The sequence below is a fragment of the Cinclus cinclus genome, chromosome 11 (assembly GCF_963662255.1).
Source record: "Cinclus cinclus chromosome 11, bCinCin1.1, whole genome shotgun sequence".
Classification (NCBI taxonomy): Eukaryota; Metazoa; Chordata; class Aves; order Passeriformes; family Cinclidae; genus Cinclus; species Cinclus cinclus.
The window spans coordinates 1,356,015-1,410,388 of NC_085056.1; the positions used below are offsets into that span (position 1 = coordinate 1,356,015).

General features: G+C 53.0%; 1 protein-coding gene across 1 annotated transcript; it reads right to left on the reverse strand.

Annotated features, from left to right (window-relative positions):
• Positions 1 to 3,114: 3,114 nt before the first annotated feature.
• ACSF3 (acyl-CoA synthetase family member 3) lies at positions 3,115 to 53,866 on the reverse strand. Its single transcript, XM_062500263.1, has 12 exons — positions 53,673 to 53,866; positions 52,887 to 53,203; positions 50,702 to 50,715; positions 49,810 to 50,523; positions 48,249 to 48,404; positions 38,804 to 38,958; positions 38,247 to 38,392; positions 32,552 to 32,664; positions 20,851 to 20,977; positions 5,685 to 5,819; positions 5,075 to 5,186; positions 3,115 to 3,660 (listed from the first exon to the last, which is right to left on the reverse strand). The coding sequence occupies exons 1-12, from the start codon at positions 53,864 to 53,866 to the stop codon at positions 3,543 to 3,545; spliced, it is 2,301 nt and encodes a 766-aa protein (XP_062356247.1). The 3' UTR covers positions 3,115 to 3,542.
• Between the last annotated feature and the right edge of the window lie 508 nt (positions 53,867 to 54,374).

Genomic DNA, 54,374 nt, shown 5'->3' on the forward strand with positions numbered 1-54,374 from the left:
TCCCCCGATCCCCGGTGCCTGTCCCGGCGCCGCCGCCGTGACGTGGCACCAGGTGGCAGCATCGTCCCGGCCACCGGCTCCGGTCCCGGCGGTTCTCGCAGCCCCGGGTGCCGCACCGGGAAGCGTCCCCCGCCCGCCGGCGCAGGGTCCCGGGGATCCCGGGGCAGCAGGGATGGAGATCCACGACCCCCGGGCATGGCGAAGGGGTCGAGGGGTTCTTGCCCTTCCGAGAAATCGAGTCCTGGGCCTCGCTAGGAAGTGTGCAACGTGTCGGTGACGCTGGTGGCATCACCTCGTCCCTGCTCGGCAGCTGTGGGGGCCCCCGCCCAGCATTGTCCTTTCCTGGGAATAAATGCCCTCGGTTCCCTCCCGGTGCGGGTCACCAGCACGGGGATGGATAACAAGGCGTGGGGAAAGGGATGCAGGAGGAGGGATGCAGGAGGTGTCCTGTCCATACCCCGGAGCCGAGCGGTGGTGGCAGGGCTGTCGGTGTCCCCAAGGACGTGTCATGAGCGGGTGAGCGTCGGGCACCGGTGACCCGCGGCGTGGCTGCGCCGTGGCGTGGGCAGCGGCGCTCACTTGCCCGTCTGTCTGTCCGATCCCATCCGTCCGCCCCGCTGCCCTGTCACCCCGCATCAGTGTCAGGGCGAGCAGTGGCCCCGGCGGCGCTGGCCGGGGGTCCTGGCGGCTGCCCCTACCCCTGACACGCCGTGGCAGCGGGGCGGCCGAGCAGATGTTCCCTGCCACCGGCACCGCGGCGCGGGGGTGGCAGACGTGACAGGCTGTGACAAGGCGCCAGCCCCGCTGCTGGGGACGGGGCTGCCGGTGGCTGCAGCACGACAGGGACCCCCCGACCCCCCTGCTGTCCCTGCCCCTGCAAGCCGGGACTGCCGCTGCCGTGCAGGGCATTTGGGGCCCCACAAATGCTGGGTCCAAGCAGGACCAGCCCAGGATTACAACTTCCCTTACTGCTCTGCTTGCCGGGTCACCCTGTTTTGGAGGGTTCCCCCTCCCAGCTGACACTCTGTGACCTGCCCAGCAGCGCAAGTATCACGGCTGTTGGGAGCAATTGTAGCCCACCGTGTGTGTTGGGACCAGTCACGTCTCTAATGTGGGGTGCAGCTGGACCTGGCATGACCCCAGTGTGGCACCGGTCTAGTCCTTCACGTGTGGTGCAGTGGGACCAGCTGTGACCCCAGTGCAGCGACTGGGGGAGTCAGGGCAGTGCCCAGGAGGGCAGAGGGAGCAGCTGGGAGCGCAGAGGTGCCACACGCCGGCGCAGCCCCATAAAGCCAGCGGAGCTTGGATTTTATATGGCAATAAAAGATAATGTCAGCTATAAAGTGCTAGAGCGGGTCCTGGCGTGCTGAGCCGGGGGGACACAGAGGGGTGGGCAGTCCCCAGCTCCCCAGGGACACCCCAGCAGGGCAAAAATTCCTCAGGGCGAGTGGGTCCCCAGCTGCCCCAGGGTTAGGGACACCCCCAGTGCTGTCACAGGCTGAGGTTACAGTCAACGCATTAAAATTGCTGCTTTGAGTTGTTGTTGTTGTTTGAATGGTTTTATTGGGCGATGCTGGGCCTGCCCTGGCAGGCCCTAATGAAGGAGATTGATGGCTTAATCGCCTGCAGCCATTACGAGGTAATTGAATGGTTGTGTACATATGATCCGACCCTCAATGACGTCGTGGCTGGCAAGTGAAGTGCCCGGAGCTGGGGGGACACACAGAGCCCCCCCTGCACCCCGAGAGATGCAGCGTGGGGAGAGCAGAGCCCATGGCCTTGGGACCCCCATCCATCCCCGCAGTCCAGGGTGGGTGGGTGCTCCTGGACATCTCCAGGTTCATCCAGTGGCACTGGGTTACCCCACCCCATCTCAATCCAGCTCAGCTCCCAACCACCTCCCACTGTGACCAGGCTCTTTAATGAGGCTTTTAACTAACAGGTCCCACCTATAGGGATGAACAGTGGTGTGGGAGTGGAGGTGGGAGCATCAGGGTCCAGCACAAATGGCAGCCCCAAACTGGGGGTCACCCCTGACCACCCTCCCTATGGGAATCCCCCAGGAGCAAACCTGGCAGAGCCCCAAGCAGGTCCCTGCACCGAGGTGTGAGTCAAACTCCTCATTCTGTGTGTGACAACCAGGTGTTTTACAGTATTTGCTACCTGTGATCATCCATCAAAGCAATCGATAGCGTTCCTGCAGAGTTTTATTAATGATCTTGTCACCAGGCTGGTGCGGGGTGCCCGGGGTTGTCGAGAATGATAGATCATTAAGAGCTTTTGCTGCTATTTATTCTCCAGTGACCTTGTCTCTCTCCATTGTTGCTTGCTTAAGAGTTATGAATGCGAGACATGATAATTTGATATTGATCTATTTGGTAAGTTAAAAAATTTACTGCATGTTTGATGTTTTAACAAAGGATCTGCTCGGGCCCTCCCGCTGGTGCTGCACACGTGTGTCCCTGTGCTTGGCGTGTGGGACAGCGAGGGGTGGCTGCTGAGCTCTAGGGGTCCCTCGTGTCCCCATCACAATTCCTTTTGAGCCTGAAGTACTGAAATCCAGGAGATGCCGCTGTGGGCTGGGTGTTGGCATGGACAGACCCCTGTGCAGGTGGGGTGGGGTGGGGTGGGGTAAGCCTGTCCCCATCCATATCCCCTTCCCCTTTTCCAGCTCCACTCCCATCCCATCCCCTCCTTGCCCGCTCTTCCCAGCACCGTGTGCTTGCCATGGTCCTCTCCATGTCCTTTCCATGTTCTCTCCACGTCCTCCCAGATTTTTGGGGCTCTAGTGAAACCCTAACAAAGGAATCCCTGTAATTACTTGTGCTCCTTGTTCCTCCTGCCCTTCCTGGTGCTTCCAGAGCCCCATCAGCTGCCGGGAAAAGCTGGAGCTCCCTGTCACCCCCCCTCAGCACTGCACAGGATCAGACCAGATGGAACCACTGGTTGGGGACGGTCATCACTGTCCATCCAACCCCTGGGGCTGGCAGCTCATGTGTGGAGTCAAACAGGGACAAACTTCCATGTATGAAGGTGGGAATTATCAATAGTGCACTGGGATCACTTGGTGGTGGCGGATGCACTGGATAATAGAGTCAGTATTTATGTGTGATTTTGAATTTATTCTCTATTTCTGCTGGGAAATCATTCCCTGTGAGGGTGGGGAGGTCCTGGCACAGCTGTCCAGAGGAGCTGTGGCTGTCCCTGGATCCCTGGAAGTGTTTAAGGCCAGGTTGGGCATTGGGGCTTGGAGCACTCTGGAATAGTGGAAGGTGTCCCTGCCCATGGCAGGGGTAGGATTGGATGGGCTTTAAGGTCCCCACTGACCCAAATCATTCTGGGATTCTGGGATTCCTGCAAAGGGCTCCTACACAAGGAAACCCTAACTCTGCAGCTCTGGCTCAGCTAAAAATCCTACTTTTAGTGGACATTATTCATGGACTAGGCTGCAGTGAGCCCAGACCTGCCAGGGACAATCCCTTGTGGCTCCTCCTCAGGGGCAGAATGGCCGTGGATCAGGGCCAAGCCCCCCCAGGTGGGCACTAGGCTGGGTAAAAGCGCTTCAGAAGCTCCTTCTTGTTGACTTTGCCCATCTGGTTGCGCGGGATCTCCTCCACCACGATCAGCTCTGTCGGGATGGTGTAGGGAGCCATGGTGTTCCTGGAACATCAAACTGCAGCTGTTACAGCTGTGCAGGACCAGCTGAGCCTTCCCAGGAGCACCCACAGCCCCGACCAGCCCCACCTGGGACCCCCCCACCCAGATGCCAGGAGCCCATTTAAGCTCAGCCTCTCCAGGGCTGCGTGGTGGGTGTTCGTTCCCAGCTTGTCGCTGCAGGGAGCAGCTCGGCCCTGGGGACTCCTCCAGGTTCAGGGACAGCACACAGCGCTGTGAGGAACGCAGGACCCCGCGTATTCCTGTTGCCAGTCCCTGCGGGGACCGCAGGTGAGTCGCCTCCCCGGGATCGTGTGCGTGGCTCGGCAGCGATCGCAGCCCCGGGCATCCTCCAGCATCATCCCGGGGGGGCTCTCCTGCCTTCTGCTGCCCAGCCTGGGGCCGTGCCCGGCTCTGGCAGCGACCTGGCACTGACTCTGATGTGAGATGCCAAGTCTGCCGAGCCCTCCGAGCCCCGGCCGGCGTCCTCCCCCCGCCGCCACCAGCACCCGGCCATATGGAGCCGCTAACTCGGGATGGCGCCTGTCGCCGGGAAGCACCATCCGAGGCGAAAGCTGCAAAATGAATCACTCTGAAGAGGGACATGTGTCTCCTGCCAGGGAGTGCGACAACAGGGGCCAAGTGAGCCTAAGTGACATAAAAAATAAAGGGGAGAGACAGGGCGAGAGGGAGAGGTGGGTGCTGGGCAGGGAGCACAGCCGGACCCTGCGGGGGCTTTGTGTTCAAGGGCACAAGAGCAATGTCCCTGTCACGGAGTTGGGGACAATGATGGGAAGAGACTTGGAGGAAACACTCCGGGAGGGGGGGATAGGCAGGGGAGTACAGGGGGCGCTGAGCAAAGCCTCCTGCCTGGAACCAGGGACCCCCAGAACAGTCTGGGGGATCCCCAAGGCCACAGGTGGGGGATGAAGGGATCTCCTGGCTGGTGGCATTGGTGGCATCAATGTCCCTGGCATGAGATTTAGGGACGAGCAGCCACCTAAAGCATAGTGAGCATCTCTCTTATGAGGAAAAGCTGAGAGAGCTGGGCTTCTTCAGATGGGAAAATAGGGGAATTTTTTATGAGACTTCTTTATAGGGCCTGGAGTGCTTGGACAAGGGGGAACAGCTTCAAACTGCCAGAGGGCAGGGATGGATGGGATATCAGAAATAAAGTCTTTCCTGTGAGGGTGTGGCTGCCCCTGGATCCCTGGGAGTGTCCAAGGCCAGGCTGGACAGGGCTTGGAGCCACCTGGGACAGTGAGGGTGTCCCTGCCCATGGCAGGGTTTGGCACTGGATAAGCCTTAAGATCCCTTCCCACCTAAACAATTCCATGACTGTGATCCTATGACGTGTCCCTGATGAGGACACTGCTGGCTTTGAGCCTGCTGTCCCTGTGCCCCTCCTGTGGGGTTTTACCTGGCCCAGTCCTTCAGGTCCTTCACGGAGAGCATCTCGCCCTTGCGCAGCTTCACCACGGCGCTGACCCGCTGTCCCCACACCATGTCCGGGGCCCCGATCACTGCCACATCTGCAGGGACAACAGGGGCTGCACTCAGAGCCTCAGCAGCTCCTTCAGAGCCTGAGCGTCTCCTGGGGCCCAGCTGGGCAGAAGAGGGGTTCAGGTGTCAGGAGGAAAATGCCATGAGCTGTCAGCGTGAGGGAACACCGTGGGCTTTTGTGCTGATTCAAGAACAGAGCTCTTCACCACGGAGAAGGCAGGAAGCTCCATGGTTTGAGAATTTGGAGTCAAGGGGGAGAAAGATGATGTACAGTGGTGTGGAGCTGGGGGCACCAGTTCTGACCCCTTGCACAGGGTCGTGCACAAGGCCAGGGCAGATTTAATTACAGCCTCATTTCCAAAATCAGACAGGAGCTGCTGCTGACTCAGCTCCGGCCCTGTGAGAGCAGGAACTGTGGGATTTAAACATCCCCTTGGGAGCCTCATGCACCTCCTGAGGCAGGGCTGTCCCCAGAGCAGTGTCCCCAGGCTCTGTCCCCTCTGGGCAGGGAGCAGGAGAGCACAGACCTATGATGTGGGGGTGTGCCAGGAGCTGACGCTCCACCTCCAGCGCGCTGATTTTAAACCCTCCATTTTTGATGATGTCCACGGAGGTGCGGCCCTTGATCCAGTACACTCCATCCTTGTATACTGCCGTGTCTCCTGGAAAAAAAAATCAGCTCCATCACAGGCTGTTCCCTTGATTTCCCCCTCTGCCTTTCCTGGCATGTGGATGTGGCACTCTGGTGGTGCTGCAAGGGGGAATGGCTTCCCACTGCTACAAAGCAAGGTTAGATGGGATATTGGGAAGGAATCCTTCCCTGGGAGGATGAGGAGGCACAGGGTGCCCAGAGAAGTTGTGGCTGCCCTAGGATCCCTGGAAGTGTCCAAGGCCAGGTTGGACAGGGCTTAGAGCCATCTGGAATAGTGGAAGGTGGAATGAGATGAGCTCTGAGGTCCTTCCAAACGAAATAATTCTGTGATTCCACCAAAAAAAAAAAAAAAAAAAAAGTGGAGAATGACATTGGGAAAATTAGCCTGTCCTAAGCAATATGCTTGGTCCAACCTGTCCTTCCTGCAGGTGTGAACCCATAGTCAGCCCAGCCCAGGTACCACACGATGTCCAGCAGTGCTGCAGTTTTCACACCCCATTTCCAGCTCACCTCTGGCACTGTGGAATTTGCATGTGGTGCAGCAAAGGCCCAGAGATTTACATTGTCAGGACAAGGAAACATCAGCATCAGTCCTGAAAATCCAGGCTGCTCCCCAGAAGAGTTGTGTCCCTGCTCAGCTGGCACCTGCTAAAATCCTGAGCAGCTCAGCCAGGGAATGATTAATTGTTCCTGTATTTATTTGCCTGCCCCTTGGCACTCTGTGGATGTTGAAGGCTGTCTGGAATATTCTGAAGCTGGGGGAGAGTTTGAAACTGGGGCTCTGAGTGTTTGCCTGCTTGGAGTGGGAAGGAAGTTGTGGCTGCTGTGATGAACTGCCTTCTGCACCCAGATCCTGGGTGGCTGTGACTGACACGATGGGACAGGGGACATTAATTAAACGGTGGCACTGGGAGAGCCAGGAGCAGGAGCTGCTCATTCACACAGAGAAGATGGGGAGAGGAGAGGGAATTCAGCCCTGGTTCAGTGGCACACAGTTCCCATGTGGTTCTTTGGGATGTCATTACAGGAGAAGAGCCACATTTGCTTTTCCTCTGCCCTGATGGGGTGAATGATCCCTGGCCTGTTCTCCTCCCTGCTCCCCTTCCATCCCTGAGCTCCCAACAAACGCCATCGCTGTTTCCCATAGGGATCCCTCCCTTCCACTGGCAGCACAGCACAGTGAAGGGATATATCACATCATTATTGTGACTATTGTGAGCTCCTGGGACCAGCTCTGCAATTCCCCTCGTCTCTTCCTTTTCATCTCCTCTGCAGCATCAGGCCCTGGCTGTCACTTCCCACTCTGACAGCCTGGAGCGCTCTGGGGGATGCCATCCACTGAGGACAGCCCCGTTACCCTCTGCCCGGCACCATCTGCTTCCAGCCCAGCACATCAGGCAGCCTGTGCAGTGGCACATCCAGCATTCCCTGCTTCCCAAGCCAGTGGGGAGCTCCCAGACCAGAGAGACCAGTGAAAGGATGCTGAGTTTGCTCAGTGACTGCCCCCAGCAGTGCTGAGCGTCACTTCCCAAGTGGTGCTGCCCCGAGAGCCACAGCAAGGACTGCCCCTGTCTTCCCGGGGTCACAGGTGAGTCTCTTGCCCCATGAGCCCACCAGCCCTTGTGGGCAGCTGCTGGTGTTGTGCTCCATCCATCCCAGTTGCTCCATCCAGCGGGATGCAGCTCAGAACCACAACCAGCATTCCCTGCCCTCGGCCAGCTGCACCAGAGAGGGAATTTTGGCTGATGAGATCTCTGACACCCCATCTCCTCCTCTGCCTGCCTGGGCCACTCTGCCCAGCTCCTGTCAGCACACAAAGCTGTGGCAGCAGAACCTCGTGGCACGTGGCTGCCGAGGCCGTGGGATTTTTGCTTCCCTGACAGCAGCCGTCACCGCTACCTTTGGATTTGTTTCAAGATGCTCAGTGGGCATCTGTTCTGTGAAATGTTAAAGGCTCTGCTGAGCTGCATATTGAGCAGGCTCTGTGCTGGTGGGGGCTGCCCTTTGCTGGAGTTACAGGCGGTTATGGATGTATTTATCCAGTTCAAAGCACAGAATTAGGCTTTGAAAAAGGTTTGGGTTGAAAGGACCTTAAAACTCATCTTGTTCCACCCTGGAGCATGGCCACGGACACCTTCCACTGTCCCAGGTTGCTCCAAGCCCTGTCCAGCCTGGCCTTGGACATTTCCAGCGATCCAGGGGAAGCCACAGCTGCTCTGGGCAAGCTGCTCCCACCCCTCACCACCCTCCCAGCGAGATGCAGAAGGACACACGTGCAATGGAGACCAACATTTCCCAACTCAATCTGCAGAGATTTCTGCCATGAACTTCTTCAAGTCACAAAATCCTCACTGCAAACCCAAAAGGGCCCTTGGGACTCTGCTATAGTTTGAGCACCTCCTTCCCTGAGTGCTGAGACCTCGTGGGGATCAACAGGCTGCTGGAGCTGCTTCCCAGGATGTGGAGAACAAGAGCCCCTTTGCTCCTTGAGCTGAGCTGCAGGATCAAACCCTCACCTGTGTCAACACCCTCACCCACAGGGCAGTTTGTTCCTGGCAAACACAGCACAATTCCCACATCAAAGGTGCAACCAACTATTGACCAAGGGAACACTTTGGCTTGAGGAATGAAACTCTGAGTGGCTTCGGGGAGCTCTGAGATAGCTGAAGTACACATAAAAAATGACTTTTTAGGTAATTCAGGTGATTTCAGCCTGGTCTAGGTAGAGGGTCAGGAATGTTCTAGGATCTGCTGGACAAACAGGGCCAGTGTTGGCCTCATGCTGGGGCTCTGCGAGTTCAAGGTTTTAACCCTGAACACAGGTGATGAGGAGAAGTCAGCACCCTGGAGCTGCCCCCGAGAAGGAGCCCACCCCAGGCACACCATCCCTGCTCTGGGGGACAGATGTCACTCAGAAGCCTGGGAGACTGTTTGGTAACAGGTGTCACCAGCTTGGTGGCAGTGACAGCGCGGCTGCGACGCGCGAGCCGAGATCTGGCACCGGGAGCAACGCGGTGCCGCGCTGATCTGCAAACTGCGAACTGCATTCCTGGCTGCCACAGCCCGCCTTAGGTGTGCACCTCTTCCTTTGTGTTCAGAGCTCCAGAGGGGATGGGGCAGGTGTTTCCCAGCAGGAAAGGGAGGGAGGACAGCGCGGACACCTGAGGATGTGCACTGCCAGGTTTGAAACCAAAGCCCCACAGCTCAATGCCATCAGCAGAGGATCATTCCCAGGGGATTTGGCTCTTTGCAGCTGTGATGTCCCCCCACGCCTGTCACAGCTCCAGCGGGCCAAGTGCTGCACAGCAGAAAATACCAAGAAACAGCAAATCTCCCCTTTGAAAGGCAAATGATTTTGCTGATTATTTCAGCCTCCTGCTCTGGAGGCAGTTAATGCTCGAGTCAGGAGCTCCAGGGGCCGGAGCGGCGCCAGGGATTCTGGGGGGCTCTTCCCTGCTAGCAGCAGGATGTGGCTGGAACACTCTCAAATATCAATTAGACCTTTTTGCTGTTAATGAATCACTCCTGATTTTTTTGCAAACTCTTGGCTTTCAAATGCTCCATACAGTCCAGTGCTCCTCAGAGTGGGGATAGAGAGCAGGAATGTCTCACAGCCACCCTTCCAGGTGACACTGACCTGCAAGGACACAGCAGAGCTCCTCTGGGGACAGTCACCATATGCCACCCACGAGCAGCCAGCACAGCTCCTTCAGACCACACAGTGCACCTTGCTCTTTTGGGAGCCTTTATTTTTTTTTTTTTTCCAAAACTCCAGGAGGAATTCCCTGCTGTCAGCTGTTCTCTTGCCATGTTGATCCCTCATTTCCAGAGGGAAGAGCTGGAGCAGCACACTCACCCTCCTGCATTCCTCTGGAATTGCTGCTCTCACCAAGTGAGCATGTGGGGGTTACCAGCAAGTTCCCAGCTGGAAAACCCCCGGGGAAGCTTGAAGGAAGGCAGTTGGAATAATCAGTCTTTGCCCTTCTCTGGTGCCTTTCAGCAGAGGATCTCCAAGCACACTGATCCAGAGGCCAATCAGGCAGAAAGGGAACAGCTGGAAGGACAGTGGTGAGATGGGAAGGGCCCCGGTGGGATGAGGAGTGGCCTCACACACCATGGAGCAGTGGGCAGGAGGTTCTGGATCCCTGCTCTACCCTGCTATTAACTCCTACCTGCCTCCCACTTCCCTGAAATCATTGTTGATGCTGCTGGTCCACCAGGCGGAGGCAGAATTCACCCTCTGGCAGTGACACACCACACTGATTAGTATTACGATTTATTTTCCAGGTAGGACTGGTCCAACAACCCAGGGTGGTGATGAAGAGCCTGATCCTGATCCTCACCACTTGGGAGAGCAGAGCCAAAATCTGGGGGCTCAAACTCCCTTTGCCAGGTGAGGATTTTGTGGGAGCAAGTCTCCAACCCCAGCACCCACATCTGGATGGGAGCACGCAGGGGCCCAGCCAGGGCTTGTGATGGAGCCCCTGACTACTCAGAGGCAGCTGTGGGGCCCCACCTGGCAGGAAGGTCCTTGTCCATCCTCCTCCTTTCAGCACAGTTTTCCTGCCTGCAGATCAGCTCCAGCAGCAGGCCATGGAAATGCTTCTTCACAGGTTTTGGAATCCTCCTGCAGCCACGAGCTCCATGTGCCTATCACATTTCTCATGTGCTTTCAAGTTGCCTCGCTCTTTCCCTGCTCTTTCCAGGACAGTTCAGTGTCTTACCACTCTCCTAAACCCATGGGAATGATTTTTTTTTTTTTTTTTTTTTTTTTTTTTTTTTTTAGGTAGCACAGACACAGTGGAGCTGGGAAGCTGTTGAGTGTGGCACAGCAGTGACATTCCTGTGGTCACTCTGCCTCTCTTCCCAGCCCTTTGGGCACAAGCTCCCTGTGCAGCTTCCAAGCCCAGTGCAAAAAGAAATGGTTTGTTCCCATTCCCAGAGACTCCTGTGCTGGAGAAAAGCCATGTGGAGTGGATAAATTATTATAAGGCAAGTGCTAAAGGCTTTTTATAGGAATTAGATAATCCATCCCCTCTGTGGCTGGGCTGTGGGATGGGTGGCCAAGCGCTGCCTCTCCGTCACGGACATCCAACCTTCCCTCCCCCCAGCGCCATGAAAACTGCATGCACAGATCCCCCATCTGCTCACATACATCACACACTTCACTCCAGTTTATTAGCTGGAATAAATCATAAATATTTCATTATATATCAACGGCGCTCGACTCCGGGAAGGCGCAATCCATCACCCCGACGTTCCCCGCGACCTGCCGGTGTGCAAGAAGCTTTCCAGTCTATTAAACAAGATTGATACAGTGTGCCAGGCTGGGCTGGGGGGATTTATTTATGGAGCACTGAGAGAGGGAGGGTACAGAACGCGTGGGGCAAGCAGGGCTGCTCCTGGGCAGCCCGACCACAAAGCCTGGAGCAGCAAGAGGGAGTACCCCTCCATGCGTGTCGTGGGAATGCTGCTGGTATTAGAAGATTTATGGAATTATTTCGCTTGGAAAAGGCCCTCAAGAATGTCTATTCCACTCCAGCACTGCCAAGCCCAGCACTAACCGGTGTCCCCAAGTGCCATATCTTCGTGGTTTTTTAAATCCCTGCAGGGATGGAGACTCCACTGCTGCCCCGGGCAGCTGTGCCAGCGGGACAGCCCTTTCCATGAGGAAAACTCCCTTAACATCTAAGGCTCTTGGATATTAGGGAAGGCTGCTCACTCTTGCCCTGTTGCTTGTTCCCTAGGAGAAGAGATGGGAGAAGACACTGTGGCAAAGCAGGACCCAGCTGAAGCAACATCCTGCCTTCAATAGGGACCTTCCAGACTGTCTCCAGCTCAGGAATTCCACCTCATCCTCCCAAGTGAGACCTCTCTCTGAGCCATATCCCTCTACAGGACCAACAGCACCCTCAGTGTGAGTCACTCTCTGGTTGAATCCTGGGCCTGGGGTGAATTACCAGCACCTGAGAGATGCTGGGGAAGGTGCAGGTCTCAGTGATCCAGAGCCTTTCTGGCACTGCTGGGATTGATTGGAGACATCCCTGCTCCTGAAGGGATCACACCAGCGGTGATGTATGTGCACAGATCTCTTTAATGAAATGCTAAATGATAGGCTAAATAACTGAGCAACTTTAGTTTGATTTATTGCATGGAAGTGAGGAATGTGTGTCCCTGCTGTCAGCCATCTTGGCTGCCAACAGAGGTCATGAGCACTAATTGTAGCTAATTAACATTAATTAGACTTGGGAAAGACTGGATCTCCTCTCCCCAGTCATCCCCATCTACCCCAGCCCTTCAGCACTTTCATTCCCTGGAACCAGGCTGCATTCCCAGCAGCCCAGGGCTCAGCAGTTCCTGTTAATCCCAATGCAGCTGAAATCATCAGCTCCTGCTTTTCCCCTCCTTTCCCACCCTGCTCACAACATGAGGGTGAGACCTGCCAGGCTCCCAGAGTCCAACTCGCTGCTTCCTTTGGAGCCTGTCACAACCTCGGAGTGACTCTTAGGGAACACTCGAGTCCATCTATCCTCACCCGGTCACCTGAACCAGCAAATGCCTTCCTTGGGCTCACAGGAGGCACTTCCCAAAAACACTGGGGCTGCTCCGAGGCTCGGCTCCCTCTGTGGAGCACGGAGGATTTGGAGAGCACCGTGATCATCAATAAAGCATCACAGGTGCCTGAGGGGGAGAAGTTTGAAACTACCTCAAAAAAACCCACATATAAACCACACCAATATCCAAGAGCAATCCACGGCTGTCAAGCTTTGTGGGCCCCGTCCACTGAGGCAGAGCAGGATTTGGCCACTCATATGAAATCTGGAAGTAATTTAATGGCTCCTGAGAAGGGGAACCAATCCATTGGAAGGGAATTGCTGTTTGCTCCCACACCTTGCCACAAACATGGTCAGGAGCGGCGGCAGCAGCAGGTGGGTGTGCAGCACCATTTATTTATATAATCAATTTGCCAAGTAGATTTGTAGCTCAGGGCCATCCTCCCCTCTTCCCTGTGCCTGTCCCTCACCAGCTGAAAGGCAGTGAGGGGGGACAGACCCTCTTAGTGTCCTCGTGGCTGCTGCCAAGGGACGCAGATGCCTCAGTGTGCTGGTTCCTTGGCAGGGGATGGGAATTGTATCACAGCTCAAAGCTGCTTTGCAGCCCTGTCTCTCTCTCCACACGGAGCTGTGTCGGGCAGGTTTAGGTTGGAAATCAGGAAAGGTTCTCTCCCCAGAGGGTGCTGGGCACTGCTCGGGCTCCCCAGGGAATGGGCACAGCCCTGAGGCTGCCAGAGCTCCAGGAGGGTTTGGATGCCCAGGGTGGGATTGTTGGGGTGTCTGTGCAGGGCCAGGATTGTACTTTGCTGATCCTAATGCGTCCCTTCCAGCTGAGGATATTCCATGACTGATCTGGGAAAGGCATTGGGTCACATGCCAGCTGCCAGCTCCTAGAAGAAAGGGGTTAAACAACAGACTCCCCCCTCTCAAAACTTCTCCAGAGACTCCTGGAGCAGCCAGCACAAGGATAAAAGAAAATCAGAAATAAAAACTAAGAAAGCCCCAGCCTGGAATGAATTCCTGTCATGTTCTCTAACAGGGAACTTGGTATTCTACAGGCAGCAGCGCTGAGCCTGCTGTCAGAGCCACGCTGGGAGAAAGGGCAAAACCCTGCCGAGATGAAAGAATGGGAAGCACTGGAACAGCCTCCCCTGGCATTTACACCTGGAAAAAAAATAAATCACTCAAGGGCATCTCACAAAGAGCTGTGCTAATAAGGCTCTCCTCCCCATGCTGTGTGGCTGAGCGGGACATGGAGTGGTGCCAGGAGTGCTGGCAGCAGCTCAGCTACGTGGGAAAGGGAGGAGCAGGTAAGACCAGCCTGATTCAACCCTGTAAGCCTGAGCTGAGCTCTGCCCACCCTGCTTCCAGTCAGGGGACAGAGGGGTTTGGGGACCTGCCTCTGGGCAGCCCAGGAGTGCAGCTACCCCTTGTCTCAGCTGATCTAACAGAGATTTCTTCCCCTCACACACATATTTTCCAAAGGCTCCTCAAATTTACTGCACCTCTCAGGCAGAGAGAAAAGTCAGGGTGATGCCCATTGGTCCTCCTGGTTTGTCTGCACATCCTATTTCCTTCACCATCCAAATTCCCAACCTCGACAACCCTGTCCTGCCTTCTGTGAGTAGTTCATTCCACCACACAGACCTTTCCCTTCTCCCAAGAGGATTTTTCTCCTTCTCTGAGTGCAGGAGAGAAGACAGGGCAGTGTTTAGGCATTACCCTCTGGTGTCACTGTCCCAACACACTCAGGATCCCCCCTGGGGCAGGGAAAGCACCATCCACTGCATCCCTTCTCCCCCCCCCCGCTGCAAGCCAGACTTCCCAACACATCCCACTGGGCAGCAGGTTTGGTTACCAAATACAAAGAGCCTTGTCTGTCCTGTTGTTCTGGGGCTCAGGGATTGCTGCAGATGGTCCCTGCTCCAGCCTTGGCCTGGGCTGGCATTGGACACCCTCACATAGCCTGTGCCAGCCAAGTCCCAGGCATCCAGCCAGGAGAGGACAGCACCAAATGGAAACTCAGCCTTGGCAAAGCCTGGCAGTGCCTCAGATCCTGCCTGTCCTTGGCAGAGGTGCTGCTCCTCATTTTTATCTTGTTTCTTCAGCTCAGCATGACCAGGAGCCTCTCCAAGCCCTGAGAACTGAAGGACAAGAGCAGATGAACACTCCCCAGGCTGCACGTCCTGTTCCAAGGGGGCCAAGTGGGTAAACCAGGCAAACCTGGAAGGTTTCTGCAAACCAGGCAGCTAAAAGTTCGGAGGTTCAGCCCTCACTAGCAGGAACTCATGGGTGACTGATAAGACACAAGCAGGCTGAGCATCTCCAGCCTGAATTACTGCAGATGGGTTTGCCCAGAGGACCAGCCAGAAAAGAAAATGGGTAAGTAAAAATGAAAAACGCTTCTTTTTTTCACATTAGCATTTAAATATTTATGGGAATCTCTGCAGACAATGAGACGAAAAAGAAAACTCAGAGTAATAAATAAGTCAATGCTCCAAGGTGTGGCTGGTGGAGCTTTGAAGAGTGTGGTAACAAAAATAATAATGGTAATAGAAAAAATATTTGAGCAGATCCCTCTGCTCCCTGCAGCCACAGAGGGATAATCAAACCTTAGCAAAAGGCAGAATCACCTCTTATTTTCCATGAAGTGACCTGGGGTCTGGCCTTGGACACTTCCAGGGATCCAGGGGCAGCCACAGCATCTCTGGGCACCCTGTGCCACAGCCTCAGCACCCTCACAGGGAAGGATTCCTTCCTAAATCCCTGAAATGGGATGGAATTGAATAACATGGCATAGGAAGAATGATTCTCAGCAGTCAGGGGCTTGTTCCAGGCTCTCTCTCCAGGCTGTGAGGGCAGCACTGCTGTAGCAGAGCTCAAGGGGTAAAAACAAACACAGAACAAGAGGGAAGAGCCTGGATTTTGGAGCTGCAGGTGCCTGCTGTTCCCACTGACTCTCAGCTGGGGAGCAATTGCTCCACGCCTCTGGAAAGGAGCCTCAGAGTAGCAGAGGTTCTCAAAGAAGGAAAGGGTTGGCATCCAAAAATGTTTGATATGACGAGAGCAGAGCTTTAGAGAGTAAACAAATTCTGTGCCAAAAGCTGCTCTCATTTACAGCTACAAAAATCCCAAGTCACTCTGAACTGCTGAAAACATCAGTTTCACCAGTAGTCAGGAAAATAGAATCAGGGAATCACAGAATGGTTTGAGTTGGAAGGGACCTTAAAGCTCATCTCGCTCCACCCCTCCCATGTCCTGGTGACCCCAAGGCTTCCACTTATCAGGCAAACCAAAAAATATTGAATCCTCAAGATGAAGGAATAAATATTCAAGCAGGAAGCAGAAAAAGGGAATTTTCTCTGCCAAGTGTTTGAAGTGTCTGTATAAGGAACCTCTGGGGGTGATAAAGGCAGAAAATATTACATCTTTATATTTTTAATTTTAGAAACACTTCTTAAATGAGGGCTGGGTGGAAAGTGGAGCCCAGCACATGCCTGGTCTGGCTTCTGCTCCTGCCCCTTCCTACAGCAGCGTGTTTGGAGTCCACCTGGCATTTTTGGGGGTGTCCCTTCATGGCATTTGTGGGAAGGTGGGTCCCAGCTCTAAGCTGCTCCCACCCATGAGCTGATTGATCCCTGCCAGACTCCTCCAGGCACGAGCCCCCACTCCATCCGGTGGGATCACACCGGTAACTCACATAATTTCAGCACATTACAATTAAGGAATCATTTCTTTAAAAATAGAATTTGCATTAGCTGGATTTGTGAGTAGGAAATCCACTGCAAACAAACAGAAAACCTGCAGATTAAGATGCTAATTAGATGCATTTCTATTTATAATCTGCCTTGATCAGCCTCAAGTATTTTCTCTTTCAGGTGTCTGTGCTCCACCCACGGATGTGAGCAATTCCCCTGGCAGGGAAACACCTGCTGGTCCCTGGGGACAGCCAAGCACCGGGAAAAGCCAACGCTAAAGGGATGGAGCTGCATCCTTGTCCTTAGGGAGCAGCCCCAGAGGAGGGAAGAGTTGTGCCTGGCCAAGGATGACCTGCCCAGGACCTTTCCTACAAACACCACATTTCTCTGTGCTGGAAAACTGCAGCAAGCTTTGCCTTTTGCACCCAGAAGGGGTGGAAATCACAGAATCATGGAATTAGCTGGAAAAGATCTTTAGGATCATCAAGTCCAACCATCAGCCCTGCACCACTACCATGGTCACCACTGACCATGACCCCTAGTGTCACATCCATGTTTTTTGAATCCTTCCAGGCATGGGTACTCCATCACTGCCCTTTCCATGAAGAAATGCTCCCCTAGATCCAACCTAAACCTTCTTTTGTCTCATCCTGTCCCTTGTCTCCCTCCCCTGGCTGTCTCCTCCTGTCAGGGAGTTGTGCAGAGGCAGAGGGTTCCCCCTGAGCTCCTTTTCTCCAGGCTGAGCCCCTTTCCCAGCTCCCTCAGCCACTCCTGGTGCTCCAGTTGTGATGGGGGTTGGACTTGATGGCCTTGAAAGGTCCTTCCCCACCCAAACTATTCCATGATTCTATGGAATCTCCAAGAGCCAGGGCTGGGAAGGGCAAGGATCTGCAGCTGGTGTCAGCTGTGGACTGGAGAGCTCAGCCTGAAAATGTCAGGGAGACATCAGGAGGTCACTGAAACCAGTCAGTCACTGGAATCATTCCCTGGCCTGGGATTCACAGCTGCAGCAGGAGCATGTTCCATTTTTGGAGCAAGCTGGGAATTCAGTGCTGAGTGGGATGCTCCCAGCTAAGCCAGGGCTTGTCCTTGGTGCCTGCATTTGTAATCACAGAGGGGAAAAATAACTTCGTTGTTGTTGGGGTTTTTTTGTTTTGTTTTGTTTTGCCTAGAGTTTCCTCTTTCACTGCAGAATATCCAGAAGGAATAAACAGACACCAGGTCCACTCTGTTCTTCCTCTAAAGCCTTAACAGGATATGAGAAGTATTTTGGGCCATAGGATTTATTATGAATGGAGTTCAGGGGCATTTGTGACCTGTGAAAAAGGGTCCAGCAAAAATTCACTGATAAACCAAGATTTAACAATATGAAAAACAGCTCCAAGGTTGTGGGGGTTTTTAAAATGCAGCTCAAAGAAAGAAATTTAAAAGGTATGAGTCATCATTCCAAAATGTACATCAAACAAGTTAAATAACTCTTACTTTCTTAACGACATATTAATCAAAGTGCATTGATTCTTGAATCAGATTCTACTCCCAACAAGCTCTCTATCTTCTCCATCCTGATGCATGCATTAAGAGAGTTTTATTCTGACAGATACAATATAGCAATCAATAAAATCTTATTATATGGAGCAGAGATACATGGATTTGTTGCAGGATTTATGCACTACTTTCAAACCCGGTGCTTTTTCATGTCTCAGCCTTAACCTGTAATTGAAAATAAATCTCCCTGAATACACCAGATTCTAATTTTCTGGATGTATGAGCAAATGTGAATGGGAGCTGCCCTTCCCTCAGGGAGCTGGCTGCTCTTGGGTCGTGTCACTGCCCAGGGAGCATGGCTGGATTGGTGGATTCCTCTGGAGAAACTCCCTGGGTAGGCAGGGAACTGTGGGGAAAGGGGCAGTGCCCAGGCACCGTGGTGGGCATCCCAAACCCTCCTTGTGCTTCCACAGCCACTTGCTGCCTCCTGGGCAGGGATAAGCTAATCTGACAGGGCCAGAGCACGGCCTGTGTGGGCATGGCAAGGCTGGGAGGGAGGGATGGATGGATGGATGGATGGATGGATGGATGGATGACCACAGATGCTGCTGTTCCTCTGCTGCTTTCCTCCAGTTCCTAAGGTTTGATTTTGCTCATAGGATCATGGGATGGTCAGGGTTGGAAGGGACCTTAAAGAGCACTCAGTGCCACACCCTGCCATAGGCAGGGACACTTTTCACTGTCTCAGGCTGCTCCAAAACCCATCCAACCTGGCCTTGGACACTTCTAGGGATCCAGGGGCAGCCACAGCTGCTCTGGGCACCCTGTGCTCATGCTAAAAAATGTCTTCCTTCCCTCTTTTCTCCTCTCCTCTCAGCAGCACGTGAGTGTCTGGAGGCTGCCTCTCACCTGGCAGGGCCTGGCACAGCTGGGAAGGCTCAGCAGGGACAGGAGCCAGACGCCCACAGGCTTTTTTCCTTTGGGCTCGGCTTGGCCTCTGAGGACTTGGTGCCACTTGGATCTATGACAGCAGGTGGAAACCCAGCAGTCTCCCTGGAAATGGTTAGAGGGGACTTTGATCTAAGCAGCTCTGTCAACAGCATTAATACAATAAAAATAATCAAATTCACTCGGATGGAAATGAGAGATGGAGGGATCGGCAGACAGCAGCACAAATCCCAGGGAATAAAGAGGATGGGAACAACAGCACATCCCATCTGCACCCCCAGGAGTTCAGAGGCTTCTCAGAAGAGCCACAATCTTGAATTCATCAAAGTCACTGTTTATTTTCCCCTTTTTTTGGACGGGGCCTGGAACAGCCTGGGACAGTGGAAGGTGTCCCTGCCCATGGCAGAGGATGGGATGAACTTTAAGGTCCCTTCCCATTCAAACTATTCCATAATTCTGCGAAACCTCAGCCCTGAGGGACTTGGCCACCACCTGCAGCCTGTAGGTGGGGACACCCCCAAGGGCTGGCAGTGAGCAGAAGGCTGGCACAGAGTCGGGAATGGCATCGCCGGGGTTTTGGGAACACCGTGTGCTGCCATTCAGCCTCACCTGTAAAACACTCACCTGGCTGACCTGCAAGTGGCAGATACAGGGAATTACAGCCTGGCAGCAGCCAGGATTCATCTCTGTTGGATCCTGCCAGTTTGGTTTTGGCTCCAGGGTAACCAATTTGTGGTTCACGGGGATAATTCCCCCCTCCAGATCCAATCCCTGTGACAGGACATAACCCCTTCCATTCCCTGAAGGGATTTTTACCACCACAGGACATTTGCCACTCTGAGTGATCTCCAGAGGCTGCTGATGAGTCTGGGGCAGGCAGGGTGAGGCTGGGGCCATGGGATTGCTCCTGGGAAAAACCCAGTCCCATCGACCTGATATCCACGAGAGACAGAGCAGGAGAGGAAAGGAAGGTAAGGAACTGGGGTTAGGGATGGGGAAGGGAGTTCAAGCCTCCTGCCCGAGGGAAGGGGGAGGGACATCAGTGAGGTCACCTGGATGCTGGGGGGGGGGGGGCTATCCAAGCACCCCTTGACCCACCCTGAACCCCCCCACTCCTGTCACTGCTCCCCTCCCTTTTTTCCAGCTCTGAGCTATGCTTGGTTGTCGAAAGGGTTAAGTTTAATTTATACTGATTTCTATTTAATATCATTCTCTCCCCGTAGGAGCCGGCAGCTGTGAGCTGATTGTAGTCCCTCATTATGCAGTCTGTATCACTAATGGCCTGTGACAAAGGCATGCCATCTTCCCGGCCTTACCCCCGAGAGCCAATTAAACACACATACTCCCTTCCTGTTTGTGGCGCATTACAATGAAATTAAACTGAATTTCAAAATCATTTTCTCCTAAAGACATCTCTTTGCAATAATTAATGCACGCTATTCCTTTGCAGCTGAAATATTCATCAGGAGTGTTGACTAAAAAAATTTTTAAAGCTGATTGCCCTGCACCCCACGTGAGGGCTGGTGATGCTCCGGTCCCAGCCCACGGTGCCTGCCTGGCTTGGGGACTCGTGGTGACACTGCTGGCAGAGTGAGCTCTGCTTCGGGAGAACAATTAGAATAAATCACAGCTTCCTCAGGAACCGTCAATAAATCAGGTTACACAGAAGGCATCAGAAATCCAGCCTGACTCCTGCCACCACAGCACTACTAACACACAGTAAAAAGGGGAATGGGGGAATCAGAGAATCCCAGAATCAGTGAGGTTGGAAAAGACCTCCAAGGTCATCAAGTCCAACCTGTGCCTGATCCCCATCTTGTCACTCATCCCAGAGCACTGAGTGCCACGTCCAGGCATTCCCTGGACACCTCCAGGGATGGGGACACCAGCACCTCCCTGGGCAGTCCCTGCCAATGAACAACCCTTTCCATGAAGAAATTCCTCCTGATATTCAACTTGAGCCTCCCCTGGCACAGCCTGAGGCCGTTTCCTCAAATCATGGTAGCCTGGAAGGAGAGCCCAACCCCCACCTGGCTGCAGCCTCCTTTCAGGGGGTTGTAGTTGGTAGTTAATGATTCTGTGATATAATCCTGTGTAAATTGAGACAAATCCCACCTGTCTGCAAAGCTGAATTCCCAGGAAACCATTCAGCAGTGCTATTTCTTGCTTAGGAGCAAAGGACCCCAAACACTCCCCAGTACTTGGCAACACAGACAAAGCCCCTTCCCAAGCCAGCGTTTGGAAGCACATCCAGCCTGCCAGCCCCAGTTCCAAGCTCTCTCCAATGCTGTGCACCAACCCAGAGGTGCTGTCCCCCATCCCTGTGTGCCAGGTGCTGGGGGAGCTGGTCCCATACCTGTTTTGAACCATCCATCAGGTGTGAAGGCATCCGCGGTTTCCTTGGGCTTGTTCCAGTACTCGCGGAACACGGAGGGTCCCTTCACCAGCAGCTCCCCCTCTTGCCCCTCCAGGCCTGGTGTCACCTAGGACAGCACACAGTGAGTGCATTTCCCTGTCACCTGTCCCCCAGCAGCACAGCAGGCAGTGTGGAGGGTGACATGCAGGACCCACAACACGGGTTCTTCCAGCATTTGCCCATCTCCAGCACACCCTGCCCGCCTGCAGGAGCTCTCTCCTCAGGTGGAAGGGCTCCTCCAGGTGCTTCTGATATTCCAAAGCACTGGAAATGAGCATCTGTGTTATATAAAAACAACGATTTCCATCCTGGAAACGCAGATCAGGGTGAGGCTTTCCAGCTGCTGGGAGAGAGGTCACACATGGAGACATGCAGGAAATACTCTTAGGAAAGGGATGGTCCTTTCTGATCCATCCAGGGGCAGCCATAGCTTCTCTGGGCACCCTGTACCAGGGCCTCAGCACCTTCACATTCAGGAATTCCTTCCCAATATCCCATCTAAACCCATTCTCTATCACTTGAAATCCATAACCAAGGTGTGCAAAGGCACTGCTGGGATGAAAAGGTGCTGTGGGATGTGCCTGCTCCATCCCTCCATGGAGAACAGCTCAGTTACAGGAACTCCAAGCCACTTTCCCAGCCATTTTGTACTTGAACTGCTGCAGTGGCCAGGATCCATCTGGGACCCCGAAAATCAGCAGTGCCAGAAACAGGGCCACGAGGGAAAACTGTAATAGCAGTGCTGGAGTGCCAGGCAGTCCCAGGGCAGGGCAGGCTCTCTGCAGCCTCTGGTGGAAACAGAGCTTCCCTAATGGAAGCAGCTTACAAAACTGCTTCTAAGGCATGATTCTAAAGTATTTTCTTCCTGATGTCCTGTCCTGGAGGATGGGGTGACATCTCTGCACACACAGCCCAGGCTTCCAGAGCCCTGGCTGGGGATCAATTTCCTGCCTGGAAGATACTGCAGGGAAGAAAAGTTGTTAATGCTAATGAGGAATTTTGCTGAGTGATGGCAAGGTGGGGATGGTGCTGGGTGAGTTCTCCCCACAGATCTAAAAGATGAAGTCCAGACTATCCATGAGAGAAACCTGAGATCTGGAGGGCCTGGAGCAGAACTCCACACCTGCAGCAGCAAAGGGCACAAAGAGGCACAATAAAAGGGCACAGTGGGCAAAAAGGGCACAAGAAGCACAAAGGCTCCATGGACAAGCTTGGCAGGGCATGGTGAATGGTGGATGACACAGAAGGACCAGCAAGGCTGGTTTCAGGGCTGGTTTTCAGGGCTGGTTTCAGGGCTCTTAGAGGCTGTGTGCAGTTTTATGATGCAGCTCTTTCTTCTCGCTCCTTTTCCTGCTGGTCCAGCTGTGGCACCATGAAACAAACAGCTTCCCTGAGCAGTGTCCTGGTGTTCAGGCTCCTTCCCACTCCCCAGAAGGGCTGGAGAAGAGATGGCAGAGGTAAAAACCTGCCAACAGTTCCCTGTGCTTCACCTACACACCCTGCCAGGCTCTGGCTTCTTCTTGTCAGTGCTGAGCACAAGAACTGTAAATCTGTCTGCTACAAACCCCTCCAGTCCCATCCTGCCCAGGATTCCACGGTGCCAGGTACCTGCACAGCCCCAGGGATCAATCCTGCCCAGTGTTTACCTGCACAGTGCCATGTCTGGTGTGAATCAAGCCTTGAACCCGCTCCAAATTTCCTGTCATATCAACTCAAATTTTGGCAGCAGCTCAACCCACATCTTATCTCGAGCAGAGCCCCTTGGCAGCAGGCACCTCCCTGTTGTGTAATTTAATGATGTTATGGCTGGCTTGCAAACAGTAAAACAGAGAGGCCGTGACGTTATCTTAATAGGATTTTGCTTGCTGCACTCGGGATGTCACCGGCAGTGCTCCCCAGCGTGGCACAGGGGCACAAACCACCCCAGCACCAGCTCCCCAACAGCAGCAATTCAAATTCAAGGCATTGATCTCCTCCAAGCCATCGTGTCTGATCCCTCTGCAGTCCCAGGTACAACACACTGCTGGGGTGGTTGTTTCCTTTCTCCCTCCAATCCCAGCAGTTCCTGTTGTTCCTGCACAGCTCCACAGCACGAGCAGCTGCTGGAGGCATCACATTGCTGAATTCACAGATCTCCCCCTCTCCCAGTGCCATATTTTAATGCTTCCAGCAAGTTTAACACCCAGGCACAGCGTGGCCTTGAAGGTTGTTTGAGAGCTCCCTGTTCTAAACCCAGTGGAGCTGGACCAGCCGGCTCACAAGATAAGATTCCATTTTCAGCGCATGGAAATAAAAGGTTCTAATAAATCCTCTGAAGGCCTAAATCTGGGTGATTAGAAAATGCATACTTCTCCCCTCCCTGTTCTTATTTTGCCTCTTTATTAGGAGGGTGGTTTGTAAAGAGCTGGGAATCTCTGCCTGGCACTCGGCCCTGGGATTTATTCAAAGTGGCCCCTTTGGTTTCCTGCGGTCTCTGCCCCGTGCTCCTCCGGGAGCTGTGGCAAGGAGCCCCTAATGGACTCTAATGGAATTAGGGAAGGCTCAGAGCAGCGTGTCCTTCTCTGGGAAGCAGGGGAGGCACGGTGGATTCCTAAGCAGAAACATGTGGGAGACACAGAGGGGAAGTTGGGAGGTGAAGTTGGAGGAGGTGAGAGCGTGTTCCTGGGCTGGGGATTGGTAGGAAGACAGATTTTAGGAGAAAATCCAAATACCTTCAGTTTGCAAACAGGTTTTAGAGAGATCCACTTAAACTCTACCAGGTGCCTCCTTCCCCCTTCACTCCCCCAAATACTCACAGAATCATGGAAGTGTCTTGGTTGGAAGGAAAGTTTATCCTGCCCCACCCCTGCCATGGGCAGGGACACCTTCCACTAGCCCAGGTTGCTCCAAGCCCCAGTGTCCAGCCTGGCCTTGGACACTTCCAGGGATCCAGGGGCAGCCACAGCTGCTCTGGGCACCTGTGCCAGGGTCTTCCACCCTTACAGGGAAGGATTTTATCTCCCTGATATCCCATCTAAGCCCACCCCCTTTCAGTTTAAAGCCATTCCCTGTGTCCTGTCCCTCCACACCTTGTCCCCAGTCTCTCTCCAGCTCTCCTGGAGCCCCTTTTGACTCTGAAAGAGGCTCTGGGCTCTCCCTGGAGCCTTCTCCTGCACAGGGACCTGCAGTTGGTTTTGCTGAACTTCTTTCCTGGGGGAGCACAAAAGGCTGTGGATCAGAGCATCATCTCTCAGCAGGGACCTCAAAAGGGACCTTGTAACTCCATGAAACAAAACCATTTTGACTTATGGAAAGAAATGCTTCTGCAGCCCTGCCTCCTCCCTGTTGTGCTGCTCGGCTTGGAAGTGCCTGGCATTTTTCCCCATCTTGTAAATAAATTATTACTGTGACCAAAATAATTAAGCAACTGAGCCCTTAAGTGACTAATAGAAGACAGTAATTTATGTGTGTGAGGTTTATGGAAGTGATGGAGCCCTTCTACCTCTTCTGCCAGAAAAGTAACTTTTTTTCTGGTATTTGTTGGGCTTTTTTAACATACCAGAGCACAGGAAATGACACAACAAAGCCTGAAGGAATGATCCAGCTCTGTCCTGCACCCCCAGTAAGGCTGTGGAACCCTGCCAGGGTCCCCACTCCTCTGCTGGACTTTAAGTGCCACCAGCACCTCCAGACACCTCCCTGTCCTCTCAATCACCCTTCAAGGCTTTGGTGGCCCAGAGCCTTGTTACAGAATCCCAAAATCACTGAGGCTGGAAAAGAGCTTCAGGATCATTGAGTCCAAGCTGTGACCAATCCCCACCTTGTTCCCAGCCCAGAGCACTCAATGCCATGTCCAGGTGTTCCTTGGACACCTGCAGGGATGGGCACTCCAAACCTCCCTGGGCACTTCCAATTCCTGAGCACCCTTTCCATGGGGAAATTCCTGCTGCTGTCCACCCTGATCCTCCCCTGGCCCAGCCTGAGGCCGTTCCCTCTGCTCCTGTCCCTGTTCCCTGGGAGCAGAGCCCGACCTGGGGCTGTCCCCTCCTGTCAGGGAGTTGTGCAGAGCCAGAAATTCCCCCCGAGCCTCCTTTTCTCCAGGCTGAACACAGCACCCAGCAGCTCAGCCCCCACCTGGACAGAGCAGGACAGTTCCAGGCTTGGCCCAGACTCTGCTTTTCCAGATCACACCACATCCAGGCCCGGTGTGGGAGGTGGGGGCAGGCTCACCTGCCTCCTGAAGGAAGCTGGAGATAATAACCTGCTTGCCAGTGCCTTTAATAACCACCTCCCAGGGCCATATTGGAATGGATGTCCTAGGACTGGGAGGTTTGTTGGAGCATCACCAAATTCCCAGGCAATCTAAACTTTCCTGCACATTCCTAATTAAAAATTCCCTGCTAAGTTGCCTGTTTTTGTAAAGGCATTATCATTCCTTGGAGCTCTGTGTCCTGCAGCATCCACACAAGCCTGGCAGGAGGCAATTTAGACACAAAACAATTTTCCTCCTGCTGGAAAAAGGCAGATTTCTGCTCCTCAGGGACACAGCACAGAGAGAGTAAGGGAAAAATAAAACCCCAACCTAAAAACCCCAAGTTCAGGCTGTAATCCGCGAGGCCACATTTCACATCTGTTTTTGCAATGTTAACTTTTATAAAAAGGGCTGGGAATAACACAGTCTTTTCATTTTGGAGAGTTATAAATTTAAAAGCAAGGCTGGTGCACAGTGGAGCTGGAACACTGAAACTTATTTTCAAACAACCCAACCCTCTACTTACAGCAAATGTTGCTCCACTGAAAAACAAAAGTGATTGTCTATATTTTTAGGCAATACTGATTTTTTACAGTTACCAGCCTGATCAGCTCCAGATGATCCCAAAAGCATGACAGAAAACAAGCCAAGTTTGGGAAAGGTCAGTCCTCCCTGCAGTTGTTCCATGGACACGAAACTTCTTGATCTATATTAACACCATAAATTAAATATGTAACACTATTGCAGAGATGCCAACAGCTCTCCACGCCGCTGTTCTCATCCCTCTCTCGTTTTCAGGCTTCCTGGGATAATAAACGAGGTGAAATGTCAGCACAATTCCCTCAGCCCTCCTCCTTAGGGGAAGGCTCCTGATGTGCCCTCGTGCCATTCCTAGCTAGGGGAAGGCAGGGAACCAGGCAAGGACTCAATTATTGACCCACCTTTGATTTGGTTTCCATCAGCCTGCCCTAAAAGTGCAGTTTGGGAGGCTGTGATGAGCTGGGACTGCACACACAATGCTCCACAACCTCAAACTGCTGCAATGGAAGAATGAAACAACAATAAAGAGATTCATAGAGATCCTGAGAGTGCCGTGACAAAGGTGAGCCCAAAGGAAACACTTGTGGAAAGAGGGTTATTCCTGACAGATGGATTCAACTTCCACGTGTAAGGAAATATTCTGGAATTGAGGTTGTCCCTGTGACGAGAAGAGTTTTCAGCTGAGAAACAAAGGGACATGATGCTACTGTGACCTCTGCCTCCACTTTTACTAACAGGAAGAAATAGAGCTATGGCCACAAATTAAAAAAAAATCAGAGAGCAGACAGAAAGAAGGAAGGAGATATAAATACATCTGAGAACGGAATCAATGCCCAAGTTGAGTAAGGAACTGCATGTTATCAATGAGAAGCAGCTAAACTGTTTATACAGGAACAAAAGCAGCCTGGGCAACAAAGTGGAGACTCTTGAATTACTTGGGCAGGACACAAAACAGGATCCTGAGGACATGAGAGAAATCTGAAAAGAAAAAAAGATAACTGGAACGTACACAAGTTCAGTGTTCAGCACTGTGAGCACAGCTTTGGAAGGAGGTTTTAGAAGAAATGGAAAATGGGAAAAAATGCAGAGTGTTTTTATCAAAGGGGGATTGTGCCAAAAATCCTGAGGGTTGGGGCTGCAGACAGAAGACAAGCTGCAGATCTAATCCAGACTGCCTTCAACAACACATTCCCCACACTGCCTGATGGCAGAGATGATGGAGCTGAGGAAAAGCTCCTCATGGGGGATGGAATGGGGATGCTGGAGGTAAAGTTCACCATCAAGGTAGCAATACATGAGCATGAGATGGAGCAGGGACAAGAAAACCAGTGAAAAACTGGAGGAGAGCTGTTCTGGAAGTGCAGGAGCACTGAGGACAAAGAAAGAACTGGTCTAGGCTGAGGTCTGAATGGGATAAAAAAGGAGCAATCCAAGTGTTCCTTTGGTCGTTCCTCTGGACAGATCCCCAGGTGATCACATCCTGGTCATACCTGGCAATTCCCAAGAATGCCAGGCACAGGGGACACATGGCCATCTCTGCAGAAGAGCCAGCTACAGTCTCACCAGCTGTTTTGGGATACCTGGGTGGATGAGAGAATGCCACAGGGATACACGTGCCAAGTACCCAGACCCACACAGCCACAGGAGTGCCCAGTCCTCCAAGACAAGCCTGGAGCTCAGTGGGCACCACCCCACAGCTTCTCCAGAGATCTGGGATGAACACGAGCCAGGTGGAGCCGCTCCTGGTCCCCTCCACAGGGACATCAACGGCCAAGAGCTGCAGCCACAACCACGGGTGACAATGCCAGCTGCCCCCAGCCCTGCCAAGGCACTGGCAACCAGCAACAAGCTTTGAGCAGATGGCACAGACACGGGGGCACACGGGGAGGAGGGACAGAGATGCTGGTGGCTTTTGGGAGGGATGGCCACAGCCGAGCCGGTTCCAGTCCAGGACGACAGCTTGCATATGGATAAACGAGATAATTACAACCTTTGGAAGGGGGGGAAGCTCGTGGCACATAGTCCTCCTGCTGCCAGCTCCTGCAAGGCATCCCTCCCCACGCTCTCTCCGCAGCCTCAGCCTCCACACGAGGAAATTGCTCGCCATAAAAGCCCTGGCTACAGCCCTGCCTTAGCTACAGCTGTGAAGCCATTTAGCTATTGATAGCCCCCCATTGTCAGCACTAGGGTTGGGCTTTCGTGAGAAAGAGCAATTTGGGAAAGATGAAAAAGGGGAGAAAAAAAGAGAAATCCAACAAAAATGACAACCCAAAAAACCCAACAAACAAACAAGTAAAGAAGGAGAGAGACAATACCCGACAGCTTGCAGGGTTTCCAGGCCTCTGCCAGCTGGGAAGCTGAGCATGAAATATGCATTGCACTGAACAAAGCAAACTGAAACGTTCAGAGCTGGGGAGCTGTAACCCTTTCCTGGGCACCAGAGCCACAGGGAGAGCTGCCAAAAATTTAGGGGAAAACACCCCAGGGGATGAAGCACTTGGGGCTGTAGGTAAGGATCACTGAGCCTGAACAGAGGGGCTCAGCAGGACTAAGGAAGGTGGAAAGCTGAGGAACTGCTCTGAGCTCAGTGGCTCCAGGAGCAGGATGGGGGATGACTCGAAGCAGGCAAAGCTGGGCTGTCCCTGACACCCAGTTCCACACCTCTGCTCCCCAGTGATGCTGGAGGAGAAGGAGGAAAAGTCCTTCTCCCAGGACTCCCAGAGCAGCATCTCTCCAGGGGACAGCTCTGCACAGGCAGGAGGTGGGGACACTACCTGAGGAGGGACCAGGAGCGGCTCCACCTGGCTCGTGTTCATCCCAGATCTCTGGAGAAGCTGTGGGGTGGTGCCCACTGAGCTCCAGGCTTGTCTTGGAGGACTGGGCACTCCTGTGGCTGTGTGGGTCTGGGTACTTGGCACGTGTATCCCTGTGGCATTCTCTCATCCACCCAGGTATCCCAAAACAGCTGGTGAGACTGTAGCTGGCTCTTCTGCAGAGATGGCCATGTGACTGTGACTCCCACAGGACTCACTGGCCTGTCACAGGTGTCCCCAGGCTGCTGTGCACCCTTGGCTGGAACAGACAGAGCAGCCAGTGCCATGTGTCAGGCTGCAGCACCTCCTTTGGGGTTGGCAAAGGTCAGGCCCGACCCAGCCCGAGCCTCGTGGCTCTGTGTGGAAACCAGCACAAGGTGCAGAACACCCAGAGGAAGCAGCACAGGACAAAACCTGAGCCAGTGAGATGAACAGAGCACAGGGCTCCTGAGATGAGACTGAAGGGCTGAAGGAAAGGAATCCAGCACTCCAATCAAGGCACGGGAGAAAACGCAGGCAAGAACAGAGATCCAGCAAACTTTCAGCTAAGTAGATTATTGATCTTCAGGGTGTGCCAGGAACCAGCTTTGCAAATTACAGCAGTCCCCTGCTGCAAGCTCAGGCAGTTATGGGATGGCAGAGCAGGAACAGTCCCCAGCTCCATCGCCTGCCGTGCTGGGAGCAGGAGGCGCTGACCCCCCGAGGCACCGCAGACAATTCCCTTGGCAAAGGCAGCGCTCTCCGCTCGCTGTCGGGAGGACTCTGCAGGCACAGCCGAGGTGTGAACGCCTCGCAGATTGCCCTGACAATGCCTCAGCCCCGGCACAGAGATCACCTGCTCGCAGGAGGAGAGACGGCTCAGAGCCCAAGTCCTCTCAGGGTGCTCAGCATCCCCCCGGATCAGCCCCATGGTGCTTGAATCATGGAATATCCTGAGCTTGGAGGGACCCACAGGATCACTGATCCAACCCCAGTCCTGCACAGACACCCCAACAATCCTGCCCTGTGCATCCCTGACAGCACTGTCCAAACGCTTCTGGGGCTGTGCTCATTCCCTGGGGAGCCTGGGCAGTGCCCAGCACCCTCTGGGGGAAGAACCCTTCCTTATATCCAACCTAAACCTGCCTGACACAGCTCCAGCCCTTCCCTGGCTCCTGTCCATGGTCACCAGAATGAAGAGATCAGTACCTGCCCCTCTGCTGCCCCTCACAAGGACACTGAAGACCCCTGAGGTCTCCCCTCAGTCTCCTCCAGCCCTCGACCACAATAAGGCTCAGAGCACTCCTGTGAGGGAGGCGAGGAAGGATTTCTTCATCCTTCTCACAGGAGGCAAGGAAAAGGCCACGGGGTTATCTGGTGGCACAAGCAGGGTGACACCAACCAGCTCTTCCCATCGCTGGGCCATCCCCTCTGCTGTGGAGGAGCTGATTTAAACAAAGCTGGACCTTTCTCGGGCTGCTGGAGCGTGATGAGCACTCGGACTGTCAGATCCACCTTGTTTTAAATAAATTCCACTGACTTCTCTATCCTGACATGAATTATTAACGAAGCATGATGCACACAGTGCCATCAGCAACGTCTGGGGCAGGCACTGAGCAGGTGAGGCTCTGCCTGGGACCGCAGGTGTGAGGCACTGGAATTCCAGCATCCCTGGGAGCAGAGGTGTTGTCACCAAGGCTGCCACCTGGTCATGCCAGGGAAAGTCACACTCTGTGCCCAGGGCATATAAAACCCAAACTCCTGGCATCTCCACGCATCCATCTGTGCCAACACACGCTGGGAGCAGGGACTGTTTTTCCCACCTTGTGACAGTCCCAGGGACAGAGGCAGCTGGCTCTGCTCTGCTTCTGGAAATGTTGTAGATGTCCTGGAGGTTCCCAGCCAGCCACTCTCTCCTAGGGTGGCCTGAACAGATGGGACCATTGCTCTCCCTTCAGCCTGAAGAAACTCCCAGTTAAGCTGGGACAAGAGGAATGGTGGGTGAGATGGGGACAGCTTTTCAGACAGGGACAAAGTAATGAGCCAATGCCCAGAGGCAAATTACCACCTCCCCACACCCTCCCTGGCTGATGACTTGAGAATTCACCAGAACATTCAAAAGATCCCCAAGGGAGAGCCTGACGGGGAAGTGAACCATCAGCAAGGGGCAGGGAGCCAAGGCCAGCACTGGTGGGAGCTCCTGGAAGAATCGTGAGCCCTGGTTATGGATTTCAGCCACCCACACTGGGGGCAGCACAGTGTCCAAGTGAGAAACCACCAGGATGAAGAGCAATTCCTCTGCCCCCCAAAATAAACCCAAGCAGCCTGAAGCTGGAGGAAAGAGAAGAGTTATGGGAATCCCAGCTCTGTGCAGCCCTGAGAAGGTGGTGGGCTTCCAGCACTGGACACAGATCATCTGAGCTCCCCTTCTCTGGTCACTCAGTGCAATGAGAAGGAAGGGGAAGGAGTACTGAGCAGAAAAAATAGAATCCCGTATTTTCTCCTCTCATAATTCAATAGAACAACATCCACATTTCATCCTGGAAGGAGCTGCACTTTGGGGATTCTCGTGTCTGAGACCTAATTTGTAAAGTGCCTGGGGAACCCTGAGGGGAAAAAAGCATTATAGGATCATTATTAAAAGGAACACATTATATTTCATGTCTCAGTTCCACACAAGTGGAAAAAAAGGCCAAGAGCAAACTCTGGGATCAGAGGACAAACCTGTGAAATATAACACACATCCAGGAAGTGACAAAAACAGGACATGGGGAGTCTCCTGCTTTGCCCACTGCTCAGCCACACCACAGCAGTGACACAGAGTAAAGAGGAGCAAAGAGGTTTGTTTTTTGTTTTTTTTTTTATAAAAGCCACAGTCCCCTCTCAGCTGTCCCCTGGGCTGTTTTACAAGTCTGGGGTGGATCCAGCTCTTACAGCATCGGAGCACAAAACACAACCTGAGCACAGCCCACCCAAGGGGCTGCCTGTGGTCCTGCTGGCTCCTCCACCTGCCACCACGTAATTTAGACAAAAAAAGAATTTTCTGAGCCTCTCAGCAGTGCTTACACCAGCAGTGTCTCTGCCACAGCCCAGGAAGCTCCTTTCAAACCCTCAGCATGTAGGTGGCTGGATAAGAAGCCATTTCCCAGGGGAATGAGTGAAGGAACTTGCTTCAGGTTGAGTGTCACACCTGCCTGCGTCCCACCCATGTGCTGTCACTGCTGGGGTCACCCACAGCGTGGGTGTGGAGGGGACAGGAATGCAGACCCTGCTCAGCCACTTCTGTGGGAAGATGAAGAGACAGTCTGGAGACAGTGGAGCTTGGGCTGGGGCTGCTGCAGCAGCAGGGAGCACTCAGCACCCCAGCACAGGGCAGACTGTGCTTCCCCTTCCAGATGCCTGACCTCTGGCACACCAGAACTGCAGGTGCAGGTAGCATGTGGAGCTCAGCATGGAGCTGGACTCCCATGAAAACCTGGTGGGTTTCCCCCAGCGCAGTTTCAAAATGAGTGCAACCCCCAGGGCCACCAGTCCTGCCCTTCCAATCATAGAACCCTGGAATGGTTTGGGTTGGGAGGGACCTTAAAGCTCATCTTGTTCCATGGTTAGGGACCTTCCACTAGACCTGGTCTTCAGAGTGAAATAGAACAGGTTTAGATTGGATATTGGGAAGGAATTCTTCCCTGTGAGGGTGGGCAGGCCCTGGCACAGGGTGCCCAGAGCAGCTGGGGCTGCCCCTGGATCCCTGGAAGTGCCCAAGGCCAGGCTGAACACTGGGGCTTGGAGCAACCTGGGCTAGTGGAAGGTGTCCCTGCCATAGCAGGGGTGGGACTGAATGGGCCTTAAGGTCCCTTCCAACCCAAATCATTCCATGATTGTATGGACAACACTTGTCCAGTTCATAAAGTACCACAGCTATAGGAAGCCACAAAAAAATTACAAGAAACTCTCTCACTGGATTTCTGGGAATAAGAGCAGTGCAAGCCTCAACCCTCAGGGTTTCAGAGGGCTGGGAAGAAGAGAACTTTCCCTGGGTGAAGACCTATTGAAAGTGAAGCAGTGGAGAAGAGGGCACTACCTGTGTGCTGTTTTCATCCCCCTGGGCATGGATGGTGTAGGATCGAGCCCCGTCCCTGAAGGTCTCGCTGGCGATGCGCACTTCCACGCCGGGCAGCGGCGTGCCCACGGAACCTGCAGGGGACAACAGCATGGATATCACAGAATCAGGGATGCAAAAGAGCAGCTGCTCGTCTAGCAATGGCATCTGCAGGCTGTGCTGGCACTAAAGAACTTCCTAGCAAGGGGTGTCCCTTCGGGAAGGCGTTGGTCCCACCCTGTGTCTGCAGGGAAATGTCAGGATGCTGCTGCTGCTCATTGAGCAGGCAGTGCTGAGAATGCCTCTGAACACAAACTTATCTCCAGTCCTGAACAGCCTCTCTTGGCCACTCTTTAAAGACATCTGCACAGTTTCAGAGCTCAGGAATGAAGCTGTTTCTTTCTTTTTTCTTTTTTTTTTTAAAGAAAAAAGAGAAAGGCACCACAAAAACCTACACAAAGCTGTGAAAAGAAAGCACAGTGATTACTCTGCTCCTCTACAGTCTGCACCTGACAGGGGAGGCAACAGCTTAACAGCTGAGAATTGCCAGGGATTATCCCAGTTTTAGGAGACATCAATACACTGGATAGAAAACATCACAGGAGAAAAGCAAGGATCAAAACCACCCATTCTTCTACAGGTCTCAATTTCAAAGCCAAAGGGCTAACACAGTGTCACAACGACCACTACTGAGCTCCAAGCTGTGTCTGTGACCCAGAGCTCCCCACCCTGCAGCTTTCCCACCCCCTGGTTCAGTGCCTGTTCTTCCTGGGGAGCACCTGAAAGCTCAGCAGAGAGGGCAGCTCTGCTCCTGTGACCTTCATCCTCCGTGAGCAGGTAGAGGGGCAGCAGCTCACAGCAATCTGTGGCTCAGCAGGATGGACAGGACTGAGTTTCAATTGGAGAAGGACTTTCCACAGGGGCCTGGAGTACCAGGACAAGGGGTAATGGCCTCCCATGGCAGAGGGCAGGGTTAGATGGGATATCAGGGAGAAACCGTTCTCTGTGAGGGCAGGCAGGCCCTGGCACAGGGGCTCAGAGAAGCTGCTGGCTGCCCCTGGATCCCTGGAAGTGTCCAAGGCCAGGTTGGATGGGGCTTGGAGTACCCTGGGCTAGTGGAAGGTGTCCCTGCCCATGGCAGGGGTGGATGAAACAAGATGAGCTTAAGAATCCCTTCCAAACCAAACCATTCTGTGATTCTATAAACTGGTAACTGTGCTCTTTATTTTAAAGGATGATTAATTCTTTTCCCCTGAAGCACCTTCAATTGATGCTTTCCAGCTCTGCCAGGATCACCTTGACACTGGGAATTCCCTAGAGCAGGGAGTGCAGGACCTGGAGCTCAGCCCTGTCTTCCTCCCATATTTCAGGCATTTAGGTTCAAGTGGCATTTTCCCTGTGCTGGTCTCATTGTCCTGTTGAAGCCCTTGAGATCTGCTATCCGTGACATCATGATTTTGTCTGCTACATTGGTCAGTTGCCATGGAAATGGATATGTCGTCGTAGCCCAGATTTATGGCATCCCTGCAGGATCAGCCAAGAGCAGATGGGCTATGAGGGAGTGAGATTTTATTGCGGTGAAACTACCCGAACAATTAGCAAATCTGGCTGGAAATAAACACAAAGCGACGTGGCAGCTCTGTGATCGGTGTCTGCTCCTCTCAGAATTGCCTTTGGCATTCTGGTCAGCAAGTACAGCCACGTCCTCCCCTCAGCACCAGCACCCCTGGGATGCTCCCACCTCCAGGACACCCTGCCAGGACTCAGAGATGGAGGGCAGCAGCAGGGGAAGGAGGGAGCCACGAGCCAGAAGTGCCCTGAGCTGCCGTGTCGAGGCATTTATGGAATCACAGAATCACAGAAGTTGGATCCCAAAAGGATCATCAAGTCCAGCTCCTGGCTCAGAACAGGACAAGCCTAAAAATCACACCATATGTGTTATAAACAATCTTGCACCTGCCATGAGAGGCTCCAAGAGGCCTCAAAGCAAGTAACAAGTCACAGAAAACACCCTCAGTGTTGCATGGAGGGTTACTGGAGCCACCTTCTAGACTTCTGTGGGAACAGTTTCTCAGGGTGAAAAACACTGTGTGAACAGATTCCAATCTGCCCACAAAACATGGCATGTCTGTGGGCAGGCACCACAAAGTCAGTCCTGGAAAGCTCATGGAGGGAGCAGAAACCAATGCAAGGAACTGCCAGGGGCTCTCACAGCCTTGGAATTTTTCAGATCACGATCAGCCAGATGCCTTCCTGGAAGATGCTTCTTCCCTGGATGCAAAAGCTGTTGGCCTCAACTTGGAAATGGGCAGTGATTCATGGGCAGCAGGATTAGTGTCCACTGCTGGTCCTAGCCCTTGGGAATGAGACACCAAAGATCAGCACAGTGCTGGCACACCTGAAGGCACCGAGAAGGGGATGTGTTCCCCACACAGTGTTTCAGATCACAGTTACTAACACAGCCCCACCAATTCCTCTCCTACTTGGCTAAAATAAAACCGGCATGTAAAACAAGTCCCTGGTGGAGAGCTGCTTCCTTATGTTTCTGTCTGGAGAAGCTTTTCTAGTATTTAGGAAAAGTGACAAGCTTCAAAATCAACATCTGTAAAGGCTGAAAAAGCTCCTACCATTGATGTGATCTCCACAAGCCTGAGAGGATTAACAGAATTTGTGCAAAAACAATGACTAGAGCTTCCCAGGCCCATCCACTGTGTCAAAACATACCCTGTGCCAACTCCAACAGGTCAGCAGAAATTTGGACCCATTCCCAAAGGAACAGCCCCAGAGGTCCTGCCTTCATCAAACCACAATTGGGGTAATCAGAAGGGGTCAACACTCTTCATTGGCTTCCTTTTGTCCCCAGCCATAATCCTGAGGGGAAACTGGGGGGAAATCTCTGCTCCTTCCCCTTTGCATCCCTCCAATTTGCAGACTCCTGGATGTTGAGCAATGCTGACACCTCGCCCGGGGGCTGCGGGCAGGAGGGGGTGACACCATTCTGCTTGCACCCGTTCTCCTCTGTTTAAAAAAGTTGTCAGCTCTTCCCAGATAAATTTAATTGGCCCCGTGCTCTGTGTCCTTTGGTATCTGGGTAGCTCGGTGCTGCTCTGTGCCGCGGTGTCCCGGGAGGATTGGAACAGGCCAACGATAAGGCACTCAAGGATCTCACTGTCAACAATACACGGAGTCCCCGCTGTAGCAGCTATTAGCTGCCTCTGATCTAAACCTCCAATTAAAGTGGTGATTAGGCCCAGTGAGGCATTCTCCGGCCATGAATTATTCATCTCCCTTCACAGTAACAGCACCAGGGGGGATTAGAATGAGAGCTGGTGAAAACAGAGGCATTTTAAGCAGGGTTTTAACCATATACAAGCAAACATTTATCTTTCAAATCTTTCATCTTTGCTGCTTCTGGAAATTAAAGCTCCCACACCCCCATCCCTGCCCCTTCAGACCTGTGCTGTGGGTGGAGAGCGGGGACACACTGCAGGTGACACTGGCGGGGACATGGGCAGGATGGGCAGGGTCCAAGGACTCGACCTTTCTCCTGCCACACCAAGTGCCTGGAAGAGAGCAAGGGAAGTCCCAGGACCCCTGCTCAGAGCCTCATGAATCACAGAATGGTTTGGGAGGGATCTAGAAGCTCATTCCATTCTACCCTCTGCCATGGGTAGGGACACCTTTCACTATCCCAGGATGCTCCAAGCCTCATCCAAGCTGGCCTCAGATATTTCCAGGGATCCAGGGGCAGCCACACCTTCTTGGGGCACCCTGTGCTAGGGCCTCCCCAGCCTCACAGCCAAGAATTTCTTATAATATCTGATCTAAACCTAAAGTTAATTGTGAAGCCATTCCCCCTTGTCCTGTCACTCCAGGCCCTTGTCCAAAGTCCCACTCCACCTTCCTTGTAGGCCCTTTCAGGACTAGAAGGCCACAATTAGGTCACTCCAAAGCGTTCTCTTCTCCAGGCTGAACAATCCCAATTCTCCCAGCACTCAGAGATGCTCCATCCCCCTGGTCACCCTGGTGCCTCCCCTCTGGGCTCACTCCAACAGGTCAAAGCAGTAGAGAAGGACCTGTGCTGCTCCCACTCCAGGAGAAATCCTCTGCTGGATGTCCCCTGCTGCCAGCCCACCATCAGCTGCTTCTGGGATCCCTGTGGTACCTGGTGACCTCCTACCCAGCCTCTAACACGGCACTAGATCAAAAGCTTTTTCACAGCTCCAGTAAATTATGCCTCAGCTTCACCCATCTGCTTCCCAGCTGACACTTCCTGAAATAAATTAATCAAGCCTATTCAATTATAGCCTCCTTTCTGTATGGTTTCTTTCTGATCCCCACCTCCACGAGACACTTCCCTCTCAGGGCTGCAGGAGCCCCTGGAAGGGGCTGGAAGGACAGTCCCCAGCTCCTCTGCTTTGGTTGCACAAGAGGATTTGTCCCCAAGCCCCCAGCAGACCCCAGGATTCATAGAGATAATGCCATCAGCTCTGGGGCAGGAGCTGCCCTTCTGGGTGACACCTTCTGCATTGCCATGTTACTTTCAGTCTTATTCCTTTTCTCTTTTAGTCCCCTGGGAAATTTCTGGAGTCTCCACTCATTTTCCCTCATGAAAATCAATAAAAAGCAAATATAAGCAGGCCACAGGGGGAGTGAAATGATCTCTGCCCTGTCCCCCTGGGGTGTGGGGCTCGCACACAGCTCGAGCTCCTGCAGATGGGAGTCTTGTTTTTCCTGCCTGCTTCCCTCTGCTGCCTGCAGGGATGGGGCTGCTGGAGGAAGATAAAACTGGCTGAGGTGGGGTGAGGGAATGACAGTTACCCTGCAAAAGTAAAACAGAGTTTGTATTTCAAGCTGTTCTCAGGCTGAGGAGTCAATGAGGGGGAGTTTTGGCTTCTCCTCTCCCTGTGCCACTCCTGAGGGACCCAGTTCCTGCATCCCATGGGATTGGGGTGCTGCGGGAAGCTGTGACACCCAGGACCCTCCCTGGGGTAACACCAGCTCCCCAGGAGGCTGCATATGGTGCCATGCCTGCACAGACAGCCTGTGGGGAGGCAGGTGGCACAGGGGGGGCACACAGATGGCCACACTCCAACCACAGGGAGAGTGGGGGCATTTTACATTTGGAGTGTCTCAGATCAATTTATTTCTAGGTTCCAGAAAGTACAGCTATGGAGAAGAATCACAAAATGTAGCTCAGAGGAGGGGGGGAAGACAAGGAGAAAACAGGCCCAGAGTGTACAGCGAGGTGTGACAATTTTGAATTCCTGAAGAGGCAAGAAACAGGCACTAAAATAAGAGTGAGTAGACGTCCTATTTTAAGTGTTCAGCACTGATGGTTTGGACAAGAACTTCTGTGTGGAGAATCCTGTGTGACACCACCCAGAAATACAACTCCAGGCAGCAGGAGCTGAAGAAACACTCCTCCAATTCACTTAAGATTTTGGAAGTAATAAAGCATCAGTCTGGAGTGTGCCAGCCTGGGCAGACCAGTGGGCACCACTGCCAGCTCTGCACACACAGCTTTGATCCCAGCAGCCTACACATCCATGTCCTGGCTTCCCAGTGCCAATTTTTTGTTCCTAGCATGGCCTCTCCTCACTCATGTGTAGGGAACACCCGAGACCATTTCCCAGCAAACTCCTCCAAACAAGGGGCACCCTCTGGAGACTCCTACCTGGGACACGGACTCCATGCAGAGGGTTAGAAAGCGCCATCCCAATCTCAGTCATCCCATACCTCTCCAGCAAGGTGTGCCCTGTGATGCTCTTCCACTTCTCCAGGACAGGCACAGGCAGGGCTGCTGAGCCTGACACCATTAATCTGCACAGGGAAAGCTCAGGTAAGAGAGTATCCAAGAGCACCTTTACTCCAGGAAATTCATACAAAAAGCTTTACGTAAAACCTGCAGCCCCAAAAGCCTTTTAAACAGTACCAAAGATGTCCCTCACTTTCTCAGCCTGATATGGGGTTTAAGTTAATCAGGACAGCCTCTTAAAAGAAATCCTGGAGTACAAGCCTGGGCTGCAGGACAAAGTCTTCAGCCATGTGTTATACATTATGAGCCCCTTCTGGCCCTCCCATGCAAGAGTGGCTCAGAATTAAATAATGCCACCCTTGTTCCTGTCAAAGAGACACCAAAGCCCAACAACCAGCACTGAAACAGGTGATGCTGAAAGGAAAACCTGGAGCATCCAGTGATCCAGCAGCAGCTCCTGCCCACAGCTCACCCACCTGATGTTCTCCTGGCAAAAGGCATGCACGTAATCCTGCACTTGGGGCTGGGTGAAATGCTCATCGTAATATTCCATCAGCTTGGCATAGATGGTGGGCACTGCCATGAACACACTGACACGAGGAGCTTGGGAGCTCAGGAGCTTCTCCCACACCTAGGAAGGAAGGGAACACACAAGGATGAAAACAAACCTTTGCTATCCAAGATTCCTTGGAAGTACAGCTGGAAGCTACTGTGTGCATGCCCCTCACCCCTGTCCAAAACAAGTTCCCAACTTTCATCACACCCTGATTTCCCAAGACGCAACATTCATCTCATCCCACCAGTGGATCCCTCACCCACCATCACTCATGAGATGATGGAAATGGCATTTTTTAGTCCTGTCACGTTGCAGCCAAGAATTTGTTCACAAAGATGGAAGCTTGTGGCAGAATCAGTTCATTCCCTTATCATGCACAGCTTCTCAAAGTCTGCCCAAAGCCACCAGCTTTCCAAAGCATGGGAGCTCTTCTTTGGAAAGACATAACCCACACCTGATACACAACAAACAGCTTGGAGCCCATGGATTTCAACCTCTGAGGCAAAGCTGGGAAGAGAGAGATCGGGCACTGGGAGTGAGACTTCATGGAAATGGTGAGGTGCAGAGAGCCGTGTCCCTGGTGAGGGAATCAGAATCCACAGGTGAAGCAGTGGCAGCAGGAGACAGCAGCTTTTCAGGAGGACCACTGCCCCAACCACACTCTTCCAGAGAGGAATGTTCCCTGTGGGAATAATGTTCTTCAGCTGCAACTCCTGCTGACCCGTGGGAAATGTGAACGGGGCAAATTCCAGCAGGCAGCTCTGCTGGGACACGGACAACGACACCTCTGGAACGCTCAGCCAACCACGGGTCAGAGCCACAAATGTCACACCTGAGCCCATTCCTTGCACACCTCACCACTCTCCCTGCCAGGTAAGCTCTTCCCAAGGCAGGAGGGATCCAAAGCCATCAATAAATCAGGGCGTGCTGGTGGCGCTGCAGTCCCTGCCCCGCCGGTGACAAATGCATTCCCTAACAGCTCCTGACACCCAGCGCTGCCTCGGTGCTCCCCGCACACGCTCAGCTGCCCACGAGCCGGGCAAGGCAGGGATTGATTGAAGGTGAGCCAGGGATTCTCCTTCATGCTGTCACTCTGCCCCTTCCCTCCGTTCTGCTCGCTCGGGCTCTGTTTCATCCCTTTCTCCTTGGCTGCGCCGGCGCCGCCTCCTCCCGCATCTCGCACTCCACTGCTCCACAACAATCAGCTCCTAAAAAAACCCTCCCAGCACTGGATGGTTGTTGTTAATAGAGCAGGACACGTCCACAGAGGCACCGTCCCACCCAACAGGAGGGAGCACAGGCTGCTTCCCAGACCTGGGATGCCCTCGGTGAGATGGATGCACAAGGTGCGAACCCACTGGACGTGGGAGGTGGGGCATGAGCACTGCAAGAACCCCTGGGAAAGGAAAGCAGAACTGTAATCTGACTTCCTACACTGATAGATAATAAGTCCAGAGAGAGAACATTTCACTCCCTGCAGAAACCTACCTACCAGCAAGATCCCTACCAGCCAGAATAGGTAAAATTGCATTTAGAGGGGTCTAACCTTCCCCATGCTCCTCCCAGCCCTTTTTTTCCTCCAATATCTTTCCCATTCCAGGCAGCAGGGTGAAGGATCTCTCCAAAGCCTGGGCTAATGGATCTGCTCTCCTCAGCCTGGTGCTCCTGAGAGTCACTGCTGTGGCCAAGGAAGGACAGGTGATGGCAAGCAGGGATCAGGACTGTGCTGAGGGGATTGAAGGCAAACAGATGCTCAGGGGTTGTTCAGCCCTTGCTGTGTGATTTTGTTTTGCCTTCCCAAGTCCCAAGCAGCTGTGGGAACACAGGCAGACTTCCAGTCTGGCCATGCAGCAGAGTTTTTGTCACGTGAGTTTGGATCTGAAAAACCACAAACCCATCTAAACAGAGCAAGTCTGTGTTGCACCCCAGAGTCCCCTGTCTCCATGAGCCAGCTCAACTCCTGCCTTAGATAAAATCCTCCCTCCTGCACTGAAGCCACAGGAGCAGCTTTTTCTGTGTCAGTCCAGCTCACCCAGCAACAGCCCCTGCCTGAGGATAAGCAGCTGCCTTTGGATTTGTGCCACCAGCTGCTGGGGTGATCTGCTGACAGCCAAACCTCTCCACCTGCTCTGCTCCTGCTCAGCCAAATCTAGATCCTTCCCATGTGTTTTAGCAGGACTAAGCTGTGCTACAAAGCTGGCAGCTCTGAGCACTCCGCAGAGCCCAAGCTGGCCAGAGGGCTTGGCACTGCCCAGCCAGCTGGAACAGCTATTCCTGGCTTCTAACTAGAACTCCACGCTTTGAGAGAAGGATCTGGGAAAGCCTCATTACGTGGGACTAATCGATCCCGTGCAAGGCACCAGCTTTGTCCTTGCAGCACCCAGCACCTTCCAACAGCGCCAGGCCTGGAACAGCACAATCCATCTCGCCCTGGATTATCCTACTGTCACTGTCACCATGTTAATTCCCTGTGCACAGGGGACTGGCAGCCCAGTGTTCTGGGTTTTTTTTTTTTTTTTTTTTTGCTCACCTGGTACCTCCAAGTGCTTTTAAAAAGCCACAGATTTGTGAAGCAAACACGGCACTGCATGCCAGGGCTGCCAGGCTCTGCAGAGAAGGGAAGCAGCAGCCTTCCCATGGAATATGCTCAGGAGATGGATCAAGATTCATTCTAAGATAACCAAGGGCGAGAAACAAAAAGTTTCTCACTGCAAGAAAAGAAAGCAAGAGTGGGAACAGCTTCCCACCAGCAATAACGGCAGTGAATGCTTTGGGTCAGGGCTGCCTGTGCCAGCAGAGAAGTGGGAGACCTAATGTTCCCAAAAGCCTTCCTGTCAGCATGACATTCCTGATTTTCCTCCCCTCCCACTGCTCAAAAGCATATCATGAGCTGGCCAGTGGGATTCTGCCATCATTAAAGGAAAAAAAAAGGAGAAAATGACACCAGTAGGTACAAAACAAGCGCAGAAAGGCACAGCTGGGAGATTTTTCCCACATATTTTTCCCAGCACACAGATGGTGAATGAGGATGGAGGAACATACAAGCTGCTCCAAGGGGTGGTCAGTCCATACATCAACCTTCCCAACCAGCCTCCAGACGTGCTAAGATCATCTGAAGGAAGAGATGTGAGCACAGAGCAACTTTTTCCTTTAGAGAGGGAGATGTGCAATGCCATGAACCAGCCAGAAACACCAAATCCAATACCTGGCCATCTTCTCATGGAAAGGAGAAGAAATGGTAGCAAACCCAGTTATGTGTTAAACCATGTAAGATTTTGGCTGATAGAAGACTCACCACACCAGCCAGAAGAACTACAAGCTGTAAAGGAAGCAAATATCAGCATGGATTTTTCCATCAGCCCACAAAAGGATCACAGCCAGCCTGTGGTGCAGCCTCTATTGACAGACACAACAGCTCCTCTCTTCTATAAAATTATTGTGCCTTTTTCAGTTGTAATTGAATCTTTTCAAGCCTTTTCAAAAATAACAACGCCTCTAATGCAAGGTTAACTCAGCCCTTTACTTCCCTCTTGCTCAGGAAGATGGGACTGTGCTCAGCACTGACTGCTGCCATCTGGGAAGCACCATCTAGGAAAAGGGATGCCGGTGATTTTTGGAATGCCTGTGGGAGCAACAGAGCTGTGGCTAAACCAGCTGCTTCTCTGGTGAGATCCTGTGCCAAACACAAGGGTGGGAAGCTCCTGTAACTCAACAGCAGCAGCAAAGGGACTGCACACACATGCAACATCAAATTATCCCAAAAAAGCAGATGGGAGATAGGAGAGCACCAAGGGAAGCTCTGCTCTCTCCCAAGGACTGAGCCTCCAACACTTCACAACCAATATGCAGAGAGAGAGAAACATTCTTCTCTTCAAAGAGAAATCAGGCCCTCGGTGGCTTCGTCTCATGTTTGTTATAACCCCAAACTGTTTGTGCTCTGTGTGACTCTGGTTTTAATCATTTATTCATCAGCACCGTTTGATGGCCCCTCTGCATTCCAGGCTGAAGCTTTTAAACCCTTCCTATGCTGGAGGCATACAGAAAGGAGAAAGTGCTTTCCCTGGGACCTGGAAATATAAGTAAATATGACAGGCTCTGGTTCCATTTTTTATATTTCCCCACACACATCAAAAGCCATTACTTGGGAACAGATGCTGAGGACAGACGGCAGATCTGGGGAGATGGGAAAGAAAACCTCTAACTTTTTAAAGCCAGGTCTGTGAGAAAGTGATCAAACATAATCCATTCACTAGTGACCTGCTCCTCCCTCCACCGACTCCTCTTTGAGTCTGAAATAAAATTACTCCTCTGAAGCCTCCCATTAACAGATGAAAAGACTTCCAGCCTCTCTCCAGCTGAAACTGGAGGGGGGCCATGATCCCCAGCATGCCTGGATATTGGAACTCAGGCTCCTCCGCTTGGATTTGCTTTTCTTTTAAAAATAAACCAAAAGAGCTGCCCAGAGTGATGTCTGCAGAAGTGACAGATCCAGGGGAGAGGCTCAGTGCAGTCCATGCTTCTCCTTCCCACAGGCAACAGCAACTGCTGAGCCCTGGATTTCCCTGTGCAGCCCAGCCAAGGTAGACAGCCCCAGCACCCAGCCCAGTCTGGCTCTCACAGAGACCACCACTGACAAGGACAAAGTTTGCTCCCAGATACAGCACTGGCTTTCTTGGCCTTCAGGAATTCAGGGCTGTGAGCACACGATGCAGCAGCCCCCCAGAGCAACATCTCCCACTTCTCCTGTGCCAGGTCTCCAGCTCCCTCCTACCACCGGGAAAAGGTGCCACGGGGGACAGAATATCAGGGAAAGCTTGTCCTGAATCACACACCACCTCTGGGCACACAGCATTCCTATTTCCCTAGAAAGAAGAATCAAAACAAGATGATTCTGATGGCTTTCAGTGTGACATTGTAAAACAGGGCATGGTTTTTAGAGGGCTTGATCCTCGGAGCACCTTAAGTCAGACACGCAGCAAGGCTGGCACTGAAACAGCAGCTCCTGGAACTGCAGGGCAGGAAATCTGCATCTTGGCATATTTATCATGGAAGGGGTTGCAGGGCACAGCCAGGGCTGTCACTGCACAGGCAGCCCATCACAACTCAAACCTGCCCAGCAGAGCTGAGCGGGCAGCACACGCCACAACTGGGTCACCCCGAGTGGAGATTTCCATCAGCTTCTCCCATCACTCAGCAGAGCAAGTTTCTTCCTTCAGGTTTTTCAGTACCCTTATTTCCCAGTCTGCACAGGAAGCTGGAAGACCTCCCAGGATCTGCTCTCATGTTTATCAGTGCAGAGAGCTGACAGGGAACCTTTAGCCATTAGAACATCATCTCCTCGAGGCAAGATCAAGGGTGTCAAAGGCAAAGACAAGCTCTTCCTGTTGTTCAAGCCCAAAATGGATCCTCTTAGCCCAAAAACCACATCAGAGGATCCTGTAAGCCAGACACTGACATCACAATTTGCTGCAAGATGTCCAAGGAGTGCCCTGTCTGGAATGGGGGCATCATGTGTGACTGTCACAGCAAGCACAGGGGACACACAGGTCTGCCTGTCCAGACTCACTGACACTGCCATGCAGCAACACTCACACCACAGGCTGTGCCTGAACTGGTGCAGGGAGGGAATCACTGGGAATGGATGCTCCAGAGGGTGCTTGGTGCAAGCCCTGATGCTCAGAGCCTTCAAAAAGAACTTGGCCAGGAAGAGAAAGCTCACCCTCCACTCCTTCCTTAACAGAGACATTCACCTCTTCTCTGATCACCAAAGTGCACAGAAGTTGTACAAACACAGCACCTTTAAAATCCTGGAAAAGAAATTCCTGCTCCAGCATCTGGGACAGGTCAGCAGCAGCTGAGAAATGCAAACAGGAGCAGAACAGCTGGAAGAGTAAACTCAGCTTGGGAGCAGGTTATGGAAGGAGGATCAGGGATGCTGAGGCTGCAGCTTGCTCTGGATCCAGAGGAGGTTTCTCCCCTCCCACTTCTCACCCCTGCAAACCAACAAAACAAGAAACCAGTAACATCACAGCCAGCCGTGCCCCATACAGCTGCTGGCAGAACACCCCTTGGGCTCACTGCTGTTCTCCTGCCTGCTCCACACCCACCTGTGCTGAAAAGTCTCCCCCCAGAGCCATCCCTGCCATTCCCAACCCCAGCAGCACACACACAGGAGTGCTGGATGCTGCTCCCACGGGCTTCCTGTGAGGACACTGCACCCCAAGGAGCACGAGCACCAGAGGACTCAGCACACCACGTATGAGCCCACTAATTCTGGAAACTAAGGGTCCATTTATTAATAAATGATTAATAGATGCAGCCATATTTTTTAATAACTTGCGATAAAAAAATGCTACGAAAAGCTTAAGCAAGACAGTCTTAACAGATGGTGCTATAAAGTGAATTATAACATGTACAGTAGCTAGTGCAGCGTAATGGATGTCCTCATTTAATAAAAAGAATCTGATTTTATGCAGCAACTTTCACGCTTGAGGCACCTCAGCACACTTTAATGAGTCCTCCTGGCCTCAGCAGTAGCCACAGACATCAGGTGCTGTTTTAGTGAGAGGAAGGATGTTGGTCAGGACACTGGGGCTACTCCACAGTCCTGATTTTTAACCTTTCCTTGGACAGCTCCCAAAAACAGACGTAAAGGTCTGAAAGCTGCCACCTCCTACCCCTGCACGGCAGGGAATGACAAGCAAGCCTTGCTCTGGGGATGGGAATGTCTTCTCAGTGAAAAAAAAAAAAAAAAAAAAAAAAAGAGAGCATTATTCCCACCACCAAAACCAGACTGCCATCTGTATCCACGACTATAAGGCACGCTGCAAATTATGTAATTTAATAAACACTGTAATAATAAAGTATTTATTTTGTATAATGAAGTGTTAGTGATTAGAAACCAAACACACATCGGGCGTGCTGCTGTGGTTTCTCTTGAACCTTTGCCAGTATCACTCAAGGCTAAATATGTCTGCAGCAGGTTGAGAGTAAGTTCCTCGCCTTGTTTTGATCAGCCTGTCAAGTGTTTTAGCTGCCAGTCGAGTTTCTTTATATCACACTATAATTGGCTGCTTTCTCAAGGTGCAGCCAAGGAAAAAAAGCACACAGCAAAACTCGGGCTCTTTTGGCAAAATCCTCCACTGCTGCTTTGCTGCAAGCTGATTTCAGTAGCAAAGGGCACTTTGTAAACAGCTGGTGAAAATAGAGTGGAACTGAAAGGCAGCTTGCAATAAACTCCACGAGAAAGCCTTATTTACCCTCCCGTGCTCGCTTTGGAGTGTCGATCAAACCACTTGCAGCTCCCAGGGGAGGCCCTCGGGGAAAAAAAAATAAAAAAAAAACGGGAATAAAAGAAAGCAGAGAAGCAAATGCCACCCTCCAGAGTCCCCCGGCACCTGAGAGCCCCGGCCGGCGCTGCTGCCCTCTCTGCCCAAGTTCAGCTCCAGGGTCAAGCGGCCACTCCCGGTGCTGTCCCCGCGTGTCCCTGGTGTCACATCTGGGACAGCTTTGATCAGAGCAGCCTGGAGAGGGGTCCCGCTCCCCCGATCCCGACCCCATCCCTCATCGTCAGCTCATTGATTCGCACATGTCGGGAGAGAGAGCGGAGGAAAACGGGAGGGTACGAGGGAGCATTCATCCCCGGTGGCGCAGGACGTGGAGCACCGCGCCCTCCAGAGGCTCCGCTCCAGCCTCTCCGCGTCGGACCCGCCTCTCGCCGGCACCTCCAGCGCTGCTCCAGCACAGCCCTGCTGCACCCCGAGCCTCTGGGATCACCCTGAAGTCGGGGAGGACAATTTGGCAGCAATCTTTGGGGTGAAAGCACGGGCTATGGCAGCCAGGACCTTCCTGCCTTCTACCACAGCATTCTACCAATTTAATCTGGAAGTGCAGAGCTGCCCCGCTGAGATTGCGGGGCTGTTCCCCCCAAAAAAGATCAGTGCTCAGGTGTCAGAGCCATCCTGGCAGAAAAAGGAAGCGTGCATTTTCTGTGGTTGCTGCTCTGAGAAGCAGAAATGAGCTATGGAGAATCACCTGGCCCTGAGGTCGCTCCTGTCAGAGCTGGGCCCGCCCTCACCTGGCAGCAGCACAGCCAGAGGATTCCAGGTGTACCCCACACCCGTGCACTTTGTCCTTTCCATGGGACAAGCCTTCCCAGCACGTGGATGAACAGAGAGGGAGAGCAGGAGCACAAGCTCCTTTGGCTTTCCCAGGGAACTCTGCAGTGACAACAACACACTTCTGCTCCCTTTCTGCTCTGAGCAGCAGCACCTGAAAACCCAACTGTCCCTTAACAGTGACACTGCAGCCACCACCCAGGACACTGGGACATGTGGATGGATGGTGCTGCATCCCAGGGGCTGGGAAATGTAGAACCTGTTCCACCTTTAATGCTGTCTGTCTCCTTCCTTCCTCTCTTTCCGTCGTGCGCCACTGCCACAGGGAGCAAAGGAGAAGCAGAACCCTGGCACTGGTGTTTCCTGGCTCAGATAGAAAACAACATCATAAGAGCATCATTTCAGTAAGGTTTCCCTCCTGCCACTTTTCCTAAAAGCTGCAAGAAGGTCTGGATCTGCAAACTCTGTCTCACATCACTGAGTCCAACCCAACAGCTCTATTAACTCTTGTTTCTCCAAGGAGGAAGAGCCATCTTTCCATGTAAGTGAGGAAAAACAGGACTTCCCTTATCTGGGCTGCACGAAACTCAAAAGGCTGTGTTCTGTCATGTAATGCAATATAAAGCACTAAGGATGTAGGACTGGAAGGGGAAAATTTGGAAGGGGCTGCCCAGGGAGGTGGTGGAGCCCCTATCAATCCCTGAAGATGTTCAAGGCACGACTGGACGTGGCACTCAGTGCTCTGGGCTGGCTGACAGAGTGGGAATTGGTCACAGGGTGGGCTTGGTGACCTTGGAGGTCTTTCCTAGCCTCAGTGTTTTGGGGATTTGGGGAAATATAAGTCACTAAAAAATTCAGCAAGCAGCACTCCACTAACACACAAGAGAAAAATCAGTATCTCCACCTTTCCTGGCAGTTAAAAAAAAAAAAAATAAAGAAAATCCACAACCGTAATTCTGGATGGAAATGCTCTTGGTGGGCACACAGAAGGGTCCACCCAGCCCAGCCAGACCCCAGCCCAGGGCTGAGAGGGGCAATGTAGCATTCCCACTCCAACATCACACTTACACAAGCTGCACCCTCTGGAAGAGCACATTTACCTCAGGCTGAGCACCCAACCAACACACTTTGCTGTTCACCACACCCAGCCAGTGGCTAAAGAGGCTGGGATTCTTTAGGAATTTATTCCCAGAGCTGCTCTGAGTGCAGTGCCTGGGGTCCTACTGCTGGATTTCCCCCTGGGCTCACCTTGTGTGCGCTGAATTCCGGGAACATGATGCACGTGGCTCCCACCCACAGTGGGCACAGCAGCTTATTGATCACCCCGTGGACGTGGTGCAGAGGCAGCACGTGCAGGATCACATCCTCCTTCTTCCACTCCCACTTCTCAACCAGCCCCGTGGTCTGCAGAAGAAAACAAACAGTGCAGCCTTAGGGCAGGAGAAAAGATTATCCTGAGGTATTCCCGAGGTATTCATGCCCCAAATTCCCTGGCAGGAATGCCAAGCCTGCCTGGGCACAAAATCTTTCCTTTAGGATCAGTGTGAGAAAAATTCCCTCCACAACAGCAGAACACAAGAGGAACACCTTCAGCATCCTGTCAGGAAATGTCTTTAAATCAACAAAGCCCTTTCTTGTTACTGAGAAATATCAACAATGATTTTAAGTAGGACATACAAAAATATTAATCTGCTGCTGCACATGCAGATTTGGCAGAAATAGTAATCAAAAAGCTAATTTTCCCAGAATTCTGTTGCCATAGTTAGGACACTGATGACATCAGGCTTTTAGCACCTGTAAGGGATAATCAGTAGGAGCAGGAAACTGCTGATAAACAGAATGCAGGTTTCATGTTAGTAAAAATTATGGGAGTATCAAGCTTCCAAAACACTCTGCTCTGAAGGGATAATTATCTGAAGGGATAATTATCAGGTTTCTGGGTCAACAATGCCCTTCAGAGCCCAGTGCTGGCAACTGCAAAGCTTATTTCCAGCCACCTAAAAATAAGAAAAGCATCTGAACAGTGGAATTTGGTCGTGTCTCTCACAATCCTCTTCCACAGGGCAGGGAGCAGCTTTTAGACTTCCTGCAGGACAGCACAAAGGATGGGGACTGCTCAGGCCACTCCCCCCCACCCCCCAAATAATCATCATGTTTGTAAGGGAACAGATTCTTTGCCCAATATAGCCAAGCCCTGGCTCCATCCATCAAGGCTTTCATTCCTGTCGGGCCACTGCAGGATCTGAGCACCCAGAGCAGCAGCAGCTCTCCTGCATTCCCTGCCCTCCTTCCCTAATGGCAGCAGTCTGGCAGTTGCAGGCACTGATAACCAAGTGGTGAGGTAGTCAGCAGGCTTATTCAAACTTTTAATTCCTTTTGGCTCTGAGAGCTAATGGATTTTTTTGCCTTGGGGATACAGAGCTGAATAATGCACAGGCTTCCCACAGCACTGGGCTGGGCTAAGACATTTTCCAATTAGGAGCAAAGATTCTCCCCTAGTCAGAAGGTAGAAAAGCAAACTGCAAAGAAATCAGGGTTTTTACAACAGGTTTCATCCCTTCTGCTTTCCAGCAAAGCAGGGAGGAGAATCCACCTGCCTCAGGATGCAGCTGCAGCATGAACAGGCCAAGGTTTAGAGCCTCAAATACTGCTGTGTGCTCACCTTCCAAGCATGGAGGATTCCCAAGCTGCAGCCCTATGGCTCTCTGCAGGAATTTGGCAGTGGAAAGGTGTTTGCACCCCCAAACCCCCTCCAGATTCAAAGGCTTTGTGCTTTGACCCGAGCTTGGCAGGGGGCAGCAGCACTCACCACAGCCTGCACGTTCTCGTGGGTGCTGAGGACACCCTTGGGCCTCCCCGTGGTCCCACTGGTGTAGATGATCATGGCACCTCTGTCCTTCCACGAGGAACAGCTTGATAAGGGCCCCTCCTCCGTGGCTGCAGAGCTTGTGGATCCATCACCACCAGACCTGGGAAGTGGCAGCACTGGGACTCGCAGTTTCTTGGCACTGGGGGTTATTTTCCCCAGGAATTCCTCGGCTGCGATGAGCAGGGCGCTCTGGCAATCCTGGATCACGTACTCCAGCTCGGGCACGGGGTGTTTCCTGTACAGGGGCACCGCTATGCCCCCGCTCATCCACGAAGCCCACTGGGCCACCACGTAGGAGGCATCATTGGGGCACAGAAATGAGATCCTCTCTTCCTTCAGGTCCCTGCTGGGGCACTCCAGGACCCTGCAGATCTCCTGGGACAAGCGGAGGCTCCGGCTGAGCAGGTCCCTGTATGTGTGCTCCCCGTTCTGATCAACGATGGCCACTTTGTCCCCAAAAGCCAGAGCCCTGGTGAACACAGGGGTGATGTCACTGCTGCAGGTGGCCCAAGCTGTGTGCAGAGCCCTGTGGGGGCAGCCAGCCCTCTTCCCATCCCATCTGCAGCGGGACAGGTCCCGGAGGAGGCAGCGGAGGGGCCGGCACACCTGGGGGAAGAGCAGGGGGAGCAGCATCCTGCCAGCACTGAAGCAATTCTGCAGAAAGCAGTGATGGGAGCAGGTCAGTAGAGGCAGGGATTTCCCAGGGGGTTATTCCCACCCAGGGAAAGTGGCAGCCCCCATTTGAATAATATCCACTCTATTATTATGTCCCTGCCTCAGAGTGCCACACCCTGGGCAGCCTGAGAATCCCTGGGTTCTGACATGACAGAACAGGAGGCAGAGAGCCTCCCCTACACAGCCTCCAATCCCTAAAATCCATCTGATTTAAATGACGAACCAGCTTTCATAGAATCCCAGAACGGTTTGGGTTGGAAGGGACCTCACAGCCCACCCAGCTCCACCCCCTGCCACGGGCAGGGACACCTTCCAGTGTCCCAAGCTGCTGGCAGGCAGGGGCTGAAATTAGATGGGCTTTAAGGTCCTTTCCAAGCCAGACCATTCCACAGTTCTAAGAATTGAAGAATTGTGAAGAAAAATTGAAATTGTGAAGAATCCTAAACCCCTCTGCACAGCCTGGAGCAGCCTCTCCATACAGCAACGGTGAGCAGAGAGGAGAGGACAGGGCTGTGGCAGGAGAGAGAGGGGTTTGCTGCACAGAATCCAATCAGCACCAAAACATCCCCAGAGGGATTCCAGGGCAAGAGGAAGCAGCCCAAGGGTGACAAGCTCTCACTCTCCAAGAGCATCCGTGACACTTCCTTGACGCCAGCAATAACAACCTGATTTTTCCCTTGTTTTTTTTTTTTTTTTGATAAACGCCTATTAGCGGAGCAGCTCAGCTCCAAGAGCCTCCCAGCCCAGCTTCCCACTGTGGGGAGGAGCTGGAACAAAGGAAATCCAGCCCAGCAACTGCCCAGGGAAGATCTGGCCAGGGCTGCCCGCAGCTCAGGCTGCACAAGAGTTTATTTTTCATGAGCCCTGCGGTCACTCCCCTCCATCTTCAGAGCATTTCCCCGCCCAGACACTGGCCTTGCTCAGATTTTCTTTTGCAAATCAACCTCAATTTCTGCTTCTGCAAAACAAGTTTGTGATTTAGGGTGGAAACATCTGGGGGGGCAGAGAAGCATCAGCCCCAGAGCGGGGTGACCGTGGGAACTCCTGACATTTGCCACCAGCATGGAAAAAAAACAAAGCAGATCAAGGCAGAGCTTGTGTGACATCTTTGCATCGCTCTGGAGAGACTAAAATGTAAAAACCCAACCTTAAACTGAACCTGTGGCCATGGCAAGGTGTCAATGCCCTGAGCATTAAGAGGGGCATGACCTGGAACCTGTGTTTGCCTGGGATCAGCTGGTGGCTGATGCTATCAGTGTTCTGTGTTCCTCCATCTCCTTCCAAAAATCAAATTACCCTATTGCCACCAGTCTGTTTTTCATGGAGCAATTAACAGCAGCACTTTCAGCCAGCCTGGGAATGCTGGGTTTCAGAGAACTGGGGGTGATGACATGTAGACACTCAGGGCAGGGAATTAAATCCAGGGGCTGTTTTTCCAACCCCTCCTGTTGCTCAGGGATACTTGGTGCCACAAACTTCTGCACAGCACACCTGGAAACAAAGTTTGTCCCTAGAACCCACAGGAAGGTGGGGGGCATACAGAGATGTGGCTCTGCTGCCTTGCAAGGGAAGGTTCAAATCCCCCTATAAAGGAAAATCCAAGCCCTCCTCCTCAGGCTGAAGATTTCAAAGCAGCTGAGAGCTCTCCCTAGCTCTGAGCACAACAAAAGCAGTGTAAACTGGGAGCTGACCCACTGCCCAGCCCTGTGCATTTTGTGCAACCCCCTCTGCACTCTCTACACATATAGAGCATAAAATGCATTTCTTGGAGTAAAATGATCCTTGGAGTTACTTTGAGCTGTTCCAAACTTAATTATTATAGGAATAATCATCACTTCAGCTGTGACTGTGGAATTGCCAGTGTGAGTCTGACCTGCAGGATTCCACCCTTTCCTCATTTACAGGCATGGGAATACAAAGGGATTCCTGGCTGTTTCTACAAGAGAGATAAAAGAAGACTTTATTCTTAGAAAATCATTAAAAAATACTTTATTCTTAGAAAATCATTAAAAAATACTTTATTCTTAGAAAATAAAAAAAGTAACTAAGAGACTTAGAAATAGTGCCCGAGATGCTGACTGTTCTGCCTTTCTCACAAAACAAAAACTACGGAAAGGTTTGGATTGGAAAGGGCCTTAAAGCCCATCCAGTGCCACCTTCCACTGTCCCAGGCTGCTCCAAGCCCCGTCCTACGTGGCCTCGGACACTCTCAGGGATCCAAGGGCAGCCACAGCTTCTCTGGGCACCCTGTGCAAGGGCCTCCCCGCCCTCACAGGGCTTTATTCTTCTCTCATTCCGGAGCGCATTCCCACCCTCCAGCTCTCTGCCCGCAGCCTACTCACGGCACATCCCAGAGCAGGAAGAGGAAGAAACCTCTCCCCGCGATTCCCGAGGCACCGCGGGGGCCCCGCCGCAAGCCCCGCAGCCAACAAATCCCAGAGGGAAAGAGGGCCCGGGCCGAGCCCACCGGACCGAGGGTAGCAGGCCCCGGCTCGCCCCGGCTTCGGGACATCCCGGGGCCGTCCCAGCCCCGCCGCCTCCCGCAGCCCCGCGGGGCCTCACCTGCCGCCGGGGGACCGCTCCGGCCGCGAACAGCTCCGGCGGGAACGCGGCGCCGCGACCCGAACGTTCCGCGCACGAACGTTCCGCCGCCCCGCATCTGATTTGCGGGGATTTGGCCCCAAAGCTCCCATGGGGGGCGGGACCAGGGCACCGCGGGGCTGAGTGTTCCTGCAGCCCTCTGGAGTGTCACCAGTGTCCTCGGATGTTATGGCGGGCGTGTGCGACGACATGGATTTCCATCTCTGCCCGTGGGTCCGGGGGCCGTGCGCCTCTCCTGCAGGATTTCGGGATTTGGGCAGGGTTCGCGGATGGCCTGGACCCGTGGAACCTACATACATGGGCACCCGGGGGATGCACAGAGATCCCAGAGATGCACAGAGCACCTGGGGACACATAAACACCTTGGGGACACATAGACACCTTGGGGACACAGCTCAGGAACACACAGAGGTGCCTGTGGTGGCGCATGGCACATCCCCCAGGCCCTGCTCCCATGCTGGAGCCGTGTTTTTGCGGCTGTGCGCATTGGGCCGTGAAGCGGCATGGCTGGGGTGACCCCCACCCACCTCCCCAGGTGTGTTTCCACCCAGGCCGCAGCCCCGGTGGAAGGTGCAGCGGGGTGAGAGCGGAAACGGGGCCGGGATCCCAGCGCGGGCAGGGAGAGCACCCGAGACTCCTGCACAGCCCCGCTCCCACAGTGCCAGGGCACCGCTTCCTCCCCATGGCACGGCTCCCTTCCCACTCCATCTCCATCTCTCATGTCCCCATGGCACAGATCCCTCTGTGTCTCTCAACTGTGCACAGCTCCGTCCCCATGACATGGCCCTGTCACCATTTCCTCTCCACTGCACACTTCCCCATCACACAGCTCCTTCTGCAGTTCCTTCCCATCACACACCCCATTCCCCAGTTCCTCCCCATCCCAGGCTGCGTCCCTACTGTGTAGCTCTCACACCCTTCCCATTTTACACCCCATTCACTCCCCCCTCACCCTTCTGCCCTGTGCAGAGCTGCTGCAGGGGGCTCCCCACACTCCCAGAAGCTCCAGGTTGGCCCCAGTGCCAGCACCTAGCCCAGCCCTGCTACCCCCAGTGTCATTCTCCATACTCTCCATCTGTCACCAGCCTCCCCTGGTGCCCTGCAGGGATGAGCCCCCTCCCCGGGGTGTGTGCCCACGGTGGGGGTCTCTGTTGCCCCCATGGCAGTGCAGGGCCTGGCAGGGACAGTGTGCACATGGTGGGGACAGAGCTGGGACATCCAAGGATGTG

What these genes read in the sequence shown, in the direction of transcription:
- ACSF3 (XM_062500263.1), bottom strand. Translation starts at nt 53,866, where the DNA reads ATGAGAGATGGAGATGGAGTGGGAAGGGAGCCGTGCCATGGGGAGGAA. An exon ending in CGGAATTCAGCGCACACAAG is followed by an intron (nt 38,959 to 48,248) that starts GTGAGCCCAGGG and finishes CTTCCTTCCTAG; the next exon opens with GTGTGGGAGAAGCTCCTGAG. An exon ending in GGCACACCCCCACATCATAG is followed by an intron (nt 5,187 to 5,684) that starts GTCTGTGCTCTC and finishes TTGTCCCTGCAG; the next exon opens with ATGTGGCAGTGATCGGGGCC.